The 63,436-nt window shown below is 36.9% G+C and overlaps 1 protein-coding gene across 1 annotated transcript; it reads right to left on the bottom strand.

The window, feature by feature from the left end:
- Positions 1-2,767: 2,767 nt before the first annotated feature.
- On the bottom strand, positions 2,768-25,697 carry LOC125233135 (cytochrome P450 9e2-like). The gene is made up of 12 exons (XM_048139007.1): positions 25,630-25,697; positions 9,230-9,432; positions 8,312-8,475; positions 7,726-7,863; positions 7,401-7,603; positions 7,020-7,155; positions 6,562-6,657; positions 5,899-6,120; positions 5,090-5,190; positions 4,420-4,588; positions 3,410-3,583; positions 2,768-2,981 (listed from the first exon to the last, which is right to left on the bottom strand). The coding sequence occupies exons 2-11, from the start codon at positions 9,427-9,429 to the stop codon at positions 3,417-3,419; spliced, it is 1,596 nt and encodes a 531-aa protein (XP_047994964.1). The 5' UTR covers positions 9,430-9,432; positions 25,630-25,697; the 3' UTR covers positions 2,768-2,981; positions 3,410-3,416.
- Between the last annotated feature and the right edge of the window lie 37,739 nt (positions 25,698-63,436).

Below are 63,436 nucleotides of genomic sequence, written 5' to 3'. Positions count from 1 at the left end.
CCGGTGTAACTATAATGTTTACCGATTTCGTCACTTCTTACTTTATTTGAAAGATAATGTTTTACGTAAAATCTCGTACAAAAAACGTTTCGTCGTTTTTTGTCCAAGATACACGATTTTATTTTTCCTGTAATATTTAGCAAAGCCATAAAATTTTCACAATTTTTCGTTGGTAAACTTCGGAGATAATTTTACATTTTCCTTCAAAATTTCATAAAATCAGCAATTCCCGTCAACTTTGTACAATGCCACGTCAGCAAATTTTAATTGATCCTATTTTGTTACCATTTAGTAATATAATTCGACTTTCATAAGATATATATACAGGATAATTGTTATAATTAAGAAAATATAGATACTAGAGAACCTTAATGACGAAATAAAACTTAATAAAATCTCAATTCATCAACAAAATCTTGGTAACAAAATAGGAATTAATAAAAACAAATTTAACTTTTCCCTTAATTTTTGTACAAAGTTGACTTCTATGTATATAAGTATTTGTATATTATATATATCGTTGTCTGAGTACCCACAGCACAAGCCTTCTTGAGCTTACCGTGGGGCTCAGTCAATCTGTGTAAGAATGTCCTATAATATTTATTTATTTATTTAATATTTATTTACCATAAGGGTTCCTGTTGTACCTTTGTGGTACGTAAACCTAAAAAGAGACAAATTTTATTTTTTTGTAAGAAAAATTGTTTTGTTTTTGTTAGTGTAAATTACACACTGTGTGAAATAAAAAAAAATGGATGAAAATTAAAGGTCTAGCTTTTTAAAAATATTATTTTCTTACTCGTCCGGGGAAAAAATACGATTTACGCCAAATGTGCGGGTTCAATTTATAATTAATTATCTTTGTACAATTATGTATTTGACTGATATTAATAAGATTAAAAGTAATTTTATACAATATTATCTGAAAAAAGCAATTAGTCGTCCGCTTATCTCAATAACAATGAATCATTATTCTAAAATATGAGTAATATTATAATAATTATAAATAGTTTGGCCAGCAGCGGGGCAGGGCCCAAGCTGCCGGTGATTAGGGCTGCAGAGAGAGGAACCGTCGGACTATCCGCGCCATGCGCGGATCCAGGGCCCTCTTGTAAAGTAGATTTTCTATGAGGAACGTCTTACATGGAACATAGTTATTTATATTTGTTATTAAATGTCCGTGTTTATTTAAACAAACAAAATGTTACTTTGTCATATTTTATTCATAAAAATATCGATGTATTTAGGTATTCAGAAATAGACTAACCCCCTTATTCATAAATGTACTCTAAAGTTATCGAGCCGATAAAGTTCTTTTGTCCTTTTCTATCACACCAATACGTCGGAAAGGGACAAACGAACTTTATCGGCTTGATAACTTTAGAGCATGTTTATGAATAAGGGGGTAATTATTTATTTTATGATACGAATAACTATTTTTTATTTACTTTGTATACGTAGAATATTAATTAAATATACAAAATACATTCAACTTAACGAATTATATTCTAAATAATCAAATAAAATAAAGCTATGACTTACAGTATATTAAACGTTACTTTTTGTTAATTTCGATTTTAGTATACAATTTAAAGAGGGGTTCCGGGTCGTATCTGGTGCAAGGGATTTCATTGGCCATACAGCGTGGAGGAAGAAAAAAGAAACAGAAGACACCCACTGTCACGATGGAGAGATGACATCACCAAAACAGCTGGGGTCAACTGGACCAGCCGGCGTACCATGCTTCCAATTTTGTCACTTATCCACGTGGATAAGACATCTATTCTGTCACTCTCACACTGACATACTTGCCAAAGCGTGACAGAAGTCTTATCCACGTTGATAAGTGATAAAATTAGAAGCATGATACGCCGGCTGGGTGGCTCAAGACCGCAACAAATGGATGCAACTGGAAGAGGCCTTTACCTCATAAAGGGTCCTGGTGTTTTTAATTTCTGTAATATTTTACTGTCTTACTAGAAATAAAAAACTTTTTTGCTTTTTTTCTAGTGTAATGGGAACCTTTGGGCCTGGTACGAATCGGGTGGGTCCTAATTAGATTACTCGTAGGTATGTGTTGTATGATACTGTTACAATAGCTACAAATATAGTTACAATAGCCCACAGTCATATGGGTAAATGACGAAGCCTGTTGCGGATAGCTTTATTGTTTGTGTGTAAGAACACCTGTTGCTGATTTACGGTTGTACTTGACGAAGCTTGCGTTGCCGATATTTGGTTGTAAACTATTTAATGCTAGCTGCCAATAAAATTATGATTTTACTGTATTAAAAAGGACCTGGATCAACCATCCAAAAGTGGTTGACCTATTTTGAGCTTCTACACAAGCAACTATTAGCTTCTGTTACTGTATTACCTATTATATCACAGTATCACCCGCAACCCATATAACCCGGCAACCTTCAAATCAAGAGTGAACAGGCATCTTCTGGGCGAGCTCACTCCATCGTAGGCCACGTCTTTGCCTTTGGCTAGTGTGTGGCCAAGAGTAAGCCCATTTATTATTAAAAAAAAAGTATGGGGTTCTTAAAAAAAGGAGTGTACTAGTTTCTAATGGGTCGGCAACGCGCATGTGACACCCCTTGAGTTGCAGGCGTCCATAGGTTACGGTGACCGCTTTCATACGGTCCGGTATACCTGTTTGCCATCGAAGTGGTATAAAAAAAAAACTGAAACATAATTATACATATACATGGTGATTTTGTAAAAAGGCAATAGCCAAACTTTTGCATAGTGACTTTTGAGGTCACTTCAACATAAATTTTATTATGGGACCAATGCTGAAATCGCAAAAAAAAATTGGTTGTTCCAAACCAATGAGCGGCATTATGCGATTTAAGCATTAATCCCATAGTTAATGAAAGTTGTTCATTATGATCTCAAAAGTCACTATGCCTAGTTTGGATAGTACTTCTCTTAAGTAGCTTACGTTACTATATCTTATCTACTTTATCATATTTTTCCTCTCACTAGCTCGGAAACACGTGTTTTGTCCTTTAATACCAGCGGGTAAAAACGCATTTTATCCACTAGTGGGTAAAGTAATTTGACCTTGAATAGCTTCAAATTAACTGCTTTAAAATTTATTAAAGTAGGTGAATCTAGTAATAAAGATGATTTACCACCTGTGGAACTACTGGAAGCAGTGATAAACGCATTTTTTGCGTTGTAGTTTCCTCGCTATAGTGAGGGGAAAAGTTTTGTGTTACACTCGGGTGCAAATGTATTTTACTTCTCGTGTGTTAAAAAACTCGCAAGTTCAGGATTCTATTCTCGAACCACTCGCTTCGCTCGTGGTTCAACTATAGAATCCTTTCACTTGCTCGTTTTTCAATTCCACACTCGGCGTTAAAATACAACTTTGCCCCCTTGTATAACAAATAACTATTATAAGTCTAAGTCCTCGGTTTCAGCCTCAGCCAATGTCCTCCTTTAATCCTAAGGTTGAAGTTGTCCTTCGCCAGTTCACAGGGGATGGTGGTTCTTTCGCACGGCAGCAGCTCGTACCTCTGAACCAGCTGGTATACCATGACCTTCACTTCACATAGCGCGAACCGGGACCCTGGGTAAAAGAAAATTAGTTAAGATCTGCATATTTTCATTATTGTATGGTTCCGTTTTCCCTACCCACTCTTATGTCTGCCTGTCCCTCTTATTAATATTATAAATGGGTCTACGGACTGGTCGAGGTGAAGGCTTGGCTGAGCTTTCACCCAGGAGATGCCTGTACCATTTTGGTTTACGTGCCCCGCAAACAGTTTTTTATTACAATTTATATTTTTTTAGTCCAGCACTGATGTGTTCAGGTTGGGCAGTTTGATGTGTAGCGTGAATAAGGATTTTTTTTTTCAAAACAACTGCTAGGAGGTACTGAAACTTAACCACTTCCAATATTTACATGTGCTTTGCCTACCACGTTTGGGAAATCAGTCGTGAGTTTATGACTATGTGTCTGTATATTACAAGTTCATAAAAATATCATGAATAATGATTATGATAAAGTTGGTAGCGCGTTTAATCTTGAAGAGTCAATAACAGTGAAATATAGTCAAACAGCGTATCGACATGACTATCGTATACGAAAAATTATGTTTCCCTTCTCCTTTCAACAAAATTTGAAGTTATAGATATCAAAATATAAGCTTACTAGCTGTTTCCCGCGGTTTCGCCCGCGTACTAATCTTGTTTTCCCATACAAACCTTGGACCCCCATTTCACCCCCTTAGGAGGTAAATTTTGAAAAATCCTTTCTTAGTGCTCCTCTACAACTTATAAGGAACCTACGTGCCAAATTTGGAATCTCTAGGACCAGCGGTTGCGGCTGTGCGTTGAAATGTCAGTCAGTCAGTCATTCAGTCAGTTTCTTCTTTTATATCTTCTAGGTACAACAAAGCTTACCGATACAGTTTCTTGGGCCCAGACCAAAAGGCATATAAGTGAAGGGCTGGATCGTATGCTTGTTCTCTTCAGAGAAACGCTCAGGGTCAAATTTCAAGGGATTTTTAAAGTATTTGGGGTCACGATGAATCGCAACTATTGGTACGTTGAGGCCTTCGCCTTTTTTCAACTGAAAGGAAAAAAAAAACAATGCTATAGCTTTTTTCACATACAGGCCGGTAAGGGCATTTATTTGTGTGATGAGCACAGATATTTGTTCCTGAGTCATGGATGTTTTCTATGTATATAAGTATTTATATATTATATATATCGTTGTCTGAGTACCCACAACACAAGCCTTCTTGAGCTTACCGTGGGCCTCAGTCAATCTGTGTAAGAATGTCCTATAATATTTATTTATTTATTTATTTATTTATTGGGATCTGAGAGAAAACAGCAATTACTGTTCGGTTAAACTATACGTGTCTTGTAATAAAAAAAAGTAAATAAAACGAGGTAGCAAAACGATTGAAATATTTTTTTGTGGAAATCATAATTTTTTTACTTCTCACAAGGTCACTGTGCCAAAGTAATAAATTGTTGCAGGTAACTAATATTATTTATGATTATCATATCCGAAGGGCAAATTAAATTTTTCATTTCCATTATCTAGAGATTTAATACAACTTACAATAAAATCTTGTGTAGATTTGTCGTTGGGTCTGCCCAAATTGTAGTCCTTTGTGCAAACTCGATCCGTTGCAACAGCCGGAGGCCATAGTCGCAAAGATTCTGAAAATACCAATAATAGGTGCAATTGGTAAAAATTGTTAGAAAAAAATATTTAAAAATAAATTTTTAAATCAAGAAAATCTTCCTGAACAAACTAGTCAAACTACCCTCGATAGATTGTCTCAGAGAAACGTAATTTTAGGAGAGCCGACCCCATCTTACATAGGAATGAGCAAAACAGGAGAAGAAGATAAATAAAACAAAATAAACGATTTCGACTTATTATCAGAATAAGAGGTGGTAGTTGCTACAAATGTTCAAAATTTTAGGTATATCCTTCAAATGGTCCTTGAAACTAACCTAACCTAACCACAAAATTAAAATTTTGAAAAAACCCCCGACCGCGACCTAGTGGACTGATTTTCATGAAACGTGGCTAAGAACACTCCCGACTAACTCAGCTTTCAGACAAAAAAACTAAATCAAAATCGGTTCATCCGTTCGAGAGCTACGATGCCACAGACAGACACACACACAGACAGACAGACAAACAGACAGACAGACAGACAGACAGATAGACAGACATACACACAGACAGACATGTCGAACTTATAACACCCCTTCGTTTTTGCGTCGGGGGTTAAAAATGACATACAACTGATTTGCAAAACCTAGACCGGACTGATCTCAATAGAGTGCCTTCAACGCAGTTATGTACAGCGTTCAATAAAATCATGAATAACCTTCAACTATTGTGTCGATTCTCACCTGAAACCACCATGTCCATATAAACCATATTCTGAATAGAGTTGTAGTCAAACTTGCCACCGCTCTTCTTATCATGCTCCCTCACTTCCTCAGCCAGCCTGTCCTGAACATCAGGATTAAGGGCCAGCTCGTAAAGAAGGAAGGTCATTGCTGTAGACACGGTTTCGAAGCCAGCAATGAAGAAAAGCACTGCTTGTGCAATCAGGTCTATGTCTGACCAGGCTGGTGAAAATAAAATAAAAAGGGAGTTAATATTCGATTCTGCTTAATCAGTAGCACAATAACATTGCCGTTATAGAATAGTCGATGTTATAAATAGAAAGATTTGAACTTTGGTTTTTACCGTTAAAAGATATAAAAGTAAGGGTAGATGAGAAAGTGCAAAATAATAGAATAGAATATTCTTTATTGAACATCAGTTTGGGCAAATGTAACAGAGATAAATACACAATCTAGATGTTAAATTAGGAGTCCACTCAGCACATTACCATGGCAAGCCGAGGCATTGATTTTCAGTGGGTATAACTTATGATATTTATTATTATAATGGATTTTAGATATAATTAAAATACCCATATTTTAATTATATCTAAAATCCATGCGTAAAACCACTGGACCCATCCAGTGGTTGTTACGCAAAGTGGTACCTAATTAAAATATTACCTCTATTAATAGTCTTCTTGCCGACATTAGACTCTTGTACTGTAGCAAATCCTGCACCAGCATCATTACCGTTTTTTTCTTCATGAACGAGCTGACCTGTAAAATAAATTATTACAAACCTAGGTTTTATATTTGTTGTGATTCCTGAGTGGGAATTTCTAATTGAACCAACATAAATGTTGCCAATAAAATTAAGATCACTAGGGAGAATCTAAGCTTCTTTAATGGTCCCAGATTAAAAGTTTACTGTCCGATGTCATTTTCATATGTGCGTTTTGAATTACTGGCTGATGTCGCCGATGAACTGGTGATGTTGTTAAATTTTGGATACAAACTATGACATTTAATTTTTACTAAGTTTCTATAGACAGTACAAAAACATAGTTTCTTATTTTGTGATAACAGTTGTTATTTAGGTATTTCAGGTAATCAATTTTATAATGAATAATATTAGGTACCTTTTTTGGCTTCCATCAGGAGATGTATCATGTCGGGTCGTAGAATATTGTGGACTTCACGGTCTTTCATCGTGTTCAGAACTAAGTGTTGGAAGAAATTTGTCACGTCTTCTGAGAAGAGATTGACCTTTATCAACTAAAAAATTTTTTTATTTTTATAAACATCTGTTTTGTTATTATACAAATATAGTAAAAAGTTGTACACGAATATTTGTGTATAATGATTATCCTAATCAGCTGCTTTAAAGGCCTTCATGATACATAGAAAGGAAGAATAACCCAGAACTTTAAACAGTGGATGTCTTTCGGCTGAAAGAGATGATGATAATGATAGACAATCATGTTTATGATGAAAATGTTGATCGGAATTTCTGTACTGACCTTCATAAGCCATGGAAAGGAGGAATATCCAAAAAACTTTAGAATTGCGATAAAGGTGAAGTTAGAAGCCTTGTAACCCATTTTATAGAACTGGTTTCCGGGTTCGAGATGAGAGTCTACTTTTAGACCGAAGGCACATGAAGCGATGACGTCATTTGCATAGTAGGTTGCCAGGTCTTTGGTTTCAATGTCTATGTAACCTCCTGCAAAAGATTGAATTTAAGAACACTTAACAAGTGAATATTAAGTGAGTGTATTTGTGTCAGTGTGTGAAAAAAAAAATCATAGAGAACTTTCAATCTGTGCATCTACAAACAAGACTTACTTTTTGATTCCTTCAACTGCCTGTCCAGTGAGATGACCATCTGATTGCCCACTTCGACGATGAATGGGAGCATGTGTTTCATCTTCGAGCTCGTGAATGCCGGGCTCAACGTTGAACGCATGTCCTTCCATTCTTGACCTGAAATTAGTTATGAAATCGGTGAGTTAATAAAAAAATATCTTTGCTTTAATTACAATTTTGCCGCCTCCTTGGACATTTTATTAGCAGATTGTTTGTCGTGCGAAAAACTAAAACTACTACTGTAAATAAACCTGAGCATGATTAAAGAAAAATAAAATGTTTTCTAGCCCTTGTTGGATTTGATTTTTAAACATTTATGATTACCAAGTGGACGTAGTTACATGGAATTGAGAAAAGAATCTATCTTTTAAAAATTGGCATTTAAAACAATGACTGTGGATTCTGGATACTTTACTTTTAACTACTAATGGTATGTAACATTTTGGATGTTTATTACAGAGCTTTTGTAGAAAGCGAAGAGTCACATAAAGCCACATACAATCCATAGTTCCTTCTCTTCAGAAGAGATTTTAAAAGCTACAGATAGAATATAATTATACAATACCTTTTAAAGAGAACAAGTTTCTTCCAAATAAAGGGTCGATATCTTCGCTGACAAACGTGCGATGATCGAGGAAGTACTCGAAGTCCTTAACGGTAACCTTCTTGATGAGTTCGATATCTCTAATGAATATTACCGGCTTTATAAACTCGAAATTGCCTACAAACCTAAAAATAAAATATTGATATATTAGTGTTAGGTATAATGCTATATATATTTTTCGATCGCAATGAAAAAAATCTACAAGGATTGACTCTGGCTGCCATGGAACACGTATTACAATACTTTTTATATTTTGCTTATTTTTCAACAACTACGACATCAAATATAAAATTAACGGCCGATAATATTATACTATCTTTAACTTACAATTACATGTAAAACAATGTTATCACTTATCAGCAATTAAAACAATTAAATACTTTGAATAACTTTTCTTGAAGTAGGTATGATTGAACACGTGATAAATGTCTCAAGACTATCATGTACTAGTAGTCAGCCGCGTACTTCAAAAAGGTAAGAAAATCGTGGTGACAGTTATTCTGAAAGGTTTACATTTTATGATCTTAAGTGCCATGTTTCTCTTGTATTTTCCGCACCAATTGTAAGTTTCTGTTTGGTCCAATGGTTGTCTGGTAGAGAATGCCTTAAGGCATTAAGTTCGCCATTTTTACTTTATGTTAAAGGTTAAATAAATAATTGAATAAATATATGACAGTAACGCTTCAAGTTCTTAGTGGCATTTTCGTTAGCAATACCAAAAATATTCAAAAAATTATCAATAAAATCGGTTGAGAATTGCGACCTGTAAAGGAGAGCATCCGGACATCCAAAATGCAAATTAAGTTAAATCAACGCTGTTGCTCCAGTCAACAAATGAAATTCTTATAAATTATTAAAGATTGAGTGTAATAGACCAACCGTTCTTCAGGGAATTCGGCATATAGCTCATCAAGAACATCAACGAAGCTTTTAGTCCTAAGTATGACGGAACTCATGTTTCCGAAGAAGGGAACTGGTTTCAGGTTTTTGACGCCATATTTGCTGAACCTTGAGTATATTTGTCGACAGTATAGATATATTGCCGCTACCAGGGCTGGTATCCATATGTAGAGGAACATTATCTGTAAAAATATATTTAGAAATGAATAAATTCAAATTTTTTTTTAGTTATGTACCTATTTTTTTTAAGCCTGCACCCACGACTCTTTCTATTTAGCCTGTTGGTTAACTGGTAGAGAATGTCTTTAGGCATTAATTCGACCATTTGTACTTTATTTGTTGTATTGTGCAATAAATAGCCAGAAATAAAATGGAAGAGGATCGGGGTGCTAGTAATAAGGCGTATCTGGGGAGACAAACTGGAAGCCTCACGGGGCGGATCGGTCCAGATACTGCTGGGGAGACAGTGTGATGGTGGATCTGTGTTAGCTATGTATATACAAAGAGGATCAAGTATTATAGAGAGTTACTGTCAAAGTAAAATGTGTAATCACAGTGCATAGACTGCCATCTATGACAATACGTATGTCAAATATTAATATTAGCGCCATCTAGCCGAGCGTTCCCCCAAGGTGTAACGCCATCTAGGCCACCGTACCTATTTCTATATGGTTCTTAGGTACGTTTTTTTTTTCTTAGACTGTAGCTCTGTCTATACGGAGTTACATAAATGTCTTTGGTATATATAAATGCATAGTTTTTTTGCTTTTCTCTTATGTTATATTTTTCCTCTCAATCTCTCAATCTGCTCTACGACCATCACGACTCATCTTTTTCCGCACAGATTTAACATTGTAGGTATTACTTTTGTTTTATTGTGTCTTCACCAGTTTTATTCATAATTTTAGGGCCAGTTGCATCAACCACATTTGATCAATAGTCACGCAGCAGACGTCTACGGAACTTCCCATGCAATACAATTCTCGTTAGAGAATATTGTACAATAAGTAAAATAAAGGTACATTATGTAGTGCGAAAAGATTTGCCTTCAAATTGTTACGGAAACGTACGAACGTGTCATGCTATTTCAGTCAGTCTCAGTACAAGATGTACTGACATTGACTGAAATAACATGACAAATACGACCGTTTCCGAAGGAACCCCTTTTTAACCGACTACAAAAACAGGAGGAGGTTCTCAATTCGACAGATTTTTTTTAAATTATTATTTTGTGTATGTATGTTACTCGATATCTCCGAGAATCGTGGACTGATTTTCAAAATTTTTTTTTGATCAAACGGGTATAACCCCATAGATGGTCCCATTGGCACCAAGTCGGGGTCTGATGATGGGATCTTGGAGAAATCGAGGGAACTCTTCAAATGTTATAGGCACATGTAATGTTTTTAGTGTATTTTTCAAAGGTACACCAGTATTTACGCCTGGTGGTAATAATTTTATGTGGCTGAGCTGATGATGGAAGGTCAACTCCTCAATGGTTAGGAGTTAAAGGATAATTCTTTCACTACTGTACATATATTCGGACTGATACATATAATATCACTAGGAACCACTAAAAATCAACAAATAAATAAACTTTTTATAAAAAATAATACCGCCTTCAAAAATAAACGTGTTACAAAACACGGAGAAACTAAAAAGCCAAAAATAATAAACCTTTGAATTCAAATTTCTCATCGGATTGCAATAATCTAAATTATAAACAAATCAATTATTTTTGGAGTCGGGGCCAGCTTGCGTATGGTTGGGTGGAGCAATCAGGAAATAGCAAGGCGACGAACAGGTCTGGTACCGACTACAAAAATAATTGATTTGTTTATAATTCAGATGTTTAGATTATTGCAATCCGATAAGAAATGTGAATTCAAAGGTTTATTATTTTTGGCTTTTTAGTTTCTCCGTGTTTTGTGACACGCTTATTTTTGAAGGCGGTTTTATCGCACTAAATCTGTAGCTAGGTACTCGTACTTATGTTGCGCAAAATGATTGTGAAGTCGTCAACATAACTAATCTTCCTTATGTTAACCAGATGCCTATTGATTTATTTAACTATCAGCACTGTGTGAATGCATTGTGTATAATTACTTAATAATATCAAAGACCATTAAAATATATTTAGGTTTAACCAACGTGTAACGTATTAAAGTTTTTTTGTTAACTGTGGTTCCAGAAAAACAGAATATAAAAATAAAACGCCTTAAAATTTGTACAAACTCCCTTTTTATTAGACATGGGCCCTTCTCAAAACTGAAAGTTACAAGTTACAAGCGGAAGTCTCTTTCCAACTTGTGATATTAGACATTGACTACCACTTGTATCTTATAGCTTCGAAAAATGGGCCCCGGACCTTATTGTTGCGGGTGGAGGACAATATCGTCACTACTTTTAAAAAAACTTGTATCTTCGTCTGTCAATGAAAAAAAAATGTAGTAAGTATGTATACCCCAATTGCTAATTCGAGTCCAAAAAAACTACGACAGATACGTCAATGTCACAGCTGTCAATGTCACTTATGTCACTGTCAAAATACTTTTCAGGTTTCGCCAACCTTCTACATTCTTTATTTGGCACCTAAGAAATCCAAGAATACTTGATGATAAAATTGTGAAGAAAATTCGTTTTAGTTTTTTTTGTTTTAATTCTCATACGTCAAATTAGTTCCACCGGTCGCCACTGATGATAAATGTTGGTAATTCGCATTATATTACGTGTATATGTGACAATCAACATCACCTTCATTCACGTTGCTAATAATAATAAAACTTAAACCAGAAAAATGTATGCACTAAAGCTGCCCTATCTCAGTCAGGTGCAATTTTCGCCAATGTTTATTAAATTAGTCATTGGAGTCTAACAACCCATTACCAATATTAGAATGTTATTGCTGAAGGGTAGCACCTGAACTGGCTCTCAGAATGGCGCGTGGCGAAGTCAGGGGCTCACGAAAGGTATTTCCTTAGCGTATGGAACGAGTGCCCAATGTATCTCTGAGACTCCTCAGGAGATTTGGAACCATAAATTGAAGAACATTACTCAAACTTACTTACATACTCTCTTTAAGGTAAAACAATAGATCATTACATGTGCCATTTTTTATCTAATAGGTTCATAAGTGTCGGTTGTCAATAAAGCGCTACTTGCATATTAACGTCTGTCTATCATATATCAGAGATGTAGTCTGTATATCTGTTTATCATACATAATAATAAATTCAACAAATACAGTTTGACAGACCATGGTGTCATGGCCGCTTCCAAAACAATGGCGGCCGTGGCAACCATAAAGCCCACTATACACTATTTCGCTGATTAGCTAATTGTAAAATATATGTATAAAAATTGGTCACAATATCTATATCATCAATAGATTGTTCTATACCGCAAAATATAGCACCAAATGTTATTGATACCTGAAGTGATACAAGCGCAATACCAACTTTACAACTAAAAATCACGGAAAAAAAGAAAAAAAATCGGGCGTCCTAGTATTTATGTAAATAATAAAAGACTATTAAATATATAAATCAAAGGATTGAAATAAATAATAAATAATTTATCTTGGCGTGTGTTTTTATAAAAAAGGATTATACTATTTTACAAACATTTTATTGCAGTGGCAACATCGTAGTAGTTTTTTTGGACTCGAATTAGCAATTGGGGTATAGACTTACTGCGTTTTAACTTTGAGGAACAGCGTGAGATACGAGATTTTTAACACGCTTTTATTTTGTAGTGACGATTATACACCTTTATTTTTGGCATTACCTCTAATTTTCAAAGCAAACTATAACGACCGAACGAAAACCCAGGATAATGCAAGAAAGATGAGAATCTGCGCAAAATGAGATAAGACATACAGAATGATTAAATGATTAAAGACGATTCTACATAGAATCGTCTTTAATCATTTAATCATTCTGTATGTCTACATAGACATCAGTTGCTTTTGAAAAGTCATATTGTCTTGACGGTTATAATTATAAAGATTCATGAACGTGACGTGACGTGACGACAGGTCTGGCCTAGCGCGTAGTGACTCTGCCTGCTACGCCGCGGTCCCGGGTTCGAATCCCGGTTAGGGCATTTATTTGTGTGATGAGCACAGATATTTGTTTCTGAGATATGGATGTTTTCTATGTATTTAAGTATTTGTTGCGGATTTTAAAGATAAAGATAAGATAAAAATCATTTATTGTATAAACCATTCTACATATGGCGCCTTAACCTACGTTACAAGAACAACTTACTCTCTAAACATTTAAGGTACTAGATACTGATTACACCTAAAACCAGTTACACAAAGATAAACGCAAAAATAGATGGTGCATCAGTAGAACAAAAAAAATAAATAAACAGGGATTGTGGAAGAAACATTGGCGCCTGTGTAGTGGCAACAAAAGGACGCCACTCAGCATATGCTATGATATGAGTACCACAGCGCTGGTCTTCCGTAGCGCCCCGGGTTGAGGGGTAGCTTTAGAACTATTACCTAGGTAATGGCAAATCTATAATATTGCAGAGCACAAGAACACAGATATTGAGGGGAACAGTTGTAGTTGGAAATATGCATACACAAAGATACTAGTTATCGAAACAGTTAAGGGCAGGTTTATATAAATTTTGAGATACTGACGTGACGGTTAGGGTTTAACTTTTATGTACCATTATTATTATGTATAAAAGACATATTAAAATAATATTTAATTATAATTGAAACTGTATATTTTGGTTTAATGAGGCAATAGAAAATACGTATAATATTATATTAATAAGAATCCACGGAACGCAGCGAGCACGGCATCTGCAGACTAAAAAGATATTTTTTAAATTTTAATTTAAAAGTGAATATAGACGTGGCATTACGAATAGGAGGAGGTATGTTGTTCCAGCATTTCGTAGCAGAGTAACGAAAACTGCCACGAAATGCTGCTGCACTGCCGTGTCTCGGACAGATTAGTCGAGTAGCTTCTCTGGTCGGGCGGGTGGAAAACTTTAATTTATTGTAGAGATACGGAGGTTGTTGATAATGGATCACACCGAAAAGCAGACAAGCAAAGTGCAAAGAACGTCGTGCATCCATTTTCAACATCTTACCGCTATTGAGATAGGGAGTGACATGTGTTCGGGGAGGGATGGGGAAGCAGAAACGGGCGCAGGCGTTTTGAATGCGTTGAAGAAGAGTTTTAGAGCGAGCCAGTAGGCAACCGTTGATTACTGTGTCGACATAATTAAGACGTGATAATACTAGTGTATCACATAATTGTATCCTAAGGTCTACACTAAGATGTTCGCGCACCTGGTACAGGACTCGTAGTCTATAAAAACAGCTTTTAGCTACTTCAAGAACATGTCTTTCAAATCGAAGCTGTTCGTCCACAAGCAACCCGAGATTACGTGCTGTGGTGACTCGTTCAAGAGGATCCTTACCGAGGAGTACTTCAGGGCCCAAACTGGTAACTTTTTGAACTTGACCTTTAGTACCGAGCACTATAAATTTAGACTTGGTGGGGTTGAGTACTAAATCACAGTGTTCAGACCAGTCTACAATACGTGCAAGATCCTGATTCAGTAACTCAACAGCAGGCTGAGTCTCCTGAGGGAGAAATGTTTTGTACATTTGCAGATCATCTGCGTACATATGGAAATTGCAATTGTGTATGCAACTTGAGATGTCCGCCACATATAAAATAAACAATATCGGTCCCAAAATCGATCCCTGAGGGACTCCGCAATTCACAAAGGTATTTTGAGAGAAATCTGTTAATCCGGAAGAATTACGTAGCCCTACTCTTTGAGAACGACCAGAGAGGTAACTATCAAACCACTTTATTGTTCCCTCATCAAAGCCATAGTACGCAAGTTTGGACAAAAGCAGCGAGATATTTATTGTGTCGAAGGCACGCGAAAAGTCCAGAAGGACTAGGATAGACGCTTCTCCTTTATCTTGTGCCGTGAGTACATCATCTATGACGTCCAAAAGGGCTGTGGCGGTACTACGCGCTTTTCGAAATCCAGACTGCTTATTCGGTAATATATTATTAGTTGATTTAAACTTTCACGATTATTACACATCATTATTTTTAAAATCGGGACTTAATCGCGTATAACTACATATTAAACTGACCTCCAACGTTTCAAGGACGGCGTTGTCCCCGTGGTCTCGGAGAAGACTGGCTTGAAATGACATCAACACCTTCTGACAGCCGCGCGAGTTTTTCGAACTACCCGCACTTGGTTTTGATTATCAACTTGAACTGTTTGCGCACTAGGGATGTTACTCTGTCGACATACAACACTGACGATATTCGATTTAACGACTGTCGATATTATTTTTGGCTTACACTTATTAATGACAGGATTCCATGTGGATGAGATCCTAAAACCTTCGTCCCGATTGAAATTGCGATGTTTTTTGATTTCAATGGCTTCACGCACTTTTCTACTGTAGAAATGGCGTTCCGTGGAAAGGACTTTAGGGTCATGTAGTTCGATCCAGTGGTTTGGCCCTGACTCTAACAAATGTTCAGCCACGGCAGACTTGTTGACCTGACGATTTTTCACAGCCGCGATGTGCTCCTTTACCCTTTCTTCTATGGTGCGCTTAGTTTCTCCAATGTAGGAGCTACCACAACTGCAATCAATTTTATAAACGCCAGGTGATTGAAACGGTATAACGTCCTTAGGTGATCTTAGGCTTCCTGCAACTTTGGATAATGGCGTGTACACCGTCTTTATAGAGTACTTTCCAAGTACTGTACCAACCTTATCCGTCACACCTTTAACATACGGCAGAAATGCCGGTTGTCTGGACATCTCAGGACGTTTCCCCCTTGCCTTCCGTCTAGGTTGCCACTTTTTATTCTTGTACCCGTTCCTTCTAAGCACCTCCTGAATATGTGACAACTCATCCTTCAAATATTCAGGGTCACACAGATCATACGCTCTATTCACCAGCGATGAGACAACTGACTGCAGGTGGCGCGGGTGGTGGTGAGAAAGGGCATTCAAATACCTGTCAGTGTGCGTAGGCTTTCTGTAAACAGTGTGAGTTAGGGTTCCGTCCACTCGACCAATCACTTTCACGTCTAAGAATGGCAAACTGCGCTGTGATTCCAATTCGTACGTAAACTTAGTCCTTGGATGAATAGAATTAAGATATTGGAGAAGTTGCTCCACCTCCTGCTTGCCACCCTTCATAATACAGAAAACATCATCCACATATCGCTTCCACAACTTCACTGCCCAAGGCTGCAGATCTACACTGGCCTCGATATGCTCCATCCAGATGTTTGCCAGAACCGGTGCCACAGGACTACCCATGGCAACCCCATCAATCTGGAGGTAATGTTTTCCGCGATACAAAAAGTAGCTCCCTTCCAAGCAGTTCCTCAGCAGCACCATTATTGTCTCCGACATGCCACTATCGCTCAGTTTCCTTCTGACAACTTCTAGACATTCTTTAACGGGAACATTGGTGAAAAGTGACTCCACATCAAAACTCACCATTATCTCATCTGGTTCCAGCGTTACTTCTTTGAGGATGTCTATAAAGTGACGAGAGTCCTTCACGAAAGACGACGTACCACCCACAAGCGGCTGCAACACCGATCCAACATGCTTTGCAAGATCGTAAGTGGGAGAAGAAATCTGACTCACGATAGGCCGCAACGGCACGTTTGTCTTATGTACTTTAGGCAAACCATACAACTTAGGCGGTAGCACAATCTTCGGTTTGTACAAACGATTGAAGACGTCTTCCTCGAAAATCTCTCTGCAGTCTCTGATGACAGCCCTAATGCGACGAGTAACCCTAGCAGTAGGGTTGTACGAAACAGGTTTGTACACAAGATCGTCATCCAGCAAGTGTCGTATTTTACCATCATAAGCCGCTGTGTCCATCACTACTGTGGCATTCCCCTTGTCAGCCTTTAGTACTAAGATATCTTCATTATTCTTCAGATTTCTAAGGGCTATCCTCTCCTCTGTAGTGGTGTTACTCTTTGGCAGTTTGGCTCTCCTCAGGATAACGGCAACATCCTGTCTTAACGCTTCCGCGTCACACGACGGTACCTTATTGCGCGTTATGGCCTCCTCAACACCGCAGATCACGGTCTCATAAGGAATACGTTTAGGGGTTATAGCAAAATTCAACCCCTTCTCCAGTACACTGACAGTTGCATCATCCAAAGTAGCACTCGATAAATTAACAACTGTGGTGGTAGTTTTGTCATCGCGAATATTCCCCGTACTCACGTTTCTCCTATATCGATAAAGCAGTCTATCATATTTTCTGTTATGCACATCACTACTAGACTCAAAAATACGACCCGCTTGCTCGTAGGTAATGCGATCGAGTAAATCGAAATCCTCGCGTGACAACACCGAACTACACATACAATGTACTTCGTACAACTCACACTGCACTTTGTCCAAGTCCGAATAATTGTTTTTTATTAGCAGTTTCAAGAGGCGGATGCTGGCAGCCCTCAGGATATTTGCCGAAAACGGTATATCCCTACGCGGTTTTATCCTAACACACGTAGGTAGCAAGTCCGAATCGCGACACTTAATTAAAAATGCCAACGACGTCACTATTCGCACACGTTTCTTACGCAAATACCCTAGACGTTTTATTTTGTTTGCTAATTCCGGCCCGTACCGGTTTGCAAAACACTGATTTAAACTTTCACGATTATTACACATCATTATTTTTAAAATCGGGACTTGATCGCGTATAACTACATATTAAACTGACCTCCAACGTTTCAAGGACGGCGTTGTCCCCGTGGTCTCGGAGAAGACTGGCTTGAAATGACATCAACACCTTCTGACAGCCGCGCGAGTTTTTCGAACTACCCGCACTTGGTTTTGATTATCAACTTGAACTGTTTGCGCACTAGGGATGTTACTCTGTCGACATACAACACTGACGATATTCGATTTAACGACTGTCGATATTATTTTTGGCTTACACTTATTAATGACAGGATTCCATGTGGATGAGATCCTAAACCACCACTGAATCGAACATTCAATCGAATATCATTCGAAAAACCACTGGATCGAACTACATGACCCTAAAGTCCTTTCCACGGAACGCCATTTCTACAGTAGAAAAGTGCGTGAAGCCATTGAAATCAAAAAACATCGCAATTTCAATCGGGACGAAGGTTTTAGGATCTCATCCACATGGAATCCTGTCATTAATAAGTGTAAGCCAAAAATAATATCGACAGTCGTTAAATCGAATATCGTCAGTGTTGTATGTCGACAGAGTAACATCCCTAGTGCGCAAACAGTTCAAGTTGATAATCAAAACCAAGTGCGGGTAGTTCGAAAAACTCGCGCGGCTGTCAGAAGGTGTTGATGTCATTTCAAGCCAGTCTTCTCCGAGACCACGGGGACAACGCCGTCCTTGAAACGTTGGAGGTCAGTTTAATATGTAGTTATACGCGATTAAGTCCCGATTTTAAAAATAATGATATTATTAGTTATTCATGTACATGTACTTTTGACGAAGCATGTGGTGGATTATTAGTGATGTAATTTGGACGCGTTTGACGAAGCCTGCGCTGTGGATTTGGATGATGGTTTGTATGTTTTGGATATGAAATAAATTAATTTGTATATTAGGTATATATATATCGTTGTCTGAGTTCCTGCAACACAAGCCTTCTCGAGCGTACCGTGGGACTCAGTCAGTCTGTGTAAGAATGTCCTATATTTCCTATAATATTGATTTAATATTCATGAAGCACCCAGAATGTAGCTCCATAGGTAGGTACATTCTACGACCCTTATTCAGAACTGATATAATAATTATCGTCTAGTTTTGCTACCATCAGTCGGTATTATCAAATGGTCTCTAAAAATGTGCATGCAAAGTATACAAGTTTGCGGTTGATGCTGTGATTTTCCTTAAAGATGTAGGTGTCTATTGACTTTGCTATAGATGAATCATCTCAGGGACAATAATAATTATTTTCCCCTCACTAGCTCAGAAACACGTGTTTTGTCCTTTAATACCAGCGGGTAAAAACGCATTTTATCCACTAGTGGGTAAAGTAATTTGACCTTGAATAAAGTCAAATTAACTGCTTTAAAATCGATAAAAGTAGGTAAATCTAGTAATTAAGATAATTTACCACCTGTGGAACTACTGGAAGCAGTGATAAACGCATTTTTTTGCGTTGTAGTTTCCTCGCTATAGTGAGGGGAAAAGTTTTGTGTTACACTCGGGTGCAAATGTATTTTACTTCTCGTGTGTTAAAAAACTCGCAAGTTCAGGATTCTATTCTCGAACCACTCGCTTCGCTCGTGGTTCAACTATAGAATCCTTTCTCTTGCTCGTTTTTCAATTACACACTCGGCGTTAAAATACAATTTTGCCCCCTTGTATAACAAATAACTATTAAGTACTTATACTCTAAGGTCTCTAAGGTACTATAAGGTGAAGGTATGTGATGTATTTTGTAAATTCATTGCGATTACGTTGAATAGTAAATTAAATATGTAGATAATGTAAAGATAACAAACAATTTTATCCAAAAGGGTAGGCAGAAGACATGAAACTGCTAAAGTTCCAGTGAGACTTCAAACTTCAAAATAAAATGTGTAATACAACAAACCAAAAACCACCAAGTAGGAGGAGTAATTTCCGGACTCAAACCGACCTCGTCGTAACAAAACGTCAAATGAACAGCAGGTAACTAAGTACCTAACAATTTGTCCTTTATAGAGGGCATTGGGCATATCAAGTTACAAGCAAAACTATGCATGCGTATCGTGAAAATAAAGTAATCGAATTTAATTTTATTATTTCGTTACTGATTCTATGTATATAAGTAAAATAAATAAATAATATAAATAAATATTATAGGATATTCTTGACACAGATTGACTGAGTCCCACGGTAAACTCAAGAATGCTTGTGTTATGGGTACCTACTCAGACAACGATATACATATATAATATACAAATACTTAAATACACAGAAAACATACATGACTCAGAAGCAAATATCTGTGCTCATCACACAAATAAATGCCCTTACCGGGATTCGAACCCGGGACCGCGGCGTAGCAGGCAGGGTCACTACCGACTAGGCCAAACCGGTCATGTATTGTTTAATAAACTATACATGACCGGTTTATAGTATATAATATATACTTAATTATTTTAATTTTAATTTTAAGTCTTTAATTCCAATAAGAAAATGTACAATTAATTTTAATTTTATATATTACATTATACCTATGTATGTACATGTTTTGTTTTTGTTTCTTGTGCATTACTTGTAAACTATGTGAGGTGTGCAATAAAGAGTATTGTATTGTATTGTATTGTATTGTATTGTATTGTATTGTACATCATTAAAATTTATTGGGTCTCTATTGGTTTCTATAAAGTCATAATGTATCGTTTGTGCACATTTTCGTTAGTCATAATTTAGTTTCTCTCAGAAACGCGTACCTTTTCAGGATTGTCATAAAACAAACCTAACCTAACCTAACCTTTTTTTTTTTTTTTTTTTAATGATCTGTGACTTTCGAGTCCAGTCCCCGCGAATGATACGGGCGGCTGAATTCAATGAATCTTTTTTTTTTTTTTTTTTTTTTTTTTTTTTTTTTTTTTTTTTTTTTTTCCCGTATGTATAGATGATCTGTTTGTATTAGTTAATGAAATTTGTGGAATAATGTAAGTGATGAAAATGATGAATAAATGAGTGATAATGAGTTATGTACCGTTGAATTTTTTGAGTTTGTTAACTATATAAGTGATAAATTTACAGAATGATTCCAAAGTTGAGTTTTTTGTAATGATTTCCAAAAGGTTATAAGGGTCAATTTTGAGGTTTTGGCAGATGATTTCGTGGTCGAGACGTGGGTTCATAAATTTAGGGCAATATCTGAGGAGATGATCTATGGATTGTGGGGTGGTTTGGTCGCATGGACATAGGTCGTCGGGGGTGATATTGAAGCGATGGAGGTACGTTTTGTGATAGCCGTGGCCGGTGAGAATTTGGGTGAGGTGGAATGATAGCGTGATCTTATTTCTGAGATTTTGGATGTCGTCTAATGTTGGTAGCCAGTTTTTTAAGTGTAGTCCGGTGGTAGAGCTAATATATATGTTTTTGTGAGTTTCTTTGGTCTCTGTTCGGCAAAGGCGTTTTATGTGAGATATGGGGATCCGGTCGAAGTCAGGAGTCTTATTAAGGGTGGCAGAGATTTTCGCTTCTCTATCAGCATCCTCATTTCCTGCGATTCCCACGTGTGCTTTGATCCAGCAGAAAGATATGGAGCCAGTTTGTTGTAACAGTTTAATTGTCTTGTGGATTTTGTTAACGGTGTGGTTGGTGCTGCTTCTGTTAGTGATTTCTTGAAGAGCTGCCATGGAGTCGGAGAAGATGGTTATATTTTGAAGTTTCAATTCTAGGGATGTTTCGCAGGCTGCCTTTATAGCAATACATTCTGCCTGGAAGGCCGTGCAAAGTTCATGTAGTTTTATCTGCTTGACATTTCTCTTGCCGTCTGGATAGTATATGACAAATGCTGCGCCAACTCCGCCGTCGTGTTTGCTACCATCGGTGTAAATGTGATGCATGTCTGTAGTATTATAGATCTCGAGGTCCTCAGTGTTGTTCACTTTACTTATCTCTAATGATATTCTTTGGGACGGGTGAAGTAATTTTGCTGGATGTATTTTCATATCTAGAGTAATATCTGAGTCTAGGTGTTTGCTGATTCCGGTGCGTTTGGTTTGGTTAATTTCTGCAATTTCTTTGACTTTCAGATGAAGTGGGGTGAGATCTGCTAAGGCTATGGAGGCGATGGTAGGGAGCGTACGGAAGCCTCGGATAATTTTGATAGCAAACCCTCTTTGTAGGCTGAGTAGGGCGTTGGTAACTTTTTTATATTTAGTCGCGCTACTCCAAATCTCCGCGGCATACGTTATAGTGGGTTCAATTACGTGTTCATAGATTATAGATATATTGGCGGAGTGAACACCCCATGTAGGGCGAATAAAATGGCATAGTTTGCCGAATAACTTCTGCGCCTTTTTAATGACATACTCGCAGTGACTGGTAAATTTAAACTTTTCATCAATTACTACTCCAAGCAGTTTTAACTTGTTCGAAAATTGTAGAGCTATGTTATCCATAAAAAGTGTGCATGTCTTAGCTTTAGGGGTGCAGGTGATCATTTGTGTTTTTTCTGGTCCGAATTTAAGGTAATTTTCCGAGCCCCAACGTGATATGAGTTGCAAGATACGGTTTGCGTTAGTTTGTAATTGTTGTTTGTCTCGGGCTGTGCAGATGAGGAGAATATCGTCGGCATAGGCCTGGATGTAGTTGCCATCTGGGAGGTATGTATCTAGCAGGCTGTCCATAATAAGGTTCCATATAATAGGTCCAAGTACTGATCCTTGAACGCAGCCTCGGTTTTGTGTTTTGGTGGAGGTTGCATCAGCGTAGTTGAGATATATTGTGCGTTCTGAGCAGTAACTTTGTATAACTTTGTAGATGTTTGCCGGACAATTTATGTGTTTTAGCCGTATAAATAGTGCAGGCCACCAGGCATGATCGAATGCGCCTTGGATGTCAAGTGATATGGCAACCACTAACTTTTTTGAGATTTAGCTTGTTTCATGATGTCGATTGCGTGGATTATTGCATCTGTAGTTGATTTTTGCTCTTTGAAGCCATATTGTTTTGGGTTTGCTGTATTAGTAGTATGCATATGATGCGTTAATCTTTTTGCTATCAGTTTCTCATAAATTTTACCAAAAACGTTAAGTAAGCCGATGGGTCTGTAGGAGGCGACGTCGGCATAATCGGATTTGTTAGGCTTCGGGATAGTCTTAATAAATGCAGTTTTCCAGTATTTTGGAAAGTAGCAAAGTCGTAGACAGCGATTGAGGAGTCGGGTGAAGAGCGTGGGGTATGTATCGATGAAATGATAACATATGTCAGGTGTGAGGTGGTCGATTCCTGGAGCTTTTTTCGAATTCATTGATTTACTCGTTTCTGTTATCTCTTCTTGTGTGAAATAACTATCATTATTATCGTTTGGAGGGGAGATTATCAAAGTTCTGAGGGTCTGTTGTTGGTAATTATCTTTTAAGTTGTTGTCGTCGGGGAAGAACTTATTCATGAGGGCTTCAGCTGATTCCTGACTTGTCTTAGTGTATTCGGTTGGTGATATTTTTAAAGTTGTTGTGGGTTGCGGCTGGGGAATATCTTTGAGAAGTTTATTAGTAAGAGTCCAAACATGTTCATGACTTTGATTTGAACAGAAATTACGGAAGTGTTCTGATGATGTTTTGTGAATAGCCGTAACATATTCGATTCTAGCTTCTTGTTGTTCTTTGATTATGTTGTCTAGATTTTTATTGCCTCTTTTTAGGTCTTGTGTGCGGTGATGCAAGTGAATAACCCTCTTTTTCAATTTGGTGAGGTCTTCCGTCCACCATATTGCTTTCGTGTGATTTGATTTTCTTCTGATGGTTATATCGCAGGCTCGTGAGATAGCGTGGCTAAGATTTTTAATATATTCATTTATTTTGTTTGCATCCAAATTATCTAAGTCGGGGTCTTCCTAACCTAACCTGACCTTAATGAAAACCCTGAAATGTTTACTGTTTCATAATTATGATTTATGATACTCTGGAAATCATTACATTATGACTTTTAATCATTATGTCAGACAAAGGGATTCGTAATTTACTTTTTGGATGTAGACGAAGTTATGTATGCAACTGTACATAATTTTACGAATAACGATTTTTTTGTTATTCTGATGAGATTTGATGTTCCCATTTAGTTATTTTGATGACAGTGCAATTTAAAATTAGACTGTGTCATTTATGCACCTACACAAACAACGGGTCATCAGCACTACAATCACAAGAGCGGTCAATGTCAATGTTATTAAGCGGATATTTATTTGACCCTCACAAAAAAAATGTTGGAGATACTAGCCCCGATGCAGAAGAGTTCGTCTAGTAATACAGGAATATATTGTTTATTCTAATAACGTTTACACATGTAGGTATATCACGACCCAGTAGTGAGAATTGTAAAAGTACTCTAATATAGTTTATTTTGATTGTAAAATAAGTTGCATGTGACTTATATTGTTAAAAAAAAAACTTTAAAAAAATGTCTTAATCACGTTCTCCTCTCCTATAGCAGTTCTGAATGCGTAGGCTTTAAGATTTGTTTTTAGTCTATTAGCAGAACTTAGTTACTTTCCTTGGGACGCCTTACATCAGTCATGTATTATAATACCCATCGATAAAAGATTCATATATATGTATTATACTAATATATATGTAGGTTCACTTATTGTATTTGTGTATGTTTATTTTATAATAGTAGGTATCGACTTGTATTTAATCGTTACAATCTCATACTGGCTTTATAATCTTGTGCACCAAACTAACTATCTCTGTTTTGCCCAATGGTTGACTGGTATTGAATGCCTTAAGGCGTTAAGTCCGCCATTTGTACTTTTTATTGATAATTTGTGCAATAAAGTAAAATAAATGAATAAATAAATAAAAGATAAAATAAAAATCGTCATTTTCTTCCTTTCAGTATCAATGATATTTCTTCTATTTAGATTTAGTTATTGTACTATACTGCTATAAAAATAAACTACATTAGTATTAGTATTAAACATTATTGAGTTTTGATCTAAGATATTCTTTTTGTACAGAAAGGAGTACCTCAAAAAATGGTCTGACTAGACGAAAACATATGCATCGGGGTTAGTATATATCGTTCATAGGATACGAAGAAATATGCGTTAAGGTGTTCAACTCTAGGGTGAACAGACATCTTCTGGGCGAGCTCACTCCATCTCATAAATAATTTAAAAAAAGATAACCATTTAATCCTTTTTAACCGGCATCCGCATCTCAAAAGGACTGAGGTTATCAACTCGTGTGTAGGTTTTTCATTGTTTGTTATTCGATCTCCCTCATTTCTTGATCGATTTTGATTTTTTTTGTTAAAAGTACCTATACACCTACAGATTGGTCCTATCTATGTATACAATAATTATTCAAGTATTTACAACAGACATTCGTTTCCAAAAAAATATCAACCCGATTCATATAGTAAATAGTAATCGGCTTGTATGGACCAGCCGCTGCTGCTATTTACACAAATTATATATGAGGTACCTACCTAGGTAAACCTTTTATAATAATTATAAGAATCACTCTACTCATCTGCGATACACGCATGAAAATCCATTTAGTAATTTCTGAGTTTGTCGCGAACACACAAACAGATACACAGACGAGGGACTTTGTATTACATGTAGTGATAATGATGTATAAAAAAAAACTTACGTATACGTACTACAACGTAAAAAATAACACAACTGTTATGAGCTATGCTCGAATCAGGACTAACGTATTATTTATTTACTCACTACGTATATAATCATGGGTGTACATGTGTATGGCATATTATCTCAATGACTTAAGAGTCAGACCACGTCAGACGAACGAAGTGGATGCACTCTTAGTCCGTTTTTACATTATCCGATCCGATATCGAATGTCGGAAGGAATTTCAATGGAAAATATCCAAGGCGCCTGTAATGTATGGGACATCGGTCCTACATCCGATATCGGATCGGATAATGTGAAAACGCACTTATTGTAAAACTTTAAAATTATAGATAGACGACCAAAAATGGCGCGAGTTTCAAATCTTCTATGGAAATTAGACCTTTGCCTCGACATTTTCAATCAATTTTTAAGTGTTATCGCACGTAGATGATTCCGCCTACGTCAAGGTTTAGGAAGGCACGCGTTTAGAAGGCAAATTGCCGAGATTTGGTTGACCGTCTATTTATTCTTACTATCATACAATTTTACTTGAGCACTCAAGTGGCATTATGTATTATTCTTTGTTTGAAACTTTCTTTATTTCCAAAAACATATAATAATCAAATAACATACTACTTCAGAAAAAAAAACAAAATGTAGACAGCAGTACCTATTTTTAGAAATTTTCTATTTTTAAATGGAACTAAAAAGAGTTTCGTAGGTGACTCATGACAATATTAAGGTAAATTGGAAACCCAGAAAATAAATTAGTCAAATACCCTTTTACAATTTCAGATTAATTTGATTTATTTCTATTGTAGCAAATATTTTAAAAGAATAATATAAATAGGTACCTAATTTGTATATTTTTTTTAAGGTGCGTTGATGTGACCCTTAAGACAATGATAATGCATTAAAATCATAGGCCTATTTTTATATACGACTACAATAACAAAGGCGAGTTCTGATTATTTTAATCGCATATTTTGGTATTGATAAGCAAAAGGTAAAGTACCTAGTGATTTATTTATGTTAAAAACATGTGTGTAATTAGTAAATACCTTTACTTGATTATACTAATTATACTGATAAACGTAGACTTAATAATTGCATTATTTAACCCCTCAAACGCCTTATCCGTATTTGCATATCCGTATCTGTCACAGATAATTTCAATTCTATGTTTAAGGTCAATAAAATTCAGAAGCAAAATTTTGATTAGGGCGTTCAAGCGGTTAATCTCGTGCGGATGGCACGAGAGGTGTGTCATCAAGGTTTTTTGCGAGTGGCGTATGACACACGAGGCGTGTCATTTTAAAATCGACAAGTTGTTCGACGACACAGCGTAAAATTCTCGAAAATGGAACACGCAGCGGATCGGTAAACCAATATTTGCTATGTGCAGCCCAGGAGGTTTCAGGCAGACCGAAATAATGACCACATCAATGTGAGGACAATATTAACTGTAACACATAAAAACAAATAAATATTTATATAACCAGAGGTCACAGGTTCGAGTCCTGCCGGAGGTTAAAAATATAATAATATCGCTCGCAGACGTTTCTGCATGATAAAAAATAAACATAAAAACAACTCGACAACTCAGGAGCTCGACAAAAATCAAAAAGGTAATCACGGTCTATATCCCGGTCAATGTAAGTCTAATAAAAACAAATCAATTTTGTTAATTTTATTAACATTTATGATTCAAAATCATCACAGCTAGCTTTGGGCATCAGGTTAAAATTTGAATGGAGTTACTTTGCACTCTCTTGTAGATAAAATGCAACATTACAAATCGATTTTGAAGTATCAAGAAAACCTTTACAGTCGAGTTCATAAAAATGTGTACATTTTTTCACCTTATTGCAACGAGTTAGTACGTTTTCACATTATCCGATCCGATATGGGATGTCGGACCGATATCCCGTACATTATAGGCGCCATCTTGGATTTTTTCAATTGAAATCCTTAGTCCGTTTTCACATTATCCGATCCGATATCGGATGTCGGAAGGATTTCAATGGAAAAAATCCAAGATGGCGTCTGTAATGTATGGAATATCGGTCCGATATCCGATATCGGATCGGATAATGTGAAAACGCACTTACGACTTCCGATAATCGGATCGGATAATGTTAAAACGGACTTAAGGTGAAGAAATGTACACATATTTATGAACCCGACTGTACCAGGTGGTGTGGTGAAACATTGTTTATTTATTTTATCGACGACGATTAATAACTGATAACAGTGATAACGATAAAATGACTCTTGTTTGTGCTATCAACTCATTATATTAGGTACTTATCTCATTATATTAGGTTCGAATCCCGGTAAGGGCATTTATTTATGTGATGAGCACAGATATTTGTTCCTGAGTCATGGATGTTTTCTATGTATATAAGTATTTATATATTATATATATCGTTGTCTGAGTACCCACAACACAAGCCTTCTTGAGCTTACCGTGGGCCTCAGCTAATCTGTGTAAGAATGTCCTATAATATTTATCTGGAAACTACACGATAGATATACATCGTTTATTTATGAGTATGACTATCATGTCCTTTATTTGGTACAAAATATATTACGCATTAAAATAGTAATTTGTTTTACAAGGGGGCAAAGTCTATTTAACCGCACGTGCCAATATATTGATATCCGAGCAAGCGAAAGATTTAAAAAGTCGAATCTTGAGCATTGCGAGGGTTTTAAGACACGAAGGATAAACAAACTTTGCCACCGAGTGAACCACAAGTTTTTTCCCCTCACTAGCTCGGAAACACGTGTTTTGTCCTTTAATACCAGCGGGTAAAAACGCATTTTATCCACTAGTGGGTAAAGTAATTTGACCTTGAATAAAGTCAAATTAACTGCTTTAAAATTGATAAAAGTAGGTGAATCTAGTAATAAAGACGATTTACCTCCTGTGGAACTACTGGAAGCAGTGATAAACGCATTTTTTTGCGTTGTAGTTTCCTCGCTATAGTGAGAGGAAAAGTTTTGTGTTACACTCGGGTGCAAATGTATTATACTTCTCGTGTGTTAAAAAACTCGCAAGTTCAGGATTCTATTCTCGAACCACTCGCGTCGCTCGTGGTTCAACTATAGAATCCTTTCACTTGCTCGTTTTTCAATTCCACACTCGGCGTTAAAATACCACTTTGCCCCCTTGTATAACAAATAACTATTTCACCACACCAACACTAACAAAATACTGACTATAAAACATCAAAATAAATCAAATCCGTCAATTTATTCAATATTTATGATTTAAAATCATCATTTATAGGTAAAATCTACCAGCTTAAGACATCAAGTTAAAATTTGTATGAAATTACTTTGCACTCTTGTGGATAAAATGTCATTTTGCTATCGGTTTTCGAATAGCAAAGAGAGCCTTTACCAGTTGGTGTGGTGAAAATAAAATATCTAACCTAAGACGCCGTCAACAGCGGGGCAGGGCCCAAGCTGCCGGTGGTCAAGGCCACAGAGAGAGGAACCGTCTGACTCTGCAAGCCGTGTTCCACGATCACCGCCTTCTCCAAGTGACCCTTGATCCAATTATCTAGCGAGATCCTCTCAAGATGACAACGACGCTATAATAAATTATTACTTAGATTCAATCGCTGACTTGCACTTTTCTAACAAGTAATAGCCCTCGAGATAATTCTAGAAAACCTATTCAAAAACACTAGTAAGTAGTTAGTCACTAGGTACTAAGGATACGTAATTGTGTGCAAGTCATTACATATGTAATGATATCTAGAGGCAATATATTTCCTTTATTTACATGAACATATTTACATAATTATATAAGAAACTAAGACTAAACTTAAAAGCTAGCTAATGTCTAAAATAGGCCCTTGAGGCATTGTACCAAGGATACTGGCGACATTTCCTCGCTGTATCGCAATGCTGATACGTTGTGCGAGGAAGTCGCCAGCTCTTCGGTCACCAGTTACCTCAACCAGACGCTTCGCGATTTCTGTGAACAACTTGTTCGCGCTGGGGCCCCATGGACCTAGAGTTTCTACACAATAACAACATATTAAGTGAACATAATATTTAACAGTATTGGAACTTAAGACCCAATGATGGATTAACCCTTAAATGCATAGTGATGTAAATACGTATATAAGTATGCATTATAAATTTGATGGCCCGTGACTCAATATGCAGCTATCCAAAATCACATTATTGCTTAGTTATTATTCATTATTATTCTCTTTATTTATTTTAACTCTTAGGCTAGGCTATTTTATAATATGATTATAAAAGAAAAATACGCACATATATTCACATTATAAGAAACCTAACCTAGGGTGCCGCCAGCAGCGAGGCAGAGCCCAAGCTGCCGGTGGTTAGGGCTGCAGAGAGAGAAACCGTCGGACTATCCGCGCAGTGTCCAAGATCACCGCCTTCTGCATCTGACCCTTGATCCAGCCATCTAGATTCTTAGATCTCTTAAGATTGGTTATATATTGTTATTTAATAAACAATTAAATAAATTAACTATTATAATGATTTACTATTTCTTATTTAAGGATTAAGATGAGATGGCGGAAAAATGTGAAAAAACAGGATGATGGCGATGTTTAGTATGATTTAGTGATTTAGGCAGTTTTTTTCAGAATTAGTTTATGTTTGAACATTTTCGGGGCCTGATCCATATCGTATGTAGATCTAATATTTAACGCATATTAAATTTCGAACCGGGCCGAACATAACCAGCGACATCTACACAACAAAGTTAACAACTTTAACCATAACGGTAGGCAAAGCGTTAACGATACTTCTCTAACACACAAGCTGGTTTTGTAAAGCCGGCTCGAGAGATGGCGTAACAACGCGTAATTGAACAATTGGCGTAATTGAACAAAAAATGTGTCAACCCACATTAATTTCTCACATTGAGTCCGCTTTTTTGTACTGTAACATTTTTTTTCCTTTGTGTAATAAAGCCTTGCCTAAACTGGTAAGGCATATAGCAGCAGTTCTCAAAAATTTTTGTACAAAAATTAAGGAAAAAGTTTTTTTTAAATTCCTATTTTGTTACCGAGATTTTTTGACAAATTGAGATTTAAGTAAGTTTTATTTCGTCATTAAGGTTCTCTAGTATCTATATTTTCTTAATTATAACACTTATCATGATATATCTTATGAAAGTCGACTTATATCACTAAATTTTGGTAACAAAATAGGATCAATTAAAATTTACTGACGTGGCTATGTACAAACTTTTTGAGAACTGCTGATAGACGCGCGAATACGATTTTAGACACTGTTGAGGTTACATACAATTCAGCACACGAATCAAATACCGCAACGTAATGAAACTCGCATGCCAGTCAGTGTAAATGGGCCCTTAGGTGGCGCGGACCTATTACGTGTCGGCGACAGATACCCGACACACTGTCGACGCCAGATTACACGAGTAATCTACGACACAACGCTATGTGCTGAAGATTTTACAATAATCAATTTTATAATTTATATTGATTTGTGTACATTATATTTTATCCGTATCGCAAAAGTCATATGATATGACACACTATATATTATAAACTAGCTTTTGCCCGCGGCTTCGCTCGCGTTAGAAAGAGACAAAAAGTAGCCTATGTCACTCTCCATTTCTTAATCACGTCAATTCGTCGCTCCGTTTTGCCGTGAAAGACGGACAAACAGACACACACACTTTCCCATTTACAATATTAGTATGGATTAACAGGAATTAATCGCGTAAGTCTAAGGCCTGAGTGGACGCTCGGAGCGGAGCGTTCGGCGTCAACTCCCGTACGCCCACTCAGGACACTTGTATGAGTTTCAACTGTTTGATACGCACGTCGCACGTCCCGTCCCGCCCAATATGAGCGAGCACTCAGGCTTTACACTAACATTTTACCAGGCAGGCAATCATGGACGCGCGATAAATGATAAAACATCAGGCCGTCCCTATTGCACTTACAAATAGTAGGAAAGGGACGGCCTGATGTTATATCATTTATCGCACGACCATGATTGCAATGCCTGCCTGGTTGCAATGAACTGCATAAACGTACGAGCTAAATAGATAAATAAATAAATATTGGGGGACACCTTACACAGATCAACCGAACGCAAAACTAAGCAAAGCTTGTGGGTGTTACGGCCCAGCCACGACATTGGTCTAAGCGCGGCAGCGGCGAGCGGCAGCCATATGTGCGAATGAAAAGTCCCATCGCTGTGTCTCGCTTCAATGTATGGTCGCCGCTCGCCGCTGTCGCGCTTAGACCAATGTCGTGGCTGAGCCGTTAGGCGACGATATACTTACTTATATGTATACAGGGTGTAACAAAAATGGTGGTGATCCGTTTAAGGGCGTACTCAGTATCGTATTCTCATCAGGAAAAAGTAGGATAAAAATTTTTTTTCGCAAAAATTTTTTTATCTTTGTATGGAGATTCGACCGATTCGCGCGGCCCGGCTGATACTCGTACAAAAGTGAAAATTTTTTTAGCGAAAAAAAATTTTCTTCTACTTTTTCCTGATAAGAATACGATACTGAGTACGCCCTTAAACGGATCACCACCATTTTTGTTACACTCTGTATGTAGATAAATACATACGTTTAAAGTTATCACGAATAAATAATTGATTGATTAGTAGATAGGCGTAAATAGATTGTTTGTCAAAGAATCCCGAAAAGGTATTCAGTCTTAGGCTTGGCTGTTATAGTCTGTGACACGGCTTTACAACTCTAACTTGTCCACACATCTGTCGGCAACTAACGAGACGAGATAATTCTCTCCGATTCCCTGACTAGGTATCAAGCCCTCCCGCCGCGTGTCTGTGTATATGTTCGCGATAAACTTAAAAACTACTGAACGGATTTTAATGCAGTTTTCACTACAAAGCTATTTCTTGAGGATGGGTATAAATGTGTTATTTATAAATATTTATTACATACACATATTTCAATATGACGATTATGTATTAATTCAACTCAGAATGACCGATAAGACCTTTAAACCTTCAAGAAATGAGCGTACTGTTTCTGGTATCCATGGGCGGTGGTGATCGCTTACCATCAGACGTCCCATCTGCTCTTTTGCCGCCTATATCTTTAAAAAAATATAAATCTGCTGAAGAGACTAATCGACTACCCTCCGCTCATACCGATCATGACAATGACCATTTTTTTCAAAGTTTTCAAACCCCACTTTTTTGGATTTGGAAATTTTTATGTGGTTTCCACTCAAAATCGCGAGCTCTTTCAATTCTAATAGGAAAAAATTAGTGTCCCAAGGTTTTTTCCCCATTCCGTTACCATTTTTCATACATTTTGTATGGCGGTAACGGAATGGAAGGTTTGAAAAAATGTAAGGAAATCTTGGGACATTTTTTTCTCCTATCAGGATCGAAAGAAATACCCATGTTAAAAAAAGTGGGGTGGACAACTTTGAAAAAAAAATAGCCCATAAACAAAATGTATGGTGGAATTGGGGTGCGTATCGATCGATATAACTTTTTTTGATATATTTTTAGTCGTTATAACGATCATTTGATATAATTATTGAATCATATAACAACAAATAATATACTAGCAAATTGTATAATTCTTATTTAATATAATGATCATCTTTTCGAATAACATTTATTATAACATACTTCGAGTATAATGCTTATTGCCGATAATAAATAAATTGTATAACACAAATTCTTTCTAAAGCACAGTTAGAATAAAAAAAATTGTATAATAAATTAGATCCATAATTTACCAGAAAAGTAGATTAATAGGTTAGAACTGTGACCTCCTACACACAACGCGGTGCTATCAGAAAAGTAGGTTAGGTTAGGTTAGAACTGTGATCCCTTCAGAAAAGAATAAAATTAATTCATGAAATGTTTTATACTGTTTGCTAGTTATATTATACTAGTCGTATATCAATAGATAGTTATACCATATAACGGTTATTATAAATAAGTGTTATACAAAATAATGATTATACAAAATAAAAGTAGATATTTTGTGGTTATACCAAATGTTAATTATGTCAAATGAGTGATTATATCCTTTAAATATATACCAAATGTTGTTATATCAAATGTTACTATACCAAAAAAAGTTATACCAATCATTACACACCCGTGGAATTGTATATCTTAGTGTAAAGGCTTGAGTACACGCTTATATTGGGAGTGCAGCAGCGGGGCGGGGCGTGCGGCGTGCACTAAATCGAAATCGGTTCATCCGTTCGGGAGCTACGATGCCACAGACAGACACACAGTCACACAGACAGACAGACAAACAGACAGACAGACAGATAGACAGACAGACAGACAGACAGACAGACAGACAGACAGACAGACAGACAGACAGACAGATAGACAGACAGACACACACACAGACAAACACGTCAAACTTACTATACCCATTTTTAAGCCTTAACTTCATGCGGAAAGACGAGACGGATCGCTAGTTGTAAATATAGAGATTAAGAGGAGACCTTTTGAAACCTTCTTCGTAGGTATAGTCTTTTGAATGATAAAAAATTATATCAAGGCGCGCGAAAAATACCTTGTTGTAAGAATTTGGAATACAGCTTTCAAATTCTTACGCTCTAATAATGATGAACATTAAATTACTTAAATATTTTTTATTAAATTGAGCGAAAACGGAAAAAATACCACCCTCCCCTTATTTCCGAAAGTACGGAGTCTACAATTTATTGAAGATATAATATACAAGTGGGAAACTAGGTAATACGATATCTTTGATCTTTTCTATTAACTGCAAACTATTCCTCAAACAAAACTTCGGCCGGAACTGAGACTTTTCTCTAATAATGTGATTCAACCTCTTAGCTAGATTATAAGTTGGTGCACCCAAATATGAGACCACTGGACGAACTGGAATGTTATCCTAATGAATCTTAGGTAGCCCATAAAGAATAGGAGCTCGTGGATTCATTGGCACAACCATGCTCTTCTGATGTTCAGTTTCAAAAACAAACATAGAGTTCTTAATTGCCTGTCTCAGATCTTTCTGGAATCCTGGAGTTGGGTCTCTCTGCAAACTCGAAAAGCCATCACCTTGAATCAGATCAAGAACTTTCTGATTATAACTTCCTTTCTCCATAATAACAATGCAATTTCCTTTGTCTGCTTTCGAAACTACCAAATCATTTTCTCGCACTTTCCGTTGAATAGTTCTCAATGCCAAACCATCAGAACTAAATCCACCACCCTGTGCCGGAACAGTACTCTTAATAACATTGGCCACCATGGTCTTGGTATCTAAATCACCACGGCCCCGCACTATCGCTACCTCTGAATCCACAGCCAAATTCTCTAACGTCCCCTGAGTTATTTCAGCTAAACAAATTGCGTAGGTTAACGGAGTCGAGTTCGAGTTCGTTTTTGAGGGAGAGGGAAACGGAACCAACACCTCACCATGACTTCCATCCTCGTGTGAAAAATTTAACTGATGTGGAGTTTTCGGAGAATGAAGTAGAGCTTTTAGGAAAAGGGTTGAAATATAATTTCCAGCCAAAAATAACTCAGGGGACGTTAGAGAATTTGGCTGTGGATTCAGAGGTAGCGATAGTGCGGGGCCGTGGTGATTTAGATACCAAGACCATGGTGGCCAATGTTATTAAGAGTAAGAGTGTTATAAGATTTTGAAGTCAAACGGCATTCCTGTGGCCTTTAGGACAAATAACACTTTGCACTCCAAGCTTTGTAACGGCAAAGATAGGATCGAGAAAGGGAAAAAATCTGGGGTTTATAAGTTGAGCTGTGATGTTTGTAACAAAGTGTACGTGGGCCAAACGGGCCGCAATTTCACTACTAGGTATAAGGAGCATATGGCATCATACAGGCACAACCATCCAGAGAGATCCAATTTTGCAAAGCATTTGATAGAGAGTGACCATACTGTATCAGAGAATCATTCTTTTGATGTTTTACATGTATGTGAGAAAGGGCTGCGTTTGGGGGTTCTGGAACAGTTGGAGATAATTAGGTACAACAATAGGGGGTTAATCCTTAATGAGCAGTTGAATGTTGCGTCATCGCCGTTATTACGAATTTTTCCATCTAACTTGCTTGGTAGGGGGATGGACAAAGTATAAATATGGCCGACCATTCTGGGGACGATCAGTCAGTTGCGGGACTTCGGACCGTCAACATCAGCTCCTGAGGATGCCTCGTAGAGAGGCGAAACACGTGTCGAGTTTTGTATTTTTGGTGGTGGGTTGTTATATTTATTTGCGTATTTATTTTTATTTTTGCGGTGGGAGGGTGGGAAAATTAATTGCATGTAAAAATACGCAAGTAATTATAACAGGTTAGCACTGATTGACTTGCACGTTATCTATTCGCGGATTAGCAAAGGAAAGTTCTAGTTTACGATTAAAATGAAAAACCATTTTAAATTACACCTTTAGGTAACTGAGGTAACATGGAGGATGTATTGAATTTCCAACATAAAACCAACGTAGGCGTTTGTTTGTAAACATCGGCGCGAATCCAATTTGTCGATTCAATTACACCTTGATACCTTTCCTTGGTACCCATCGTAGCGTATCGTAGCTAGTAGTAGTAGCTAGCTTGTAATAAGTTAAGTATAGCTTTAAGAATATTGTGTGCCCTTACAGGGCGTCACGATATTCTTAAAGCCTACCTATATATGGACGTAGTTACTTACGCAGAAACGTTCCAATCCACATGAAATTGTCATTCAGTTTTAAACCTTGTATGAAAAACAAAAGTTTCATTTCAATGACAATTTCAGATGGATTGGAACGTTTCTGCGTAACTACGTCCATATATACTTGTAATATCTACTGTAACATGCACATGACTACAACGAAATAATAGTTATTTGTTATACAAGGGGGCAAAGTTGTATTTTAACGCCGAGTGCGGAATTGAAAAACGAGCAAGTGAAAGGACTGTATAGTTGAACCACGAGCGAAGCGAGTGGTTCGAGAATAGAATCCTGAACTTGCGAGTTTTTTAACACACGAGAAGTAAAATACATTTGCACCCGAGTGTAACACAAAACTTTTCCCCTCACTATAGCGAGGAAACTACAACGCAAAAAATGCGTTTATCACTGCTTCCAGTAGTTCCACAGGTGGTAAATCATCTTTATTACTAGATTCACCTACTTTTATCAATTTTAAAGCAGTTAATTTGACTTTATTCAAGGCCAAATTACTTTACCCACTAGTGGATAAAATGCGTTTTACCGTTTTATTAAAGGACAAAACACGTGTTTCCGAGCTAGTGAGGGGAAAAGAATCTATCGCTCTTCTGTAGTGGCACGACAGGGCCAGACCGATTTTTTCGGGTCATTATTTCAAGGGATTCTAAAAATGTTCAAAAACAAAAATGCTCTTTTTGATTCGTTTTTTGTTTATTATGGATGTAGTCAGATATACAAATCAAAGTTTTAATGGTGTTAGAGATCAAAAATAATTATTTATGTAAAAAAAACTCAAAAAAACTATATTTGGTGGTAACGAAAGTGACCATGATGACCACGAAAAATAACACTTAATCAGATTTTAAGCCTTTTACATATATAATAGAAATTACAGTTATAACATGATTTAGGAACCATCGATTGCAATCAGTCAGGTAGCAATGAACTTGACATAAACATTGCACGTTCATTAAAAAAAAATAAAAATAACTTGCTCACGAAAGTGACGAATTCAAACCATCACTTTAGTTACCCAACTTAGTCTACGCCTTAACGTCTGAATTTAATCACTGTCATTGAATCAAATATTATTTTAAATGTGTTACCTACTATTTTAAGATCGGTATGGTATGTATGTTGTACACTTTCATATCAAACATTTAGACTTTCAGTTGATTTGTCACTTAGATGATTTTCGAATAAGGTTTTTCCGAGTAAAACTTTTCCTGTGATCGCGTTGTTCCAGAACTTTACGGTGTATTTGTTTAATAAGCATGTCTTCTAAATAAAACTTAACTATGTCTTCTCTAATCTAAGTTTACGAATCGATTTCTTTTTTCATTGGGAATCTGGTTTTGATCTTCATATTATTTCCTTTTCAAGCGTTTCTTTGCTCTTGTAAATTGTTTTTGTTTTTTTTTCTCTTATCTGTCATTCAAATTTGTCAATCTAGTGTCTAATATTTGCACCTTTCTTCTTAAATAATCGACATAATCGTGTTTTAATTTTCTGCGATTTCTGAGAGTCGCTTTTTTACCCGCAGACGCGCGCGTGGGGACGGGTAATGTTCTGATATTTCACTTGAAGGTGGCGTTTGTTCTCTAATATTTTTTTTAGTATATTTTGCTTGTTTTGCTTTATTCTATCCCTGTAACGTTTAGCGATCCCTCCAGTTTTTTTGCGTAGCTTTGTTCACGAGAAGTAACTAACTTCTCGTGAACACAGCTATGGTATTTAAACGGTATTTTTTTTTATAAATAATAATCCATTTTCTTTTGTTATTTAATATCTTACTCTAACTTACTACCTTACTTGTGCTATGAATGACATTGGCATCCGTTTAAATTTTTTCAGACATTTTGGCATAATTGAACTGTAAAACTTATTTTATAAATTAAATCACCAAAATACTAATATTTACCACTTCGTACTATTTCTACATATAGGTGTCACACATGTCAAAGTATTATAAGCATATATCTTAGAAAAAACTTTAATTTTATAATTAAATTTAACAAATTCATCTCCCGATGCATCATTTTCGTGGTCAATAGTCACTTTCGTGTCCGACCACGAAAGTGACTTTTGACCACGAAAGTGACGGATCACGAAAGTGACGACCACGAAAGTGACGATAGTCTGCTTTAACGGATTTATACTGCATAGTTTTTAAGTTATAACGGAATTACATAGTCGACGTGTAAATTAACCCCAGAAAGCATGAATTAAGCATATTAATATAATTTAATAATTAAACACTTACCTAAACTTAAGTCAACAAAAGTGACGCACGATCTTTGACACAGACTTGACAAGATACAATATTATTTTATTACTCATAAATGATGTCCGTCATCGGTGTCCAACTATTTACCACACCTTGGACGCAGAGTATCGGTGTTGCTAATATTTAAAAAACGTATAAATACTTCGATGTGACCAGTTTTTTTGCCAAAAATATTACTAAATATGAGTGACCACGACAGTGATGATGGTTTTGGGAACAAATTAAATCATGTCAATATTGCTATTCATCGTTGCTGTATTTTTTGTGCTTTTGTTTTATATATAGCCAACATACTTACACACAAGTATATACAGTTAACATTGCGTTTTTGCTAAATATGTTTTTTTAACAGTAGTGAGCAGTAGACGATGTCTCATTCGAACTGACCACGTAGCGTGATGTTTATTACGTAAATCGGAAATTTCAGAAAAATATCTTACAATATCCTAAAAAACATTATTGGACGATAATAGTATTAACAAAATAAACACGTAAAGTTAATAAAATATCATTTACTACGTATACTTTTCTGTACATAAAGTCTGAACACAGTTTCATGCATTGAAATAATGACCCCACCATACCATCACGAACATACTATTTATTACGAACGAAATCCATCAATTTCATCAATATTTATGATTTAAAATCATCATTTAATAGGTAGGTAAATTCTACTACCTAGTTTAAGACACCAAGTTAATGGATAAAAGCAATTTTGCTATCTGTTTTCGACAAATCAAGGAAGACTTTACCAGTTGGTGTGTTGAAAAAACTGTTTCTCTACGGTTGTAGGTAAGACACAGTCTAGTGATTATTATTCTCAGTTCGTATTTACTTACGTGTCAAGACTTGTAAGTAGGTATAAACTCTAAGTGAAAAAAGTTAGATCGGTATTAAGTAACTTTTGCAATTGTTTTGTTTCTTCAGTAATTAGTTTTCTTTCGTGTTGTCTAGCCGATACAGGTATGATTGATTAAGAAAGTTATAATTTCACAATTTCGTTATCTTTCAGTTTCATTAATTGCTAAGAATGGCTCTGAAACATGGGCTGTTTTATAATATGTGCTCTGCATACGCCTTTTGAAATACAAGCGTGGGTTTATGTATGGTTGTAAAATCACCAGTGTAACAGCTATGTTTAAAGTATATTTCGAAAAAAATAGATTCACCTTCCTGCGCCTGCGGTATTCCCGGACCGATACGACCTTCAAACCTTCAAGAAAAGAGCGTACACCCATCTTAAAGGCCGGCAACGCACCTCCAACACCTCTGGTGTTTCTGGTGTCCATGGGCGGCAGTGATCGCTTACCATCTGATCAGGCGACCTGTCTGCTCGTTTGCCTCCTATCCCATAAAAAAAAACATTCTAAATTAAAAATCACCAACACTGTAAAATACCTAATTAACATTATTTTCACGAAATAACCAAAATGAGGTTGAAACATTTTTCCAACATCATAATTTTAAAGTTTTTTGATGTGCTGAAATGTCAACAATATTTATGGAAATCATAATGTAGATGGAAAAACAGGAGCTCAAAGTGTGTTTGCGTATAATTTTGTGAACGTCAATTTGTACGTTCTTAAAAGCCTTAAAAACGGGCAAGAGTTGCCGTCGGCGGTAAAAAACTGTGAATAAGTAACTGATGGTTCTGTAGAATATTTTTAAAATATTCATGAGTATATTTTTCATGGAGACAAAATGAACAGAAATATCACGTAAAAAAAAATCGGTGCTCAGAAACACCCACGACACCAAATCTGCCCTGGGTGCGTAGCCGAATGGCACAAATGCTCACGATACGAAACTCTCGTAGATGTTTATCTCTATCGCTCGTGCGTATTGGCGCGACAGAGCCAGACTACCTTTCGTGGCGTTTCGTTTTCGTTTCGCGTCGCAGAAATGCCATTCGGCTACGGCACCACTAAGCCGAGTAGCGGTATCTCAAAACCAAATGATTTTGAAAATGGAACTGTCAGCTATAGATACTTAAGTATAAGTTAGCTATGGATTTTTGTTAGGAGGGCAGAAATAAGCTCAGAAGATAGATTTTTAAACCACAATACAGTTTCCAAAACAAGTATAAGTATTATCAGTCATTTATTAGCAATCTAAATAGTTATCATTAACATAGAATTATTTATACTTTATTTATACAGACTTTTTTAAAACTGTTCAAGCTTCTGCCCTCCTTGGTAATTAAGCAGTTGAAAGAAAACAGAACCTACTACCCTACCCTGCCGACTATTGCATTTTATTTACTTTTCCTTTGGCATGACTTAGAACTGTTAGGTCAGAGACACTACGGTAACCAGGTTGTTTTACTTAACACCGTCCAGGGTCACGTGTAGGGTAATACTACTAGTTCTAGCCTTGAGGTTGGTATTATGTATTATCCATACACCACGCTTAATTTATTCTTGTCAACTTAATCCAACCCTAGCCTGGAACAGCCATCACTCAAGGATTACCCGACGGAACCCTAAACCGTGAGTTCCGGTTTATTTTTTGCGGTTCCCCCTCGTTAGGGAGGGCTTTGGTGGATTTAAAATTTATGCTCAAATGATTTTTTTTTCAGCCACCGCGGTTTGGTGTTATGTTTGTGTGTTGGTAAATAAATTAATTGTGTGTTATAGCGCAATTTTACAGAGATTTATCTTCTGCTTCCTGTAATTATTATCGCGTTTACTGCAGGGGGTCGTTTATGCCGCAGCGAAGGTGTTCAAGCGTGGAACATGAGTGGAATAATGACAAAATATAGTATTATAAAATATAAAACTAACTACTTTAAGTGTAAACATATCAGAACACACTTTTTTCAGATCAAGAGATCAGATTCAATTTCAATTCAATCAAGTAATTATATTATTTCCACAGTCACTGTGTTAAATTTTGCTTGATACATTGTATACATAGATTAAAGAATATACATAGTTTCAAGTTTCCGCAAAACTTTGATATTATTTAACAATTTGTTAACATTTCAATTGATTTTGGTACACTGAGAGAAAATACAACCAGTTTTCATGTTCGTTCAACAAGTTTTTTGGTTAAAATAGCGCCTACGTGCTCTTTGGTTCAAACAACAAGCTACTTGTCATTTGAATCGGCAATATATTTGAATCAACAAGTCGATTTTATAAAAACAACCTGACACATATTGTTTTAAACATACGTTTGGCTGATTTAAACGGATAAACCGCAACAATTCGAACTTGTTAAATTCACAATGCAAATTTCTCTCAGTGTACTGTGGTGATATTTTTGATAACTGTTATAAGCATCACAGTGCTTACTTCATTTGCAAGCCACCATTAATATTATTTTATGTCGCATCTAAATGAGGTTACGACCGTAACCGTTACAAATCTAAATGAGGTATTTCGTCAAACCTTTCATTAGATTTCACTTGTGTTTGTGCCAATTGAAGTAAATTCTGAAGTTCTGTGCAAACAACGTTTGTAATTCACTTTGGCTTTCGATTCTATTATAGCCAAACGCTGTTCGCCAATTTATTCCCACGTTGGGCGCCAATCATAAGCACCTCATTGGGTGCCAATAGTAATAAAGTCCCCCGTCCCCGTCCCCGTTAGTTGAACATTTCAATATGTATAGCGTCATTTTGGATTGCAATGATATTAAACCCAGTGGGGTAGTGCCACTCGTATTAAAGGTCCAAGTTATTAACCAATTGTGTTAATACTCGACGTTAGGTGCCAATTACCTATGGACTATAGTCCTACGTTGGGTGCCAATCATATTATAGCCCCACAATGGGTGCCAAACATAGCATAGCCCACGTTGGGTGCCAATTTTTTTAATTCCCCATGACGCCAATCTTATGCTAGGCGTAATATATTATAATACTGCCCGAAGTTCGGTGCCAATCTTAAGCCTCATGGGCGTCATCCATGTTATAGCCTCCCGTTGGAAACCAATCGTATTTCAGCCCCACGTTGGGTGCCAATCGTTAGTCCCATGTTGGTCGCCAACTGTGATATCGTTGGAAACCAATTACAATAGTCATCTCAGCCGCACTTATGAACATTATTTCACTTTGCGATATCGCATTTTATTAACATGTAAGAACAATAAAAAATAAACTACAACCAAAGTTCTGAGACAGACAGTCTCCAAGGGAAAAACTCAATCTCGATATAATTCCGAGCTAAGTACGTCAAGGTCGTAAAAGGCTGGTTAGTACGCTTTTTACGAGCAAGCGGATCTAGCTGGAAGACGAATGACGAATTAGACATGTCAGGATGTCAGGGTCAAAGAAAAAATTACTATAAGTATTTACTTTTACTATTTATAAAAAAAAGCGCTGGTGGCTTAGTGTGATTTTCAATATGGAGTTCGCGTGTTCGAACCCTGACTCGAACACCGATGAGGTTTTCGGAACTTATGTACAAAATGTCATTTAATATTTGCCACACGCTGTTTGGTGAAGGAAAACATCGTCAGCAAACCGGGCTAATCCTAATAAGGCCTAGTTACCCTTAAAACTGCCTATACGGCAAATCTTGGGATTAATTGTCAAAGATGACCCCAGGCGCTCATGAGCGTACGCAAGTAGGGTGATGATATAAATTTAGAAAAAATCTGTAAAAAAGATTAATAAATAAGTAAGTAGGTAACATTTCACGGAAGGGCTTATACCAGATTGTGGTTTTTGTACGACTATATAGGTACCCAAAAATATAATATACCAATAATAGTTGTCAGAAAAACTATGACCGGTAATAAATTTACTAAAGGCCTTGTAGATAATATACAGGGTGGAAAAATCGAATGCCACATGGATGGCAACTACCTTAAATATTGTAAATAGCACATTTTGCGTAAAGGAGACTTTCCTTTGTTTTTTAAAACAATAAATTTTGCATTTAAGGATTTATGAAAAATCGCTTGCCTCAGTCGGGACTCGAACCGGTCAAATGTGACAAAAAATACCGTGCCGTATTTTATGATGCAGATGGAAAGGGTTACTGGTAAGGTTCATTTTTCTCTAAATAACAAATACAATCAGAGAATAACGGAAGGCCATGAAAACTAACAATTACCTTTTAAATTTTGATCTCACCCGTCACCGTCACGTGAAATGCACCGCAATTAAGAAGAAATTTTCATAGCCTTCCGTTATTCTGATTGTATTTGTTATTTAGAGAAAAATTAACCTTATCAGTAACCCTTTCAATCTGCATCATAAAATACGTCACGTTATTTTTTGTCACATTTGACCGGTTCGAGTCCCGACTGAGGCAAGCGATTTTTCATAAATCCTTAAATGCAGAATTTATTGTTTTTAAAAACAAAGGAAAGTCTTCCTTACACAAAATGTGCTATTTACAATATTTAGGCCCACTTGCACCAACCACTTAACTCGGGGTTAGTGGGCTGTCATCTGTCAAGGGACTACCTCTACATTCCTAATGACGTTTGTTCGAAAATCACTTGGCCTAACTCATTTGGCCGAATTATGAAATGCCTAACGCTCTTTTGGCCTAACGATCATTTGGCATAATTTAAATTTTGCCCCAAAAATGACATTACCCAGAACCGATTCGCTGTTAGAAAGGTAGGTTTAGGTTAAGTTAGAACTGTGACCTCACACAAATCCGAATCGCTTCTAAAAAAGTGGGTTTTAACGGCGTTAGGCGAAACAATATTAGGACATTTAAATTAGGCCAAATGATCATTATGCCAAAAATTATTAGGCGATCTAAAAATCGAAGAAACAACTTTAGGAATCTAGATATACATCCATCTGTCAAATTCCATATAAAATGGAGGGTTAACCCTCGGGTTAACCCACCATTTTCCTTGGTGCAAGTGGCCCTTAAGGTAGTTGCCATCCATGTGGCATTCGATTTTTCCACACTGTATAATAGGAATTTCTGAAATCCTTATGTACGGGTTTCCAGAAATTCATGAAAATGAGCCAGAAAATTCACAAAATACTTGTATTCTGAAAATGGTTATTACAAATTTTCAGAGAACTGTAACAACATACACACATATACAAAGTTAGGGATACCAACAGAAGCGTTCCTAAGCCGTTGTGTTAGAGTTGAAACTCGAAATGGCAACAAGTGTGAAAGTGGAGTGACTGTGGTTTAATATCGAGTAGGTGTTATGTAATAAGGAACCAAGTTCCGTACGCAGGATGAGCTCATCAGCTCCATTGTCGTGGAAACGCATGTTCGCATTATCTAACGAAGAGCGATACGGCAAGACTACAGGTTTTTTTTATACCACGTCGGTGGCAAACAGGTATACGGCCCGCCTGATGGAAAGCGGTCACCGTAACCTATGGATGCCTGCAACTCAAGGGGTATCACATGCGCAAGTTCTTGAACCCATACACAACGACACAACAATGAACTAATAACAGCTATACGCCGACAGCTTGTCCGCGTTATACGCTCAGAGGGGAGAGATAAATATTGAATAGTTTAGTTTAGTTTAGTTTATTTATTTCATAATGGTAAATTACAGTATAAATTATTCTACGTTAACCTATATGAATTTACATTATGATCGTCAATTATAATAATTTGGCATGCAAAGATACAATAATATAACGTCAATAATACTCAAAAACAATAGAAATTATTAAATTAACAATTTGTAAATGTGGTTTTCAAAACCACCGTCATTAAAAACTAAATAAATAATAAAGCACAAGTCAGATTAAAAGTCTAATAGTTAGGTATTTCATAATGATCGTCATATTAAAATGAAATTATGAGCAATTGGTAATAATAATAGTTCAAAATGTCAAGTAAATTATTACAATTTTAATTCCATATATTCATCTACCGAATATAATGGATTTTTCAATAAAAAGTTCCTCAGTTGAAGTTCAAATGCTTCGTCAGAGATTTCAGTTCTTAATTCGGCGGGTAGGTGTTCGTAATAGGTAGGGCCTATCACTCGTGGATTCTTGCATGAAAGTGCCATGCGACGCGGCACTGTTCGCAGTCTTCCCGTCGATCTTATCTGTTTGCCTATAACTTCGACACGTTTGAACGTAGACAAGTTTCTTCTTACGAACAAAGTGATGGATTTGATTTACTTTGATGTTTTATAGTCAGTATTTTGTTCGCGTTGGTGTGGTGAAAAAAATGTGTCTCACTCGGTGGCAACGGTGGTAAGATTCCACTTTTTGAACCACTCGCTACGCTCGCCATTCAATATTGGAATCTTTCGCTTGCTCGGGTATCAATATTGGCACGTGCGGTTAAAAAACAGATTAGCGCCCTTGTAAAACAAATAACTATTATTCACGGACACTCAAGGACATGTTAATAATCGAGTACAGTGGAGACGCGATCTTTGCGTACCTCGCGGCATCCGATTGATTACATTATTGGCTCCTTCACGCGTAGAACTGACAGACAATTTCGTCACAGATGTGTCACTGATTAGTGATTATGATGGAAAGTTACATTTTCAGCTCACTCATTCGGAAAGCGTACATTTCTTCACTGCTATGAGGGAGCAAAACGGTACGTTTCATCAAATTTTTGAACGAAAATTATGTGTTGTTTTTACATAGCAATATTTTTTTGGTTTATGTCCCTCCGCGACTTCGCTTGCATTAGAAAGAGACAAAAAGTAGCCTATGTCACTCTCCATCCCTTCAACTATCTCCACCTAAAAAATCACGTCAATTCGTCGCTCCGTTTTGCCGTGAAGGACGGACAAACAGACACACACTCTTTCCCATTTATAATATTAGTATGGATAACATAAATTTCCTCATAGGTGATGTGAAAAGCAGTATCTATCACAAGGTAGCAAAATTATTTCTACCTTGATCGTTAATACTTGAATCTTCAATAATATTAGCATCCTTTGCCTTTCGAATGAAATTCATTATTATCATTATCATCAGCATCATCCTCCTTGCGTTATCCCGGCATTTGCCACGGCTCATGGGAGCCTGGGGTCCGCTTTGACAACTAATCCCAAGATTTGGCGTAGGCACTAGTTTTACGAAAGCGACTGCCATCATTCTGACCTTCCAACCTTAACTAGGCCTTATTGGGATTAGTCCGGTTTCCTCACGATGTTTTCCTTCACCGAAAAGCGACTGGCAAATATCAAATGACATTTCGCACATAAGTTCCGAAAAACTCATTGGTACGAGCCGGGGTTCGAACCCGCGACCTCCTCCGGATCGAAAGTCGCACGCTCTTACCGCTAGGCCACCAGCGCTTCATAGTCATTATCATTATCATAAGCATCATCATCAAATCAGCCTTTTATCGCCCACTGCTGAGTATAGGCCTCTCTTCTAGTAGGTACGCCACTTGTCCCGGTCTTGGCCCCGTAGCCGAATGGCATTTCTGCGACGCGAAACACCACCGAAACGCCGCAGAAATGTAGTCTGGCTCTGTCGCGCCAATACGCAAGAGCGATAGAGATAGATAGCTAAGAAATAGATATTATCATGAGCGTTTGTGCATTCGGCTAACGGTAGCTGGAATCATCCAGTTATACCCGCGATTTTCCGGATGTCGTCCACCCAACGAATGACATTCGCTGCTGTGATGTACGTAGGTATAGTTAACCAATTTGAATCATAGGCCTCTAGAACCCTATCTTGTTGACAATGTGCATTATTGGCCATAGAAGTCACTTTTGACGTTGACCGTGAAAAGGTTCTATAGTGGCCTAGGATTCAAATTGCTTGACTGTGTCCTACTACACAACTAGGGAATGCAGCTAGAACCGAAAACCGAGTTTCGGTTTTTTTTCGGTGAAACTCGAAACCGATTCGAATTTCGGTTGATAACCGAGTTTTTGTTACCTTCATGTAAATTGTCAAATAAAACAGATTTTTCGCTTATATTGTGTTTTTATGGACTTTGTAACACAGTATATAAATAAAAATCTAACACAACACATCGTTGACATTTACAGTGCCAGTCGAAAATTTCGATATTGATAATCAGACTTCCATTATGGGTGTGTGTGAAAAAACCTTTATACCTACAATATAAATGTGAAAGAATAAATTGGCCATAACATTTTTTTTTAATTTGAATCGTTCTGTTACTCTTTTATCTAACAAGTTTCCACGAAAAAAGTAACAATTTTCCCGAATAAACAAAGTTTTATTCCCGAGAGTAATAGAAACTCAAACAGAGGGTGGAACAATTTAAAAGTATTTGATTCTTTAACGACTTTTAAAATACAGTTTCAAAGAATAATTTAAATTGTTTCAAAGACTGAGAAGTAATAATATTTATTTAACAATTTTCCTGTTACCTATTGTTCAGATTTTCAAATCTTCTTTGTGCACAACAGCAATTCCCGTCAACTTTGTACAATGCCACGTCAGCAAATTTTAATTGATCCTATTTTGTTACCAACATTTAGTAATATAATTCGACTTTCGTAAGATATATACAGGATAATTGTTATAATTAAGAAAATATAGATACTGGAACCTTAATGACGAAATAAAACTTAATAAAATCTCAATTCATCAACAAAATCTTGGTAACAAAATAGGAATTAATAAAAACAAATTTAACTTTTCCCTTAATTTTTGTACAAAGTTGACGGGAATTGCTGACAACGTATACTTACTAGATAATTGTACAAACCTAATTAGGAAAAAAAATTAGTTGCCAAATTGCTATTGTACAAAATTAAGGTATTTAATAAAATAAAACTACTTATAGAAATGGATTATATCGCGTATAATTGGGATGTATTGTAAAATCATTATATGCTATGTAAACCGTTTTCAAAGTTTTATTTCATGAGTAACCATCGCGCTAACCGAACACGATATTATCTTATGTATATAATAAAGTTATAAACAGGGCCCGTAACTTTCATGCCGATGACATCAATTTGACGTCACGCTGCATATAGGATGATTCAAAATAATTGTATTGTAATAATTAATCATTATTCATCAATCATTTTAATCGTTCTTATTGAAGATAATGCATGAATTCCAATTCTTCGCAATTAAATTAAATTAAAATTCATTTATTTCAAGTAACGAGGACTCATACAATAGATAATAATTTCATTACACATTTACACTATTTAAATATAATTACAAAATAAATAACACTATATACTAATATTCTAGAGACTAGGTACTACTTTTATTGATTGCTATGCTAAACATGCCTGTCGCAGCAATGGCGAATATATAAACAGTCAACTCTGCCAGCAATCATAGCCAGGACGGCATTGGGGCTGGCTCGCACCCTACGCACCTGGGTGGCTAGCCGAATGGCACAATCGCTCACGAAACGCTCACGAAACGAAGCGCTAGTAGATATCTATCTCTATCGCGCTTGCGTATTGGCGCGACAGAGCCAGCGGCGTATCGCTTTCGTTTGGCGTCGGAGAAATGCCATTCGGCTACGGGGCCAGGCCCCCTAGCCGAATACACATTGGTACTAAATTTCAGCTTTCTAGTCCTAACTGAGATTATCCGCGGACGGAAGGACGGACGGACGGACGGAAAGACAGACGTGGCGAAACTATTCCTAGTTGACTACGGAATCCTAAAATCTGAAAAAGTATAATAACAGGGGGCCGATTTTTGAGTCTCACTGTCACTAAAATACCGGTTGAAAACGGTGAATTGCCTATTATTTTCAGTGACAATTTTCTGAATCCGAAAGCCGTGAGACTCAAAAATCGGCCCCCAGGATATAAAATGTTTGCCTTATAACGGAAAACGGATTAAAAATGTCGTAAGACAGGGCTGACTTAGATGGTAAGTACGAGATATCGCATGCATGTTTCGCTACAATATCCCCCTTATTCATAAACGTTCACTAAAGTTATCAAGCCATACACAAAACTTTTCCCCTCACTATAGCGAGGAAAGTACAACGCAAAAAACGCGTTTATCACTGCTTCCAGTAGTTTCACAGGTGGTAAATCATCGTCATCACTAGTTTCACTCACTTTTATCAATTTTAAAGCAGAAAAATGACTATATTCAAGGTCAAATTACTTTATCCACTAGTGGATAAAATGCGTTTTTACCCGGCTAGTATTAAAGGACAAAACACATGTTTCCGAGCTAGTGGGGGGAAAAATATAGGTAATGCTTATAAATAGTTTTGGTTCCTATACATTTTATTGCATATTTTTCACGTAAAACTTCAAAGCATAAAAGTTTTATCAATCATCATCACCTTTTTATCTCGACATATATTTTATGGGTTGAAGCTAAGTCTGTGTAAATTGCTGCCAAGACTAACATGCTCCTAAAGGTCAATCAGAAAAAGATATAGGCTTGTGAATTATTTAAGAACCAGAGACTAATAAAAAAAGAAACTAACACCCAACACTGCGAGAATTATGAATGTTGTTTATATATTGTTTTTCGTCCTAGGGTATCTTGGAGTTGTACAGTCCTGCTCCACAAACTCCTTCCACGCCTTCCTGTAAAATGAGATTATTAAATCGGCAACGGTTCTAGATGTAGATGTAGTGTAGGACGCCTGGCCGGATACAGGCGGGCTGTCGATCGCTGGTATGTTCATTCAGCCCACTTCCCTGGAGTTGGAGCTGCAGGTTACTGTCCCGGCTGCCCTCCCACACTTCTCTCCTCAAATCTTCTTGTTTTCCTGCAGAACAGAAGGAAATCTTTAAGTTCGACATCCTTGTTCATCTTCTCTCAAACTGTCTCTACCGAATGTATCATATCGCGGTGCCGCATACATGATACATTCTGCTAGTAAGTGCAAGCTTGTCTGCTCCTTACCACAGTGTGGACAGGATTCGTCACTGCTGATACCTAATATCTTCGTATGTCTGTTGAGAGTGTTGTGCCCCGTTCCCAGCTTATACCTGGGTTTTACAGCATCATTCCTACAGCTACAGACTTTAATTTATTTCGGAGGAAGGGAGTGATTTTGTCAGTCTTAAATATCCCTAAGTCCCTGTTACAAACATTCACCTCTAAAAACACATATTTTATGTAGAACTCTGAGGCTACGAGTATTTATTACGCGAGTTTGATTACCACTTCGTTTAGGAATTAACCTTGGTCTAAGTCTAGGAGACCTTAACCTTGCTAAGGTCGCTGAAACTCATTAGTTTTATGAGTCATGTCAATTCCGACGTACACTGAAATGAAAATTATATTTGAGCCATATAATCAGGTTCATGAGCTTTGCCTACCCCTTCAATGGAGCGAAACAATGATTTAAATTGTTATTACTTATATTTACATACATACATACATACAATCACGCCTGTATCCCATAAGGGGTAGGCAGAACACATGAAACTATTAAAGCTTCAGTGCCACTCTTATATTTATATAGATAAATACTTATGTGCATAGAAAACCTGACTCAGAAACAAATAAATGCCCTTACCTAGATTCGAACTCAGAACCAACTTCGCAGGGTCACTACCGGAGTAGGTAATACCTTTTTTTGTAATAATCGCAATATTCCAGTAAGTAAACAAACAATATTAATTAAATCCTTTGAAGGGGTTATTCACATTCAGCTTAAAAAACAGGAAAATCTTTAATATGTTTTCGTGTTTGTCAGGGGAATTCGAACTCCCATTTGAAATAAAAATGATAATTATTTTGTGACTGGCATTTGAGGGTAAATCAAAATATTACTTTACCAAATAAGAAGGTTAAAGACAGGTCGCCGAGTGACAAACCCAGTAGGTTAACCGACAAAAACAAAATGTACAAATTATTTGTTTACGTTATTTTTAAATAAGCAACCACCTAAATCATCATCTTCCTTGCGTTATCCCGGCATTTGCCACGGCTCATGGGAGCCTCGGGTCCGCTTTGACAACTAATCCCAAGATTTGGCATAGGCACCAGTTTTTACGAAAGCGACTGCCATCTGACCTTCCAACCCGAAGGGTAACTGAGCCTTATTGTGTGATGTGTAAGCATACCTAATTAGATTAAGTAGGCTAGATGCTTTATATATGGAAACTGTATTACTCATAATGATCAGCTTATTCTATCTGTATTCTAATCGACATTACATATTGATGCCTTGGAGAGTCAACATGTGTTTCATTTATTAAACTCTACTACATCCCTACCGAATAGAACATGCACCAATAGCTTCGACCAATACATGGCGACCCTGCCAAAGCGTGTCAGCGTGTTGAGGAACTACGACCACTAAGGCTTCTCTGCAGGATTTCGTCGGTTTGCTATTTTCAAGATGGGGAAAACTGTGTCTAGAGTGGAGAAGGAAGAGGTCATCATAGCTCAGGCCGGTCAGGGCAATAGCGCCAGGACGAGTCAGGACATCAGCCACGCGGATGGGCAATCATACATAACGATGGCTATGGGAGTGATGATCACCGTTATCTTCGTCTATCTCGTCTGGAAAAGGATCCACAAGTGTCTGACGCAGAAGATCGAGCGCCAGGCGGCTGCTATGGTGATGCGCAGGCGTGCGTCCGTCTAAGGTGGCGGGCAGCGGCTGTCGTGGGGATTCCTGGAGCGCTGCGGATCGGCAAAGCAGTGTGAGTGTCCTACCACGAACTAAGTGACAAAGACTTTCATCGGACTACCGGAAAAATCATGTAAGTGTAGTGAAGTGACAAAGACTTTCATCGGCCTGCCGGGAAATCATGTAAGTGTAGTGAATTATTTTCCTATGGACTGTAGACCTTATCGTGTGGCGTTATATTAGCTTAAGGCTCGTTATAGTTATGCCAGATGTTTTAGAATTTTATAAGCGCATTAATTATTTTAAGGAATATTTGCTTAAGCTTGGGCCAGTTAGAAGAAGCGAGAAGTTAGGGCAGGAAAAATTTTCGGAAGCAAAGTCGGTTTATAACGAGTATAATGCCTATTTAGAGATTTATATTTCAAAGGTAGAAAAGGGGGAAGTGCCTCTCGACAATAAAGCACAACAGTATATTGCGGAAGTCGAAAGAGCATATACTAAAATATTGCAACTGTTCGGGGAATCGCAACAATTAATTAATTCAAACATGGGTTCCAAATCGAATTTCGACTTGAAGACGGCAGTCTCTCTTTTGCCCGTCATGGATGATACTGAAAAGGTTTCTTTGCAATTAATCGACGCCATAGAGTTGTATGGGACAATGATAGTCGAAGCTGACATCCCGGTGTTGATAAATTTCGTTTTGAAAACACGTTTGTCTTACAATGCAAAACTGCGGTTAACAGGTACCTATACCACAGTAGCGAGTTTAATTGCAGATATGAAACTTCATCTGCTAACTCGGAGGTCGGATACCGCTTTGCAGAAACAGTTGCAGACGGCTAGGCAGGCGGGAAAGAGTATAGAGCAGTTCGGTAGAGATTTAGAGGATATTTTTGTCAAGCTGACAATTTCACAAGCCAATGGTGATTCGAGTGCTTACAGTGTTCTAAAACCCCTTAATGAAAGGCAGGCTATTCACAGGTTTACCAGTGGTTTGCGAAATGACCGGTTAAGTACGGTAATAGCGGCTCGCAATTACACGTCTCTTAAAGACGCAATACAGGGTGCTAAGGATGAAGAGATTGCGATGACACCAACACCCTCAGAGCAGGTGTTCGCGGTGCGCGGTAGGGGTGCAAGAGCCCAAATAGCTTCGGGTCGTGGAAATGTATATTTCAACAGTAGGGTAGGTGCAGCGAGACACCCGCAGTACGAGTACAGGAAAACCGAAGGACGCGCTTCCTACTTGCCCAGAGGCAGAAGCGGTGGCGCTTTCAGGGGTGGTTTACGCGGCCATGGATATCGTAAGAGCTACGGGCATAATGGTAACGGTTTCGGACCCCGTAAGCCCCATAATAAGCAGTACGTAAACACGGCTCGTGAGTGCAATGACACGAACGAGTCACCAGCCAGATCGTCTGATCTTCAGTTTTTTCGTAACTAACACCTTACCTTATATTATGGCCTTCGGTAACGTGAATTCAGTTCAGCTTCACGTAAATGGAAAGTCGTTGACATGGCTATTGGACACCGGAGCGTCATTGAGTGCAGTCAAATATGGTTCGATAAGACCAACAGCTCCGATGATTCACCCACACACAACAAACGTAAATGGGCTAGGCGGTGTAATTACATCTGTTGGTTACAGCTATCTCGATTTATTTTATGAGACAAATGAATCATTTAGTCACAAATTTCATGTTTTTGAAAATTTACCGGTTGACGCGGACGGGATCCTGGGTCAGGATTTCTTAAAAAAATATAGAGGCAATATAGATTTTGAAACGGACGTTTTGAAATTGAAAAACGGTAACCGCACATCCTTTATACCGGTACGCGTTTACTCTACACATAGCAGTAACGAACAATCATTCATTGAGTTACCTTCGCGAAGTGAAATTTTTGTAAAAGTTCCCATTAATGTCGCGGGAGATTTTGTTGTTTATGCCAGCGAAGTATGCGAGGGTATTTTCATAGCAAATTCTTTGTCTAGAAGTACGGATGGTAATTTGACTGTTAAACTATTGAACACGCGAGAGCAGGTTGTGAGGATTAAGTGTGTTACTCCCGAAATTAGGCGACTGGAGGAATTTGACGTTCTTAATTTTGATGAATGTCCAAATAACGCCGAAAGAGTGAAACTGTTGCTTTCTTTGTTAAAATTGAATTATTTAAATTCGGAAGAAAACGCCAGCATCTCAAGTATTTGCGCTAAGTTTGCCGATATTTTTCACCTACCAGGTGATAAGCTGAATACCATGAACCTTTACGAACAAAAAATCCATTTAAAGCCTAATGAATCTCCAGTTTACAGTAAGCCATACAGATTGCCTCACTCTCAAAAAGCGGAAATTAAAAAACAAATCGATCAAATGTTACGAGATGACATAATCGAAGAGTCCTATTCGGAATGGGCTAGTCCTTTGTTAATAGTACCTAAAAAAGCAGATTCCAGCGGGGAAAAGAAATGGAGGGTCGTAATTGACTACAGAAAAGTTAACGAGCGTATAGAGAATGACAAATTTCCATTACCGAATATTACCGAGATATTGGATTCACTGTCTGGTGCAATTTATTTCAGCACCTTGGACCTTAATCAAGGATACTATCAAGTAAAACTCGACCCTAAGAGTAGGCAATACACGGTATTTTTGGCTGATAAGCACTACCAAATGAAGCGCCTCCCAATGGGTCTAAAAACGAGTGCTAGTGCGTTTAGCAGAGCGATGACAGTTGCAATGACGGGTTTGAATTACTTACAATGTATCGTTTACCTTGACGATATTATCGTCATGGGACGAAATCTTCAGGAGCATAGCAAAAATTTAATAGACGTATTTTCGAGGCTGAGGAAAGTCAACTTTAAACTTAACCCACTAAAATGTACGTTTCTAAAAAAGGAAATTTTATATTTAGGCCATTTAGTTACGTCAGATGGAATCAAACCAGATCCAAGCAAAATTTTAGCGATTAAAAATTATCCAACTCCAAAAAATGAAGATGAAGCTAGAAGGTTCGTAGCGTTTGCGAACTATTACAGAAAATTTATTCCGAAGTTTGCCGAAATAGCTCAGCCAATAAATAATTTATTTAAAAAAAACGTAGACTTTGTATGGACTAATGAATGTTCAGATGCATTTAATACCCTAAAAACAGCAATGAGTAACCCACCATTGCTACAATATCCTAACTTTTCAGAAGATAACGAGTTTAGAATACACACCGATGCGTCAGGGATAGCGATAGGCTGCGTTTTATCAAACGGAGATGGTTTACCTGTTGCTTACGCCAGTAGACCCCTGAACAAAGCGGAGAAAAATTATCCCACCATTGAGAAAGAGCTTTTAGCTATTTTGTGGGGAATAAAATATTTCAGACCTTATTTATTTGGACGACGTTTCAGAGTAATTACGGATCATAGGCCGTTAGTCTATTTATTTAACATGAAGGATCCCTCCAGCCGCCTAACCAAGTTCAAATTGTATTTACAGGAGTACGATTTTGTGGTAGAGTATTTGAAAGGTAAAGATAATGTGGCTGCAGACGCATTATCAAGGGTTGAGATAACTAGTGAACAGCTGAAAGACATGAGTGAAAGAGTTATGTTCGTAACAACACGTGGGCAAAAGAAGCGAATGGAAGAGAAAGAAAGGCAAAAAAATGCCGGCACTACGGATTTCCAAAACGGTTGGATTGATCACCCAAACGTGGCCGAAATTCTAAAAAAACCTAACAATTCAACACAATTAAGTTTTAATTCAGAAGAGTATCGCAAGTGTGCGAAAATGAATGATTGTATTTATAGCAGAAACAATACGTTTGTATATACACCCTCATTGTCACTTATTAGCGTTGCACCAGTATCCCTATCATGTATGAAACGAGCTTTCTTCATGAGGGAATTGGAAGCTTTCTGCAATATTATAAACATTAACGAAATATGCGTTATTAAAAACAAAGACAATGAAAAGATTATCAAAGAGCTAGCTCAACATATAAAAAATATAAGTAAGTGGTCCGGGCCACGACTATGTATTATAAAGGGTGCAAAAGAAGTAAAGAATAAAGATGACAGGCGAGTCATCATGAATGATTTTCATATCTTACCCACTAGCGGACACGCGGGTATGCGTAGGATGACGAATAATATAAAACGTCACTACTACTGGCCAAGCATGGAAAATGACATAAAAGCTTTTGTAAAAAAATGCGATAAATGCCAAAAGCAAAAATTCCATAAACACATAAAAGAACCGATGTCTATTACTACCACAGCCACATCGGCATGTGAAAAAGTGTATCTAGATCTAGTTGGCCCTTTAACTAAAGATAACAACGGGTATAGTTACATATTGACGATACAGTGCGAGCTCACTAAGTACGTATGGGCTTACCCATTACCCAATAAAGAGACCGAAACGGTCGCGCGAGCATTCGTTGAAGGTTTTATTTTACATTACGGCATCCCGCGCGAGATAGCAACAGACCGAGGTTCTGAATTTATTTCTTCAACTATGCGAAATACGTGTAAATTGTTAAAAATAAATCAGATACAATCCACGGCATATCACCATGAGAGTCTCGGTTCTTTGGAGAACTCTCATAAGGCCCTGGGAGCTTTCCTCAGAATCCAGACGGATAACCAGGCTCACGAATGGAGCAACTGGCTTCAATTCTGGTGCTTCAGTTATAACACGACTATGCATTCTGAAACTAAGTATACTCCTTCGAATTAGTATTCGGAAAACTTTGTAATTTACCAACTAATATAACTAATAATAATATAGATCCTGTGTATAACTTCGATGATTATCCGATAGCTTTAAGGTATAGATTGCAAAAGGCTCAGGAAGACGCCAGAAATAATTTAATTATGTCAAAGCAGTTAAGAAAAGAAAGATATGATAAAACATGTAATCCAATTAAGTATAAAATAGGCGATTTATTATTAGTGAAAAAAGAAGGACGTGAAAAAATGGACCCAGTGTATTTAGGTCCATACTCTGTTATTGAAGACATGGATGTTAATGTAAAAGTTTCTATAGGAAATAAACAAAATGTAATCCATAAAAATAGAACTATTCCTTATTTTATGTAACGAGTTATGCTAGTAATAAGTTAGTCATAATCATTGACTCATCGGTGCACCAGGTGTGCGTCACATTTCATTATATTATTGTTATCGTAACCTAAGAGAGTAATCACCTCACCATAATTATGAGCGTGTCGTATTATACAATAACACATAAAAGTGATTGACCTGTATTTTTATTGTAGGTTAATTTGAAAGTTTGTTAAACATGATTTTTTTTGTGTAATATTTTTTTTTCTTTTCTAAAAAAAAAAAAAAAAAAAAATAGGGGGGAAGGTGTGATGTGTAAGCATACCTAATTAGATTAAGTAGGCTAGATGCTTTATATATGGAAACTGTATTACTCATAATGATCAGCTTATTCTATCTGTATTCTAATCGACATTACATATTGATGCCTTGGAGAGTCAACATGTGTTTCATTTATTAAACTCTACTACATCCCTACCGAATAGAACATGCACCAATAGCTTCGACCAATACAATTGGAATTAGTCCGGTTTCCTCACGGTGTTTTCCTTCACCGAAAAGCGACTGGCAAATATCAAATGATATTTCGCACATAAGTTCCGAAAAACTCATTGGTACGAGCCGGGGTTCAAACCCGCGACCTCAGGATCGAAAGTCGCACGCTCTTACCGCTAGGCCACCAGGCAAGTACCTACTCTAAATATCGAAATATAAATGTCGAAATGTCGGGAGCGCGGCAAAAATAAAAAAGGTAAACACGGTATATACTCGTATCCCGGTTAAAATGAGTCTAATGAAAATAACTGTGAATAATTCAAAACTTTTACCTACCTAAAATTACAGAGAGTCAGGGAATGAACTCGCCAATTACAGCTAACTGATATAATGCCTTCTCTTTATGATCTTACCAATAATTTGATTCAATTATATCATCTTGAAATCATGGTTACATTCGAATAGCACTGCTAGATTAATTACAAAACCTTTTTAATAAAATAAACATAAAAGTGTATAAGTAAAAGTAATTTCCAAAATTATTTTCTCGATTATCTTTACTTGACTTGAAAAGTAATTATTAACGAAACACGTTACGTTTCTGTCGTAGGTAGTAATAAATTAAATCTTGTTGTAGTAGGTATCTTTTTTAAAATTAATAATAATATTTATTATGCCTTAAAACTTGCTGATCTAACAAAAAGTCTGCAAATAAAGAAATAAAAAAAGTTTTGCAATAATTTAGTAACCAAATCGCCAATTTTATTTTCCCTCACTAGCTCGGAAACACGTGTTTTGTCTTTTAATGCCAGCGGGTAAAAACGCATTTTATCCACTAGTGGATAAAATAATTTGACCTTGAATATAGTAAAATTTTCTGCTTTAAAATTGATAAAAGTGGGTGAATCTAGTGATGAAGATGATTTACCACCTGTGGAATTACTGGAAGCAGTGATCAACGCGTTTTTTGAGTTGTACTTTTCTCGCTATAGTGAAGAGATAAGTTTTGTGTTACACACGGGTGCAAGTGTCTTAATTTACTTCTCGTGTTGTTGAAAAACTTGCCAAGTTCATATTAAAAATCTTTACATAGAAAAGTAGTACGAAATCTTATTCAGTAAGTAAGTAATAGTACATTACTACAGAGGCCGGGACAAAGGGGGTTGCCGGCCGAAGACATATAGATGGCCGAGCGAAGCGAGGCCGAATAGGTCTGAGGCGGGCAACCCCATTTCCCGCCGAGGTATGTATAGTGCTTTTCTTAAACATGGTATGAAATAAATAAAGTCTACTGAAAATAGTAACTTTGGATGGCTGTATCTCCTAAACGGTGCGTCGTAGCGCAAAAATAATCGAATTTTCGTTCCCCTTTGACACCCCGTATACGCTTATATAAAAAACAAAAAGTTAAAAAAAAATAAAAAAAAAAACGAAATTTTTTTTTTTTTATGAAAACGCACCCAAAATCAAATATTGTCTAGGGCCCGTACCAGTTGCAGTCGGCACGTCTATAAAGCCCCTTATAGTTTTTTTTTTAATTGGCTAAATAGCTGGATGTTATGTCACAATTATCTGTGTTTGAAAAATAAAAAAGAAGACTTTGCCGGCCTTGGCCTGCAAGGTTTGTATGAAATTCCATTATCTATCAATCGTCCTAGCCGTACCTGCAACGTCATACTTCGCTGCCAATTATAAGGCACATAACATCAATATTTCATACCATGTTTGAGAAAAAGTAATTTCTGCTCAGTTTATCGTGTTGTTTACTTGAGTAAGTAAGTAAACTTTGTATTGTGTGTCGTAACTCTGTATTAAAAGACATCAAATTTAAAATAAAGAAGAAGGAGGAAGTACAAATGCGAACTTATAGTGTATGGTAAACCCATTGGAACCCTAGGCCACTCTACAACCATGTCAAAATAACAAGCAGTAAGAGATTTCTTACAATCTGATTTATAACGTAACTGTGACATAGTTCTGGAGTGGCCTAGGATTCCAATGGTTGACTGTACAAGTAAACTAACAAAACGGAAACGAAGTAAATTCATTTACTTATCAAATCCCGGAATGCAAAAAACTGCAATAGCATTGTGAACGAGAATTTACCCCAGGTAAAGTGAGATAAAGCTGTTTGAGGAACAAATAAGGTAGACTCAATCTAGCACATTTACCTCACTTGCCGAGCATTCGCTTTAGCTAAACCTATAGCACAAAATATATAATACATAGTACAAGTGGTTCGAAAAACTCATACAGCTAGATGTTGATGTCAACTAATCCTAAGATTTGGCGTAAGCACTAGTTTTTACGAAAGCGACTGCCATCTGACCTTCCAACCCGAAGGGTAAACTAGACCTTATTGGAGTCAGTCCGGTTTCCTCACGATGTTTTCCTACACCGAAAATCGACTGGCAAATATCAAATAATATTTCGCACATAAATTCCGAAAAGCTCAGTCTGAGGAAGGGGCTGGCTCAGTGGGCCTCGGCTGGACGCGCCTGGAGGAGGCCGCATCGGACCGGGAACAGTGGAAATCCTTCCTGAGAGCCCTATGCCCCTGATGAGGGACAGCAGGATAAAATCATTCCGAAAAACTCATTGGTGTGAGCCGGGGTTCGAGGCGCTATAGGCTATACTAGCGCTATTCAATATGGCTCGGTAAGTATTTAGTAATAATAGCGAGGAATGTTTGCTACGCGACACTAAACTAACTTAGTTGCTGGGAATTGCTTCGTCTAGGCTGGCTTGTTTATTTATTTTACCTCTAGAGGTTTAATCTAGCTTATTTGGTGTTAAATCATTAGATACTGATTGAGATTCTTTATTGGCTTAGGGTCTATTAACACGGTGCGGGAATCCGTTTAAGGACCAGTTGCATCAACCACAGTTAACGTACACAATAAGCTACTTGACCCTTTTTAGGGTTCCGTAGTCAACTAGGAACCGTTATAGTTTCGCCATGTCTGTCTGTCCGTCCGTCCGCGGATAATCTCAGTAACCGTTAGCACTAGAAAGCTTGATATACATATTGGTACCAAATTTCGTATCAATATGTATATCAATCACGCCGACAAAGTGCAAAAATAAAAAAAAGGAAAAAAATGTTTTATTAGGGTACCCCCCCCTACATGTAAAGTGGGGGCTGATATTTTTTTTCATTCCAAACCCAACGTGTCATACATTGTTGGATAGGTATTTAAAAATGAATAAGGGTTTACTAAGATCGTTTTTTGATAATATTAATATTTTCGGAAATAATCGCTCCTAAAGGAAAAAAAGTACCTCTAACTTTTGAACCATGTTTAAAAAAAACCGGCCAAGAGCGTGTCGGGCCACGCTCAGTGTAGGGTTCCGTAGTTTTTCGTATTTTTCTCAAAAACTGCTTAACCTATCAAGTTCAAAACAATTTTCCTAGAAAGTCTTTATAAAGTTCTACTTTTGTGATTTTTTACCAATTTTTTAAACATATGGTTCAAAAGTTAGAGGGGGGGGGACGCACTTTTTTTTCCTTTAGGAGCGATTATTTCCGAAAATATTAATATTATCAAAAAACGATCTTATTAAACCCTTATTCATTTTTAAATACCTATCCAACAATATATCACACGTTGGGGTTGGAATGAAAAAAAATATCAGCCCCAACTTTACATGTAGGGGGGGTACCCTAATAAAACATATTTTTCCATTTTTTTTTTTTGCACTTTGTTGGCGTGATTGATATACATATTAGTACCAAATTTCAGCTTTCTAGTGCTTACGGTTACTGAGATTATCCGCGGACGGACGGACGGACGGACGGACGGACGGACGGACGGACGGACAGACAGACATGGCGAAACTATAAGGGTTCCTAGTTGACTACGGAACCCTAAAAATATGAAAAAAAAAACATAAAAGTAGAACTTTATAAAGACCTTCTAGGAAAATTGTTTTGAACTTGATAGGTTAAGTAGTTTTTGAGATAAATACGGAAAAATACGGAACCCTACACTGAGCGTGGCCCGACACGCTCTTGGCCGGTTTTTCAAAGTCTATCTTATATGATTAAGTAGTGTCCAATTAACCGAAATAAGATAGTACCTTATTTTATTATGATGTATGACCTAAAAACAGCAAAAATAGTTTTAAAAATAAAATAAATAAATAAATAAAGTATTATTTCAGGCAACACGTACAGTTGTACACCCAAATCAATTAAAGTAAGTATACTTTTACGTAATCAGTCGAAAACAACACAGTCATGTTAATCTATAGAAATTATCTATGGATCAGGTCATATTCGAAAACAACATTTTCTGACTTTTAAGTATGTGGCATAAAGTTCATTATGTCAGTGATTCTTTTGACGTGAAGTAAGTTCGAATTAGATGACGCCGCTACATCGCTGACAGTGAAATTTCCTAACATATCCTCGAAAGCATTTTGTTAAGTGACCATCACGTTTTTGCGTTTAGTTACCTCCATCTTTTTACTGTTTTAAATTGTTATTTGCTCAAATTATTGAAAAATAAACAAAAACTCATTTTGCATTCGATCTAAATATAAAACCATTCAAAACCATTCTGGGCATTCTGTTCTGCCACTGACTGAGTGAATAAGTGAATGAATGGAATGAGTGAGTCGCGTTGAGGCAGAATGTTACGCGCTGAGTGAGCGGCATTCCACGCAAAGTAACAATTACTGAGTGTTACGCGCTGTCCGTTGGAAGTCGCGTTAGTAGTTTCACTTCAAAAAGATAGGCTCATTATTACTTATTTTTAAACTTTACTGTAAATCTACGGCACTTTATATGAACTATATGAATTAAAGTACATGAGACTACCATGTTTTTTTCCCGTTAAATTCGACACGTTGTTAGGTTCATCATCAGGAATATACAGGTATTTATTTATTTATTTATTTGTTGTAAACATAATTTACAGCATTACAGTCGAAACCAAAGCACTGTACAATTCAGTTTATAAATATTGTTAGGTGATTAACAAAAGTAACAAACATATATAAAATACGATCACCTTTCGTCCATCACCTCACAATACCGCAGACACATTTGATACACTATCATCCATCTACTTGCAAACACATCACATTCTGGAGCCCATGATAGAAACGAGTTCAACTGATTTAGAGCCCGCACAGCTGGTGAATTTCTATGCGCTACAGTTCGTGTAATTGGGGCTGCAAAGAGGTTGTGATTTCGCGGTCTTAGTAAATTTTTGGGCACAAATGGAACACTAAGTTTGACAATTCTTTCTACGAGTTCGGGACAGTCTGTATCGCCGCGTAAAATTCCACACGCTGTAGGTAAGTGCTTTTAGTTAAATTCGCTGTACTTTTAGTTAAATTCACAAAAAAAAATTTTCATCATTTTCATACATAATTAAATGAATTTATTAGTGTGAGATACCCTTAAGAATAACGTTCAAGTTAGTGTCAAGTGATTGACGGAAAATGTCAAAACAAATAACATTAGGAATTGGTAAAGGCTGTGACACACGTGTTCAGCAATTATCTTTATTTTTTTTAATAACATAACCGCAAGAGTTAAAACGCTAGTTTCTTAGAGAAATTAATTGTATTTAATGTAATGAATCGTCCCTTAAAGTTTACGGAATTCAATAAAAACAGGGTGTATTGACCGGGATTTTTCGACAAAAATCAAAACGGTAATCACGGTCTATATCCCGGTCAATATAAGTCTAATGAAAATAACCGTGAATCATTCAAAACTCATAAAGTACATGATTAGGTAAAATATTTTAATAATTAAAACTAGTAAAGTTTCATCATTAAAAGTTGCAATACTAATAAAATATAGCGAGTTGAAGTTCTGTATAG

Source organism: Leguminivora glycinivorella, chromosome 14, assembly GCF_023078275.1.
Source record: "Leguminivora glycinivorella isolate SPB_JAAS2020 chromosome 14, LegGlyc_1.1, whole genome shotgun sequence".
Classification (NCBI taxonomy): Eukaryota; Metazoa; Arthropoda; class Insecta; order Lepidoptera; family Tortricidae; genus Leguminivora; species Leguminivora glycinivorella.
The sequence above is the reverse complement of the archived record's forward strand: the minus strand, read 5'-3'. Positions and strand labels throughout refer to the sequence as shown.

Bases quoted from the DNA above. Each gene is read 5' to 3' on its own strand.
- LOC125233135 (XM_048139007.1), bottom strand. From the start codon at position 9,429: ATGTTCCTCTACATATGGATACCAGCCCTGGTAGCGGCAATATATCTA. The intron at 6,658-7,019 runs GTACCTAATATT...TTTATTTTACAG, and splicing joins CCTGATGGAAGCCAAAAAAG to GTCAGCTCGTTCATGAAGAA. The intron at 3,584-4,419 runs GTAAGCTTTGTT...TCTTTTACCCAG, and splicing joins GGGCCCAAGAAACTGTATCG to GGTCCCGGTTCGCGCTATGT.